The 72,089-nt window shown below is 36.4% G+C and overlaps 6 protein-coding genes and 1 pseudogene across 6 annotated transcripts; 4 read left to right on the top strand and 3 right to left on the bottom strand.

Moving 5' to 3' along the window:
- The first annotated feature begins 2,800 nt into the window (after nucleotides 1–2,800).
- LOC148923230 (uncharacterized) lies at nucleotides 2,801–3,426 on the top strand. Its single transcript, XM_089061434.1, has 2 exons — nucleotides 2,801–3,023; nucleotides 3,110–3,426. The coding sequence occupies exons 1-2, from the start codon at nucleotides 2,801–2,803 to the stop codon at nucleotides 3,424–3,426; spliced, it is 540 nt and encodes a 179-aa protein (XP_088917560.1).
- A 24,100-nt stretch (nucleotides 3,427–27,526) lies between these two features.
- On the top strand, nucleotides 27,527–28,415 carry LOC125208078 (zinc finger protein ZAT5 pseudogene; annotated as a pseudogene).
- An 8,810-nt stretch (nucleotides 28,416–37,225) lies between these two features.
- RABC2A (RAB GTPase homolog C2A) lies at nucleotides 37,226–40,167 on the bottom strand. The gene is made up of 6 exons (XM_048102547.2): nucleotides 39,780–40,167; nucleotides 38,878–38,946; nucleotides 38,654–38,719; nucleotides 38,049–38,170; nucleotides 37,700–37,828; nucleotides 37,226–37,563 (listed from the first exon to the last, which is right to left on the bottom strand). The coding sequence occupies exons 1-6, from the start codon at nucleotides 39,916–39,918 to the stop codon at nucleotides 37,456–37,458; spliced, it is 633 nt and encodes a 210-aa protein (XP_047958504.1). The 5' UTR covers nucleotides 39,919–40,167; the 3' UTR covers nucleotides 37,226–37,455.
- Nucleotides 40,168–46,104: 5,937 nt separating this feature from the next.
- LOC125204366 (small ribosomal subunit protein bS16m/bS16c-like) lies at nucleotides 46,105–47,610 on the bottom strand. Its single transcript, XM_048103016.2, has 3 exons — nucleotides 47,410–47,610; nucleotides 47,146–47,191; nucleotides 46,105–46,622 (listed from the first exon to the last, which is right to left on the bottom strand). Exons 1-3 carry the CDS (start codon nucleotides 47,540–47,542, stop codon nucleotides 46,397–46,399), a joined length of 405 nt encoding a protein of 134 aa, XP_047958973.1. The 5' UTR covers nucleotides 47,543–47,610; the 3' UTR covers nucleotides 46,105–46,396.
- Nucleotides 47,611–47,759: 149 nt separating this feature from the next.
- LOC125203497 (uncharacterized) lies at nucleotides 47,760–50,261 on the top strand. The gene is made up of 7 exons (XM_048101849.2): nucleotides 47,760–47,936; nucleotides 48,009–48,178; nucleotides 48,598–48,674; nucleotides 48,956–49,021; nucleotides 49,156–49,230; nucleotides 49,319–49,393; nucleotides 49,557–50,261. The coding sequence occupies exons 1-7, from the start codon at nucleotides 47,785–47,787 to the stop codon at nucleotides 49,941–49,943; spliced, it is 1,002 nt and encodes a 333-aa protein (XP_047957806.1). The 5' UTR covers nucleotides 47,760–47,784; the 3' UTR covers nucleotides 49,944–50,261.
- Nucleotides 50,262–51,996: 1,735 nt separating this feature from the next.
- Nucleotides 51,997–53,455, bottom strand: LOC125203569 (expansin-A11-like). Its single transcript, XM_048101950.2, has 3 exons — nucleotides 53,212–53,455; nucleotides 52,842–53,148; nucleotides 51,997–52,549 (listed from the first exon to the last, which is right to left on the bottom strand). The coding sequence occupies exons 1-3, from the start codon at nucleotides 53,405–53,407 to the stop codon at nucleotides 52,243–52,245; spliced, it is 810 nt and encodes a 269-aa protein (XP_047957907.1). The 5' UTR covers nucleotides 53,408–53,455; the 3' UTR covers nucleotides 51,997–52,242.
- Nucleotides 53,456–67,550: 14,095 nt separating this feature from the next.
- LOC148923229 (UDP-glycosyltransferase 73C4-like) lies at nucleotides 67,551–69,351 on the top strand. The gene has a single exon (XM_089059901.1). The coding sequence runs from the start codon at nucleotides 67,773–67,775 to the stop codon at nucleotides 69,285–69,287; it is 1,515 nt and encodes a 504-aa protein (XP_088916027.1). The 5' UTR covers nucleotides 67,551–67,772; the 3' UTR covers nucleotides 69,288–69,351.
- The last annotated feature ends 2,738 nt before the right edge of the window (nucleotides 69,352–72,089 follow it).

The following is a 72,089-nucleotide window of genomic DNA, read 5'->3' as shown; positions in this document are numbered from 1 at the left end:
CTTATGTCTACCAGAAGTAGTTCGATAATAGCCGGACGGAGAAGGGAGTACTAATTTTTTTTATCAATACTCACAACTTAAGTGTCCATTGTTCAGATACCCTGGACAAATAATTTTGTTTTTAGAAAAAGAAAGTTGATATTTCATGGATAGACACAGATTTTTTTACAGAGGAAGAGGATTGTTTGAAGTGACGGAAGAGCGTATGTGTACAATTAAATGGATAAATTCTTTAGATCTGCTGACAAGGATGGGCCCCACTTGATAGCACTAGCTTACGTACCTTCCTCGAACTAATTCAAATTGTTTTGTGGAGATTAATAGTAGAAAATTCCTGTAAAATTTAGAAAGAAAAAAAAAAAGGGTAAAAATGTTGAATCATCAAAATCGAAAATATGTGAAGAATGAGCGCATAGATAGGAACTAGGAAGGGGATAAGAAAGCAAGGAAAGTGTCGCTGTAGAAGAGTTGGGGTTGGAAATGCTCTGTGATCTTAATCCATGACCATCAATATCTACAATTACAAACAAGTTATGGGCTTCTCCGTTTCTATCCATTTCTGCAGACTTTGTTGACTCCATATTTCGTTTTTCCTTAAATTCCAAACAAAAATGCATTAGTCATGCAACTCAACTCAATGTCGGCAATACTCAAAAATAGAGTTTGTTTGTGGATAAGATTTTGCAACTCGATTTGTCGGAATAGTATTTAGATAGTTTCAATTCTCATCCACTATGTTATTTCAACTGATTTTCAAATGACTTCTCATCCTGGAATTGATAAGACATTCATATGAAGTTTCGAAATATTTTTACTATTACTGGCTCATACTATTGATTTTTATAAATGATTGGATAAGGTAAATATTGCCGGTCGTAATAAACAAATAATAAATCAATTTTAAGCATGTCATGATTATTGGAGAGACTCTATTTATGTTCTATATATTGAGGGGATTTAATAGTAGTAGTGTCGAGTGTGATTGTGTGAACATTCAGCTAGCAATCTTAGTCAGATAATATACGACGTAGTACTTTGGGATTATGTCTGACTCATCATTATAAATCATCTTCTAATTTTCTTGAGGGAGAATCATGATTATCCATCACTATCAGTGTGCTTAGTATTGATCAGTTTATATGGATAATAGGCTACTTGTATATTTTTTATTAAAATGAATTAATAATGTTGATTACATTTACCATTTGAGATCACTTACTTATTTCATATCATATCGGAAGGACAACAGAATTACACCAGAAGTCATTTTTAGACAATACGAAAATCATTCTAAATCCGCTTTTAGGTCATGCTAGTAAGTATGACCTAAAATGACATCTGTATTTTTCAAATCCGGATTTTATAAAATGAACAAAAACAAACTAAAAATGACCTAAAACAAATTAACATTGATGAATTCGACACTTCGACACTAGAAATTAAGTTTGACATTGCTTATAACCTATACTCTAAATATAATTGCAATATCTTTGTGATAGAGATAAAAATATCCAATCACATACAATGATGTCAATCTCGCTAGCATATGCTCTCCAATGTATAGTATCTACGCAAGCCATCTAAAAATTTTAGAATATCTAGTCACGATAATTCTCTTTATAGATCAGCAACCTTTGCAAAAGCTTCTTTTCTGAACCCTTTAAGAACCCTTTAGATGTATCACTCTATCTCATCATGGATTGAGCGATCTAAATTATGTGATTCTCTATCCATGCTCTGGGTTCCACTATCATATGTTATATTCTTTGATGTTATTGTTAGGTTTTTCAGAGTCATTATTAAAAAGAGTAACTGATTTGATTCCATTCCAAAATATTCATGTGTTTCCCTCTTACACCATCTCCAACCTCCTAGAAAACGCGTTTTCAATGGAGAATATCCCTCAAGACTCCGGTAATGATTTATCCATGAAATAAAACTTGTAGACTCGGACATATTGAGGAAACAATATACTCCCTCCTTCGTTCACGAAATAATGACTCATTTTGTCATTTTAATATACTCCATTCGTTACATAAAAATAGGCCATTTGGGATTGCACGGATTTTAAATTGTAATTGGTAAAGTAAGCAAGAATGACAAAAAGTAGTTGAAATTATGTAATGGATGGTGGAGTCCATAAGAGTGCCCACAATAGGACCGCCGCGGCGGTCTATTACTGGACGAGGGGGCAGGAGCCGCCTACGCGGCGTGGAAGGGGCGGTTGGGGCGGTGGCGCGGCGGTCTACTGCAGACCGCCGCGCCGCCGCCGCTGGATTTTTTATTTTATTTTCTTAATTATTTTCTATATATACAACGTATTCTTCTCATTTCTTTCGTACCATTCCAATCTCCAATCTAACATTTTTCTCAAATCTACTCTCATAAAATGGATGGCGACGAGTATCAATGTGTGTTGGATGAGGCGTTTGACGCGGTGGTTGAAGAGGTTGAGCGGAAAGTTTAGGAGAATGCGGAGCGTGCGGTGGCGGTGGCGGTCCCTCGTCCGATCCATCGCCCGCAGACAATCCGATGTGACCATGCCGGGGCTAACCTGCGGTTGATTTTCGACTACTTTGCCGAAAACCCTTGTTTTCTGGCAAAGCTTTTTCGTCGGCGTTTCAAAATGTCACAACGGCTCTTCCTCCATATATCGACGTCATTGGCTGGGCGGTACTGGGGCTTCACCTGACGTGATGCCAGCGGCCGGGTGGGGCTGTCGACGTTGCAGAAGTGCACAACTGCAATTAGGCAGCTGGCCTATGCCGGACCGGCTGACATGTTCGGCGAATACCTACATATGGGTGAGACGACTAGCCTAGAGGTTCTGTGGCAGTTTTGTAGGAGGATCAGGGCCATCTTCGGTACAGAGTATCTACAAACGCCAACCGCCGCCGACTGCCAGATACTGCTAGACATGGACGGGAGGGTGCACAGTTTTCCAAGGATGATGGACAACATAGATTGCATGCACTGGAATGGAGGAACTACCCGATGGCTTGGAAAGGGCAGTTCACTACTAGGTACAAAAGCAAACACCCGTCGATGATCCTAGAAGCCGTTGCTAACTATCGATTGCGGATCTGGCATGCATATTTCGATGTTGCAGGGTCTAACAACGACATCAACGTTCTACAGTCGTCGCCTCTCTTCGGTGAGAAATGCCGGGGTGAGGGTCCGGAAATCAGCTTCGTGGTCAACGACACACAGTATAACAGGGGCTACTATTTGGTAGATGTGATATGCCCTCGGTGGCCCGTATTTGTGAAGACGATCCGACATCCAGTTGGTCCGAAGAAATCTTGGTTCGCGCAACGTCAAGAGGATGCGAGGAAGGATGTTGAGCGTGCTTTTGGTGTCTTCCAAGCGCGATGGGGGCATTATATGGTGCCTGACACGAGTTTGGCACCAAGACGATATCGCTGATATCATGTATGCATGTCTTATATTGCATAACATGACAATAGACGATGAAGCACTGGCTATAGAGCGTTGGGCATCGGACGATGGTGTTGAATCAAGTCACGGTGTTGCCACCGCTCCCTTGCAAAGGGTGTACCGCATTGTGATGAATACTGGCTCCAAGCTTTCCGGGACATGCGCAAGGAAAGAGATCATCTCCAGCTCCAGGCCGATATGGTTGAAGAGATCTGGGCACATAGGGGAGTGGGCACATCATGATATGAACGGCGGCGGTGTTGTTATAAGTGTTTTTAGATAATTTTCATTGTATAAATTTCCAATATTTATAATACAATGAAGATTTGGTTTAATAATTTTTTGTTAAATAAATGATATTTTTTTAATTATTTTCGTCAGATAATTTTTATTCTAGCCCAATTAAAATGTACCAACAATTAATAAAATAATGTGATTTGTGGTTGTTAAGTGGTTGTTATTGGGCTGACAAGTTTTTAAGGCTGCGGGTGTGGCGTGACTGTTCCGCCTTATTGTGGACACTCTGAATGATAAGGGTAGCCATAAATGGATAGGGACTATTTATAGGGAACGGACGAAAAAAAATATGGCCTATTTCTATGGGACGGAAGGAGTATTTGCAAGTCAAAAGACTCATCTAACTTTTTCTACTTTTGATAAGGGGACTTCACGCTTCAATAAATTACTACTCCCTCCGTCCCACAAAAGATGTCACACTTGTAGGAAGACACGGGATTTTAGGAAGTTTTGTTTTGTGTGTTAGATGGAAAGAGAAAATTTAATATTTATATCATTATGAGAGAGAACTTTTTCTAAAAAAGTAAATGTGACATCTTTAGTAGGACAAACTAAAAAGGAAAGTGAGACATTTTTTATGGAACGGATGAAGTATAATACTTACATTTTATTACAAATATAAAATTAAAAAATGAGGTTCATCTTCCAAATAAATTTCCACCTACTTTCCTACACAAGCTCAATAATTTCTTAAAACTAGTGTCGAGCTACTAACTACATCTTAAGTTAGTTGAAGCATTTCTTTTGGACATATAAGAAATTAATATTCAAATGTTAAAGTTGAGAAACACTAAAGTATGAGAGAAGTGAATGTAAAAGTAGGAGGAAGAATAAGGTATTTGCCAACAAAATGATCCAACTACTTTGAAAAGGTCCGAATAGAATACGACCTAACTACATTGGAAGTTAATTATAGATGGGGAGTATATATTATTTAAATAATAATAAAAATTATTATTATTTTAAAATAATTATTTAAGTTTTCACGTTATTGTAATAGTATTTGACTTCTTTTCTCACTTTAAGTAAGGTGGTAGTTGATGTGCATCAAATGTTAAGATTGCTATACTGAAAAGCATATTTCGAGTAGGTTGCACGGATAGAATTGTTTGTAAACAATAAACTCTACAATCCACTAACCCAAGACGAGAAGAAGTAATTTTATCGTATTGATGCTTGCTTATGCATTTATAAGATGTTTCTCAGACATTGAAGTTTATAAGCAGCAAATAAGTCTCATTCTTTCATATAGTAGACTGGTCGTGAACGACGTTCACAGAAGGTGGTGACACGGTTGGTTCTTTGTAGAAGAGAAATAGGATTTCACAACCTAGATTGTCTTTGGCTACCTATCGTGAAAGGTTGCACACTACCAGAAAAGTAATGATTTACCGACGAAAAACCGACGGAGTAGTCCGTGGGTAATGTTTTCCCCTTTTCAAAATAATATTTTTATTGCAGGACGAATAAACATGGTAAATAATCACTTTATTTTATGTATTTTTAAATTTTTTTATCAACGAAATTGGATGAGTCAATAATCTTAGGAATTAATTAATTTAGTACTAGTAAACTTACAAACAACATTCTCTTTGCCTTAATGCTAAAAAAGACATTCTTCACCGTTGACGCCCAGCTACTGCCACCACCGTCTCCTCCCTTCAAATTGCCGGAAAACGGGGTTCTTCTTCACCCTTGCCTCACATTACTTTTCCTCATTCTTTGCCTTCTTTAATCTCCACTAGAAAAAGAAATTTTGAAGTTAAGCTCAAATATTTGAATAATTAAGGTGAGAATCTTGTATCTTTCCACCTATTACACCTTTTAGGCATGGATTCCGAGTACAAATTGAAATATTGCGAAAGTCCAAATTGGATTTGGAGCAATTAATTTTGATTTTTGATAAACTGAATTTGCTAGGATTTATTTATTCGCTACACTCCCATCTTTCTTTTACCTTAAGTTCAATAGTTTTTTATTAAAGATGATTAGATGAATAAAGGATGGAGTTAAAAATACTGTGTAAACTCAATTAACACTTAATAGGGTGTTGCCTTAATAGACTTCACTTGATTAATGGGTTAGTGGGCTTAATTAAAATGGCATTTAGCACAGTTGTTTCATCTCAGCATACGTCACCAAAAACGAAATCTAATGAAACGAATCTAATGAAACGAATCTATTTTAGTTTGAAAAATATATTCCCTCCGTCCCGATATAAGGAAACACTTCTTTTGAGCATGAGATTCAAGTAATTTGATATTTATATGATTAAAGTAGAGAGAGAAAAAATATGAAATAAAGAAAAAATTGAGAAGTAAAGAAAGAACAAAGTAGGTGAACAATAAAATAAAAGAGATGATTTTTTGCTAAAAAGAGAAATGATTTAGTTATAGTAAGATCTCCCAAAAAAGAACATGAGCTTATCTTGGGATGAAGGGAGTATCAGACTTACCGTGAGAATAGTAATTCTATAAATCACTTTGACACTTTGAATAATTGCATGAAGTGCAACTTTTCTGTGAAGTGATACTTTAAAGAAGAATCGTCATTTTCAACAAAAATGGACTTGGACCACATGAGGGGAGCCTTGCTATTAATATTATGAGTTTAGTAATGCTGATGCACAACTATTCTTCTCATATCTAATATCTATCAACTCTAGAATTTTCCAGACACACAACTCAAATGTCATTTCAGATAATGATGTTTCCGTAGCTTAATTGAGTTTCTTTTTTGGGCCAAAACAACCCATTGGGCCTAATAAACGATGGGTTTCCATCCGTAGCTCTTATTCAGTATGTAATATGCACAACTTTTCTTCTCATATTTAATACACCCTCTGTCACACAAAAGATGTCACATTTTTCTTTTTAGCTTGTCCCATAAAAGATATCACATTTGTATTTTTAAAAAAAAGTTTTCTTTCAAATAAATATAAAAATAATATTTTATCTCTTCATTTAACACACAAAATAAAACATCCTAAAATCTCATGCCATCTCACAAGTGTGACATCTTTTGTGGGACGGAGGAGTATCTATCTAACTCTAAAATTTTCCAGACACACAACTCAAATGTCTTTTCAGATAATGATGTTTCTGTAGCTTAATTGAGTTTTTTTTTGGGCCAAAACAACCCATTGGGCCTAATAAACGATGGGTTTCCATCCGTAGCTCTTATTCAGTATCTATATTACATGAATTTCAACTGAATATATTATGACCATATTTGGTCGACGGAAAAGTAAAGTTGGCAAGGAAAATGATTCCTACGAAAATGAATTATGGGAATATGATTCTTCCGAAATAAACATAAGAATTTAATATTTAAGGAATCAGATTATTTTCCAGACAGAATCCTGACAACCAAACATGAATATGCATTATTCCTCCATCCCATAAAAGATGTATTACTTTCCTTTTTAGTTGTCCCATTAAAGATGTCACATTTTCATTTTTTTAAAAAGTTCTCTCTCACAATAATATTAATATTGTATTTTCTCTTTCAACCTAACACACAAAATAAAACCTCTTAGACCATGTTTGATTGACAGGAAAGTAAATTGGAAAGGAAAATGATTCCCCGGAAAATGAATTCTGAGAATATGATTCCTAATAACTTTACTTTCCAGTGTTTGGAAAGATTTTATAATTTATATTTGATTTAAACACCAAACTAAAAATATGGGGGTGGTGGTGGTGGGGGTGGCGGCGGCGGCGGCGGCGGAGGTGGTGGTGGCGGTGGTGGTGGTGGTGGTGGTGGTAGTAGTGGTGGTTGTAGTGGTAGTAGTAGTAGTAGTGGTGGTAGTAGTGGTAGTGGTGGTGGTGGTGGTGGTGGTAGTAGTAGTAGTAGTAGTAGTAGTAGTAGTAGTAGTAGTAGTAGTGGTGGTGGTAGTAGTAGTGGTAGTAGTAGTAGTAGTGGTAGTGGTAGTAGTAGTAGTAGTAGTAGTGGTGGTAGTAGTAGTAGTAATAATAATGATAATGTAAGAATTCTAAAATTAGGAAAGAGTTAAAAAAAAGCTAGGATTCTGGATCCTAGAAAGTTGTACTAACTTTCCTTGTTCCGGGTTTCTGATTACTTTTTCAGTCTGATTAAAAACTGAAACAAACACAAGAATTTAAAATGTAAGAAATCAGATTACTTCCCAAACAGAATCATGACAACCAAATATGGCTTTAAAATTTCGTGTCGTGCCACAAGTGTGACATCTTTTATAGGACGGAAGGAATAGCGTCCTTTTTGTGACATTCTTTAACTGAAGTTTGAAAAACTATCAAGGGGATAATCAAAATCATTATATTGAGTTAACGACAAAATTATACTATCAAGGCGATAATCAAAATCTTGTTGGATATAAAATATGATAATGTATATAACACATTATATTGAGTTAACGACACCCAAAATTATACTCCCTACGTCGTACAGTATATGGTATATTTATTTTTTTAATTTGTCTCATAAAATATAAAATATCTTATTATTTTTAGAAAAAGTTTTTTCTTAGAATAATATTAATACTATTTTTTTTCTTCATTCATAAAAACCAATATATCTTCTAAAATTTTATGTTATTAGTGATATTTATTATGAAACGGATGGATTAGTATTTGTGAATATACTATGATGAGCATACACCTGTCGCCTATAGTACTCTTAAATTGAATTTTAAAGAGACAAAACACGGAATTCTAATACAAAAATAATATTTTTGTTAATTTTTGTGTGTGCTACCTTTAGTTAGTTTATCTACTAAAATAACTACAGTACTAAATGTAATTCATATACTATGGCACACACAAGCATTACTAACATTACTTGGTACGTACTACTCCGGTCAACATGAAATGCTAATATCGTGAAACAAAATTCTATCGATCGATAACCTAATGGTTAAAAGGCGAAAATTTGTTTCTACTCTATTTAATTTTATGCTTAACATATAAATTAGATAACCACAAACATAATTTTATTTTTCTAAGAATGCTTACAAGTTACTATTTGGAAGAAAGAGTCAAATTTAGAATTAAATAAAAATATTAATTTGAAATAAATATCAATAAAGTATCTAACTTATCCATATTTTATCGGATAAACTTTCGTTAATTAATACTCCCTTCGTCCCGCTTTAGGAGTTCCGGTTGAGTCAGGCACATGTTTTAAGAAAAAAGTGTTTAAGTGTGTAATAAATAAATATTGTAGTGGATGTTGGGACCCACTTTTAATTTAGTGTCCAATAAATAAATGTTATAGTGGATGTTGGGACCCACTTTAACGCTTTTTTATTAGTTGTAGTGGATGTTGGGACCCACTTTTAATACTTTGTAGATATTTTTTATTAATTTATCTCAACCGGGACTCCTAAAGCGGGACGGAGGGAGTAATGGATAGACTCTCAACCACTTCATTAATTAAAACAAACACACAGAGAGATCCATACCAAACTGGGCCGTTTGAAGATCCGGAATGAGCTACTTATCATAATTTATATCCATTATAATGTGTGTATATTTTAACGCCAGAGTTGAAAATTAAATTAAATGACTGAATAAATTTATTTTCAGAATGAGCTACTTATCATAATTTTATATGTAAAAAATACACTGCGATATCAATTGCCGTCCTTTTATATCACTGGCAACTTATCAACAGAAAATGAAACAATAAATAAATTAACACGTAAGTTGTGAAGTACACTTCACAGCCCACGACCAGCGCTGACCCAATCAGCCAACTTGCCACAGCGCAGACCGACCGGTCCGATTCAACCTCAGCACTTCCCAGCGATCCAAGCTCACCCAAGAGTCCCAATCAGGGAGTCAAGGAACGTCCACGGAGCCAGTGTTGTGTGAGCCTCTACTTTTAGAATGGACCCATTGATTTATATCAAAGAGAGCCATAGGCCCATATGTAGAAAGTGAGTTCAAAATGTTAGTGGAAGGTGAGTCCTACTTTTATATAGTTTTATAGTGAAATATGTGATATGGATTATGATACGACGAAAGACCCGTTGAATATATTGATCCAAGAACCCCACGTATAAGGATTGGCAGCGGACTCCCTTGATTGATAATCTGGTTTGATCCACTCCAAGAGCTTGGAAAACCTCGAACCGTTGGCTATATGATCAGCTAAGAACCTCGGTATGGATGAACGCCACAAGATCTTGCTCAAAGAATCTTGATAAGTTCCAAACAAGTGAAATACTCTACAAAGAGAATTCAACTCACAAAGACAAAGTCTATTTTCGTATTTGATTAATGATGTCCTCAAATGACATGCTTACAAGCCTTTTTATAGGCTAGAATGGACTCTTGAAAGTCTCACATTATTAGTACTACTTAAGACACTTAAAAAGACTCATAATAAAAAAAAAGTAACTCCTAAACCTTTGGTGTAACTCTAGGAAATCTCACTTATTTAACATAAAATGTAACTTAAAAGGACCCTTCATTTTGGCTGCTCCAACTTGGACGAAAATGCATCATGTATCTTCAATTTGGGCCTCCAAAATGTGATATTTAGTAACTCCAAGCTTCATGCATTGGGCTGCCCATTGACTTGAATAATATTCACCGTTTGCCCAATGTAGAATGGTCTTGGAATAGAGCTTTTATTTCAGCAACTAAAAGCATCATGGACTCCTTTATCTTCTTAGCCCTAGCTCTTGTAATTGGCCCACTTTGAATGATCAATGGATCCATCTTCTTGTCCTTGTAGATCAGCTTGGGTGTGTCTCCATCATTCCCTTTTTCTTCAAGAGGATTCGTCCTCGAATCTAATTCACCAACATAAGGAGATAAATCAGAAACATTAAAAGTAGCACTTACATTAAATTCACAAGGTAAGTCTAGTTTGTAAGCATTATTATTGATTTTTGCAATCACTTGGAATGGTCCATCTCCTCTTGGCTGCAACTTGGACTTTCTTTTTGAAGGAAATCTCTCCTTTCTCGTATGCAGCCAAACCCGATCTCCCGGATCAAAGATGACTTGTTTCCGACTCTTGTTAGCTTGCTTCGCATATTGCTCTGTCCTCTTTTCAATGTTTAGTCTTACCCTTTCATGCAATCTTTTCACCATTTCAGCCCTTAGCTTTTCCATCAAGACTTGCAAGTTCTTCAATAGGTATTGGAATCAAATCTAGTGGACTCAACGGATTGAAATTTGAAACCATACACAACTTCAAATGGAGAAAAGTTAGTAGCAGAGTGAATACTTTGATTATAAGCAAATTCAGCAAAAGGTAAGCATTCTTCCCAATTTTTCAAGTTCTTTTTTACCAAAGTTCGTAGTAATTGAGACAACGTCTTATTTACTACTTCAGTTTGTCCATCAGTTTGTGGATGAAAAGTAGTATAAACAAAAGTTTAGTTCCCAACTTATTCCACAATATACGCCAAAAATGACTCACAAACTTAGCATCTCGATTACTCACAATTGATCTAGGAACACCATGCAAACGGACAATTTCTTTAAAGAACAAATCAGCAATATGAGTTGCATCATCAGTTTTGTGACATGGAATAAAATGTGCCATTTTTTAAAACCTATCAACAACCACAAAAACTAAATCTCTACCTCTTTTTCTTCTAGGCAAACCAACGACAAAGTCCATTGAAATATCCTCCCAAGGTGCACTAGGAATTGGTAACGATTTGTACAAACCATGTGGGTGTGATTTAGACTTGGCTTGCATGCAAGTTATGCATCTTTTACAAATTCTTTCAACATCCACACGCATTTTAGGCTAAAAGAAATGTTCATGCAAAACATCCAATGTTTTATGTACTCCAAAATGCCCCATTAAACCACCCCCATGAGCTTCGCGCACAAGTAATTCACGCATAGAACCCTGAGGAATGCATAATTTATTTTCTCTAAGCAAATAGCCATCATGCCTATTGAACTTGTCAAATGTTGCATGCTCACAAGCTAAATAGATAGAAGAAAAGTCTGGGTCATTAGCATACATTTCCTTAATCAACTCAAAACCAAGAAATTTAGTACTCAAAGTAGTGATCAAAGCATACCTCCGAGACAATGCATCAGCCACAATGTTTTCTTTCCCTTTTTGTATTTGATCACATATGGAAATGATTCAAAGAATTTCACCCACTTAACATGTCTCTTGCTAAGCTTACCTTGGCCTTTCAAGTACTTGAGAGATTCATGATCCGTATGAATTACAAACTCTCTAGGCCACAAGTAATGTTGCCATGATTCCAAAGCTCTAACCAAAGCATATAACTCCTTGTCATACGTTGGATAGTTCAATTGAGCTCCTTTCAACTTTTCGCTAAAGTAAGCGATTGACCTTTCATCCTAAAGTAAAAAAGCTCCTATACCTACTCCAGATGCATCACATTCAAACTCAATCATGTTATCAAAGTCAGGCAAAGAAAGAATTGGTGCAGTTGTAAGTTTTTCTTTAAGGAGGTTAAAAGCATGTTCTTGTTTTTCTCCCCAATGAAAATCAACATCTTTTTTCACAATTTCATTCAAAGGTGCAACAATTGTACTAAAATCCTTGACAAACCTCCTATAGAAACTTGCAAGACCATGAAAACTTCTAACTTGTGCTACATTTTGAGGAATTGACCATTCTAAAATAGTTTTCACCTTCTCCTTTTCCATTTCAATCCCATTAGCACTTACAACAAAACCAAGAAAAACAACTTTATCCATGCAAAAAGAATATTTTTTGAGATTAGCATACAATGATTCTTTTCTTAAGGTGTCCAACACCGCATGCACATGGTCAAGATGTTCATCCACATTTTTGCTATAGACAAGAATATCATCAAAATAAACAACTACAAATTTTCCAATGAATTTTCTCAAAACTTGGTGCATCAATCTCATGAAAGTACTAGGTGCATTAGTTAAACCAAAAGACATTACTAACCACTCATATAGACCAAATTTTGTTTTGAAGGTTGTTTTCCATTTATCTCCTTCTCTAATTTGAATTTGATGATAACCACTTTTCAAATCAATCTTACTAAACACAACAGATCCATGCAATTCATCAAGCATATCATCTAACCTAGGAATAGGATAGCGATACTTTACTGTGATTTTGTTGATTGCTCGACAGTCGGTGCACATCCTCCATGATCCATCTTTCTTAGAAACAACAATTACCGGAACAGCACATGGACTCATGCTCTCATGGATTTTTCCTTTCTCCAACAACTCTTGCACTTGCCTTTGAATTTCCTTAGTCTCTTTGGGATTGGCTCTATAGGCTGGTCGATTTGGTAGAACAGCACTGGGAACAAAGTCAATTTGATGTTCAATACCTCTTAATGGAGGTAATCCACTTGGTTCATCCCCGGAAAAGACATCTTCGAATTCCTGTAAAAGAGACACAAAAGTACTTGACAAAGAAGAGGTTAATTCGTTAGTGGTAAACAAAGACTCTTTGTACACTAAGATAAAAACACTCTTTTCTTCAACTATTGCACTCTTTATTTCTTTTGCCCTCACATATAAATTCTTTTTTTCTTTTCCCTCATTCTTACTTTTCTCTCGACTCTTTTTTTCACTCGAATCTTTTTCAATGCCCTCACTTTTTTTTCCTCTGAACCTCACGAGCTCTCCTTGCTTGAGACAATTTTTGTTGATCCTCTTGAAACATGGTTTATTTTTGTTGATTATTGCTAGGTTGATTGCAAGTTTGGGGGAGACCCTTGTTTGTCATTTGTTGATGCTCTCTTTATGAGTTTGGTGTTTCTTAATAGGACCATGACAACAAGAGGAAAGCCCAAAAACGCGAAGAGCAATGGCATTAGCCTTCCGTTGGAAGCACACAAGGCAATGTGGAAGAAAGTCTCGGCGAGAGACACCATGCCTTCGAGATACCCACATGATCTTCCCCTCGCCACTTTGAGGATTATAGATGACTTTTGGGTGTTGTGCGACGTCAGTGAGGGGAATGGCCTCGGCCATATGTTTCGTGGGAGGTGGCCATCATACCAGAGACTCACTCTTGAGTTTCTAAGTACTGTAAGGGTCAACAAGGACCGCCGCAACCGCATCCCCGAGTCCATTGACTTCCGACTCGGCAACCACAACCACACATTCACGATGGCGGATTTGTGCGAGGTGTTCCACTGCCACAACCCCAACCCAGGCGAGGAAGTGGAGTATGACTACTCCGACATGTGGAGAGCTATGACCATCGAAGGGGAAGACTTCATGACGGCCTACGCTAAGTCTTCTTCCATCCGCAACCCCGTCCTTCAATACCTCCACCGGGCGATAACACAGCTAATGTTTGCCCGTATTGACGGTGGGAGTGTCTCCCAAACAGAGATGGACGTGATTTGGAGCTTGCTCAACAAGAAGGGGATCAACTTTGGGATCATCTTCACCATCTACGTCGACCGCATCTCCAAGAAGGACGGGAGCCCTATTTGTTGCGGTGGGTTGATCACGGCAATTGCCGAGTATGTTGGCATCCCGACAGTGGACTTCACTCCAGATATGGGTGAGACGTTCATCACTGATGCACTTTTTATTAGCACTAAATAAACCTGCAAGTATATAGAGTATATATAGTATAGCTAAAAGTCAGTACCGGGATATCGAACATGGGGAAGGCAAACACAAAGTGTTTATCCTCTACTAGAACTCAATTACTATCTAGAGAAATGAGAGATTTTGAAAACTTTTGAAAACAGAAAATATTTGAAAGCAAATAACAACTAGATGCAAATAAATCACTTGATAAAATATAGAGATAAGGGAATTCCAGGGATGTGCGTTCACAGTTATGATTATACTACAATACCCTAGCACAGTTATTACTTTGATAGGACGAGTCACCTAGCTTATGCTCATGCGATGCAAACGTTGATTACAAAATTAGGGTTTTCAATCCTAACACGTAACTCCATAAGACCCTTGAAAAGTCCTCACTCTCAATTAACAGTGCCGTTTTAAGGGAAGCTAACTGTAGCGTCTACTAAGTGAATCTAACTCGCTAGAACTCTCTCACAGTTATGAAACAAGTTATATTAAATCATACAAGATTGTGTCACTCAATCATGCAGCATCAGAACTACTTAGGGAAGAAACAAAGTAAAAATAAAACGGATATTAAATAGAAAAAGGAATTGTATAACCAAAGTCGTTAGTTTACTAACACATACCTAGAATCCTATGAGTTTAGTTACACATAATGAAATAAGCTAAACACATAGATTGAAGGGAAGACAATTTGAACATAAAACTAAAGCAAATAAAACCCGTAGGTTGAATCCTTGTCGTTCTTGATGTTCTTGAAATCCTTCTCCAACTCCTTGCACAAGTGAAGTACTCTAGCTTTTAATCTCTATGAATTATTTTGCAAGTAGAAGCTCTCTAATTTGATGAAGCTTGAGGTCTTATTTATAGGGGAAAGTCAATCCTTGTTGTAGAAGGAAAAGATCTTCAAAATATGGTAAATCTTGGAGCAAATCTAGGGCATCTCGGATTCGCCGCCTTTCTCCGGCGGGCCGCCGCACCTTGGCCGGCGGTCGCCGCGTTGGAGTCCAGAGAGTGTGTTTCTCCAGCGGCGGACCGCCGCATGACTTCCGGCGGTCGCCGGGCGAGACTTCTCTTCCAAGTGTAATTTTCCGAGGTGGACCACTGCACTGCTCTGCCGGCCAGGCGCCGGCGGTAGCCGCACAACCTCGCGGCGGTTGCCGGTCGCTGATTGACTCCAGATTTTCAAACTTTGCGTTTTGGCTCCCTTTTTCGGCTCAATTATGCACATTTCTCACAAAACACGTCAAAATACCAAAATAGACAAAATATGCAAATAATGGACGTGTAGAATGACTTTGACATAAAAAACGGACCAAATAATGGCCTTAAAACAGTGCAAAATCCGAGCGTATCAACTCCCCCAAACTTACATTTTTGTTGTCCTCGAACAAAACAATAAAGACACTAGAATATAGACGCACGGAATGCACAAGGACTAGACGTCATAATTGCCTCAAAAGATGAAAGAATAGCTTAAGCATGTATTAACGCAATCAAATCAAACAAGGCTTATTAGTGCACTTTCATTACTAACTCGTGGAACACCTTGAAATCAAACACTCACATGTGGCAAACTTCCAAAGATGGGAAGTGTTCTCTCACTCTCAAAAGTGTATAAGGTAAAGTATATAAGCACTCAAATCATCCATCATGCAAAGTTTACCATAGGCTTGCTCAAAGTCTAATCCCTCCTCTACTAGATGTGATTAAGCATCAAAAGTCCGAAATGTCTTTATCTTTGATTGTAATGTAGGCTCTTTGGTAGGTGAGGATTATTTGGTTAAAAAGTGACTCAAAAAGAATAAAAATATACCAAGTAGAGTAAAAATAACTCCACTTTTCTAAACCCAACACTTTTAACACTTTATTTTTCTCCTTCAACTCACTTTCCAATCCTTTTATTTTCTTTTCTTATTTTCACACTTTCACACTTCTTCTCTTTTTTTTTTACTTTTTTCCTTTCTTTCTCTTTCATAAGCATCATTTCTAAGATTAAGCACATATTTGGAATTTTTCTATTTCACAACTTGTACTTGTCTTTATATTAAGCACACTACTTTTATACTTTCTCCTTATCTCTCCAATCCCTTTACAAAATAAGATAGCAAAAACTAACTAACCCAAGGAATTGTCCCCATTTATTTTGGCTTTCAAAGAATAGTCTTAAAGGCTCAAAATTGGCTCCAAAGGGAAAAATTTGAAATTTTGAGAGGGTCGAAAATTTTGGATAAAAGTAGGCTAGAAAAGATGGTCAATCATCCTCCTAAATCAACTTAAACACTATATAGACTTAGGCAAGACTAGGAGCAAGTTCTAGAAACATATACATGAATGCAGATAAATCACATAAGAATGAAATTAAGACTCAAATCCTCATAAGGTATAAAGCATGATTCAAGGAGAACAAGCAATTCACTAATTATGCACCTTTTTACCAAACCATCAAATCAAAACGTTAAGCCACACTTAAACATAGATGGAATGTAATATCATTGGCAACTCGGTCTAATGTGTGTCCCCAAGCATGCGTGTTTCTAAGTTCTTTATGTTAAGTTCACGACATGGATTCAACAAAACATTTTAAGAACACAAAATTCACCTACGGGGTTTTGAAAATCAAAAACAAAAACTTTAAAACAAAAAGAAAACCCTAAAAACTCACGGTCCACCACTTCATCCCCCCAAACATATGTACAACAAAGTGTAAAATAAGTTTGTGGAGTAGGTAGGGACGTGAGTAAACTACTGGAAAAAAAAACGTACCTTGAAAAATTTCGCGTCGAGGCTTGAAGGGGCGAAAATTCGAAAAATTTCGAAAAATCGCGCTGGAAATTGTGCCCAGGTGGCGGTCCGCCGCGGCATGTCCGGCGGTCACCGCGCCTCAACAGATTGTTCCAGCGAACAGGTGGCGGACCGCCGCAGCGCATGCGGCGGTCGCCACGGAGTGGTCAGAACCTGCGAAAAATTTTCAACGCACAAAAATTAAACTAAAACCAAAAATACTTAAAATTAAAGAAAAAATTGTCAAAAACATGGTTGGGTTGCCTCCCAACAAGCGCTTATTTTTCGTCTTTAGCTTGACGTTCTTTGAAGTTCATGAGTTATCCCCCATCGTGAGGATTTCTTTGGGATGCCTTTGTACCAACAATCTTAGTCTCTGCCACCGCGAATGGAACCAACTTATTGAGAACTTTCTTCCACCACTTGAATTTTCCATTCGAGGTTTTGATCACGTAGATTTCGGGGTCATCTTGGGGTGGAGTCTTCTTCCTCTTCTTTCTCTTGGGCTTTTCCTGCAAGGTAGGCTTAGTAGGATTAGACTCGCCCTTTTTAGAAGCTTGAGGTAAAGTGTTAGAATGAAAGTAGTAGGGTTAGAAAGATCTTCCCCTCCAAATGGATCATAAGGCTTAGACAAATCGGTCACCATGACCTCCTTGCAATCATGTTCCATCTTAGCTTGTTTCGTCTCTTAATACTTAAGCATCGCGGTAAAATAAACCTGCAAGTATACAGAGTATATATAGTATAGCTAAAGGTCAGTACCGGGATATTGAACACGGAGAAGGCACACACAAAGTGTATATCATCTATTAGAACTCAAATACTATCTGGAGAAACAAGAGATTTTGAAAACTTTTGAAAACAGAAAATATTTGAAAGCAAATAACAACTAGATGCAAATAAATCACGAGATAAAATATAGAGATAAGGGAATTCCAGGGATGTGCGTTCACAGTTATGGTTATACAAATTCCAAACTACAATACCCTAGCACAATTATTACTTTGATAGGATGAGTCACCTAGCTTATGCTCATGCGATGCAAACGTTGATTACAAAATTAGGGCTTTCAATCCTAACACGTAACTCCATAAAGCTCCTAAGACCCTTGAAAGTCCTCACTCTCAATTAACAGTGTCGTTTTAAGGGAAGCTAACTGCAGCGTCTACTAAGTGAGTCTAACTCGCTAGAACTCTCTCACAGTTATGAAGCAAGTTATATTAAATCATACACAATTGTGTCACTCAGTCATGCAGCATCAAAATTACTTAGGGAAGAAACAAAGTAAAAACAAAACGGATATTAAATAGAAAAAGGAATTTGTATAACCAAAGTCGTTACTAACACATCCCTGGAATCCTATGAGTTTAGTTACACATAAATGAATAACCTAAACACATAGATTGAAGGAAAGACAATTTGAACATAAAACTAAAGCAAATAAAACCCGTAGGTTGAATCCTTGTCGTTCTTGATGTTCTTGAAATCCTTCTCCAACTCCTTACAAGTGAAGTACTCTAGCTTTTAATCTCTATGAATTATTTTGCAAGTAGAAGCTCTCTAATTTGATGAAGCTTGAGTTTTTATTTAGAGGGGAAAGCCAATCCTTTTTGTAGAAGGAAAAGATCTTCAAAATATAGTAAATCTTGGAGCAAATCTAGGGCATCTCGGATTCGCCGCCTTTCTCCGGCGGGCCGCCGCACCTTGGCCGGCGGTCGCCGCGTTGGAGTCCAGAGAGTGTGTTTCTCCGGCGGCGGACCGCCGCATGACTTCCGGCGGTCGCCGGGCGAGACTTCTCTTCCAAGTGTAATTTTCCGAGGCGGACTGCTGCACTGCTCTTCCAGCTAGGCACCGGCGGTCGCCGCACAACTTCGCGACAGTTGCCGGTCGCCGTCTGACTCCAGATTTCCAGACTTTGCGTTTTGGCCCCCTTTTTCGGCTCAATTATGCACATTTCTCGCAAAACACGTCAAAATACCAAAATAGATAAAATATGCAAATAATGGACGTATAGAGTGACTTTGAAATAAAAAATGGACCAAATAATGGCCTTTAAACAATGCAAAATCCGAGCGTATCAATCACCTATGAGGTTTTGTTCGCGGTGGGACTTTTGAAGACCGACTCGAGTGGCCAAGCATTCTTCCTACAGTCGGCGCAGGATCACTTTCCTGTTCCACTCTCACAATTGACCAAGGTTGATACGTGGGACAACAAGGCCAATTGGAGGCTCGACACCGCCGCCCACCGGAGTGCAATCGAAGTTAACCCCATCGCAGGGGAGTTTAGGGGGTGGAACATGCCGCTGTGAGTCCCCAACTTCAAACTGGAAGTTGATTCCACCTACGCCGCCATTGATGAATATATGGAGGGTGGACAGCATTCGTATGCTCAAGGAAGTGGGGTACCGCCGCCGCAATAGGAGGAACCGCCGCATAGGCCGACCGGATCCACAAGAGGAGTTCCAAGCCGGTACTTCCGCCCAAATAGGAGAGGTATTCTCCTATTTGCAAAACATGTCCAACACTTGGGACAATCGTTGGGCGGAGCAGCAGCAGGTGAACAACTTCAATCAACAAGGTTGGGAGGCCCAAGGCGATTGGCGGGCGGCAGAGATGAACTTTTGGGAAGCTCAAAGGCTCGAGGACGTTCATCAACGACAACAACTTGCCGAGCTTCGCCAAATGGCCACGGAGGCTCAAGAGGACCGTCAAACCATGAGGGCGGACATCACCTACCTCATAATGAGCACTTGTATCATTACTCTATTTTAAGACAATTTATTTTGACTATTTTGACAATTTTTTGAATAAGTTTTTGGTTATTTTTATCTTGAGTTTTCGTTTTTAAGCCTTGAAAATTTTTCGCAGGTTTCTGGACTCCCGCCAGCGACCGCTGCATAGCTCGCAGCGGCCCGCTGGCCATTCGCTGGAACATTCTTACTCGTCCACAGCTACCGCTGCCAATCTACAGTTTCCAGCGCGATTTTTGATCTTTTTTGAATTTTTGCCCCGTCTGGACCCCACGAGAAAATTTCAAGGTATCTTAATTGCTTTCTAGTTTACTCACGTCCCTACCGACTCTACAAACTTATTTTACCCTTTATTGTAAATAAGTTTGAGGGGATGAAGTGGTGGATCGTGAGTTTAGGATTTTTGTTTTGTTTTTGTTTTTGCTTTGTTTTTGAAATAAAACCCGAAGGTGAATTTCTTGTGAAAAAAGTCGTGAACTTAACATGAAGAACTTAGAAACACGCATGCTTATTTAACATAAAATGTAACTTAAAAGAATCCTTCATTTTGGCTGCTCCAACTTGGACGAAAATGCATCATGTATCTTCAATTTGGGCATCAAATATGTGATATTTAGTAAATCCAAGCTTCATGCATTGGGCTTCCCATTGACTTGAATAATATTCACCATTTGGCCCAATGTAGAATGGTCTTGGAATTGGGCTTTTATTTCAGCAACTAAAAGTATCATGGACTCCTTTATCTTCTTAGCTCTAGCTCTTGTAATTGGTCCATTTTGAATGATCAATGGATCCATCTTCTTGTCCTTGTAGATCAGCTTGGGTGTGTCTCCATCAATATGAGTGAAATAAAGTTAGTGAAATGTAAGGTGTATTACCAAAAGTAGTAAAAATGAGGCATTTATTGGTGAACGGACGAGAATGACAAAATAGGATATCTATTAATGGATGGATGGAGTAACTCATAAAAAAAAAGAGTTTATGCTTATGTATGTTCTACGAATTTAAATGCCAAAATTTATAAGTATACCAAGTATAACCAAAATTTCATTTCGATTTATTTTTTATTTTTATATTTATTTTCAGAGAAAAGGAAAGAATAAAATAAATGCTTTACGTACTAGATTGAAATATACACGCTGGCACTGTGTTCCCTCTCGCATACTCGTAGACTATACGTATTGTCGCATTATACGCCAAGAATATCTCCCAATTAATCAATGTCAAAGTATCAAAGTATTACAGTTCACCGCCCAAAACTCCGAGCTGAATAATTAATTTTGAAGATTCTTATTTTTGTTATTTTATACATCTATATGAACTGAGTTGCTCATTTTTTTGATTGTTAGATAAGTACTCCCTCCATCGGTGAATAAGAATCCCGTTTTCCCCATTTTAGTCCGTCCACAAATAAGAGTCTCAGTTCACTTTTACCATAAATGGTAATAGGGTCTCACCTTTCACTAACTCATTTACTAACATTTCATTTAAAACTAATACTCCCTCCGTCACATTAAATATACAACATTTGGCATCAGCAGATGATTTTATACAGTGTTGTTTTGTGAGTTAATGAAGAGAGAGTAAAGTAAGAGAGGTGAAAAAGTAGAGATAGAGTTGTTTCTATTTTAGGAAACGTTTCATTTTTAATGGGACAATTCAAAAAGAAAAATGTTTCATTTTTAATGGGACAGAGGGAGTATATACAAGTGAGACATCTATTCCATTAACTTTTTACAACCCACTTTTCTTAACATTTCTTAAAGCTCGTGCCACCAAGAAATGAGACTCCTAATGGCAGACGGAGGGAGTATCTGTGTCAATAGCTAAATAGACTACTAATTTCATAAAGTTTCTGCACATAGTATTATACTCCCTCCGTCCACAAATAAGAGTCTTGTTTTTCCATTTTGGTTTGTCCACGAATAAGAGTCCCGGTTCATAATTACCATAAATTATAAAGAGACCCCACATTCCACTGACTCATTCCACTCTCATATCATTTAAAAATAATATATACAAGTGGGACTCCTATTCCGCTAACTTTTTTCCACCCACTTTTCTTAACATTTCTTAAAACCCGCGCCATTTAGAAATGAGACTCTTAATCGTGAACGGAGGGAGTACTACTTAAGATATCCACCTTTCCTATTTAACTTGTCTTATTCAAGATGTTCACTTTCTATATTTGTCAATAAATCTATCTCTCTCTCCGTATTAAAATATTTAACTACTTTTTTCTCTCTACTTACTTCACCTAACAATTTTTTATAAATTATCATATCATTCAAAAATATAGACATTTTGAATGAGACAACGAGAATACTAAGTTGCATGTTTTCTAGGACCCGATACATACAAAGGGTAAATACAAAACATAATTTTATATCAAAACTAAGACTGACTATTAGATCAAAAAATTGACGATGGTGATCAAATATTCTCGGCTGTCATTAGTTTAATGTGAATATGACAATAAGGGATAAAATGGTCCGACTAAAAATTATAGTACTCCTTTCGTTCCATAAAAATAGGTCATTTTTTTTTATTTATTTATCCCATAGAAACAACTTATATTCATTTAGGTAACACTTTTCTTCTTATGTTTTAGTTTATCAATTATGGACCCCACCATACACTACATAATTTAAACTATTTTTCTCCTTCTCTTTTGTATTACCAATTGTGCGCATTGAAACTCGTATCAACTCTAAATGACCTATTGAGGGAGTATTATATATGCATATATAATTCGAAAATACGCATACTACCCCTGTCCCATAAAAATATGTGCATTTCCATCTATGAAAGTTATCCCAATTTATTACCCATATACATCAAGTTTACAACTTATACCACCATTAAAACACTAATATAAATGGGGGTCTCACTATCTATTAACACTACTTTAACTACTCTTCCCCTCCTCTCTCTTACTATACTAATTTTGTCTTAATTCACATGCTATATATGATCATATTTTTATGGGACAGAGGGAGTATTTTTTTTTTAGCATTATATACACTGCAGTACTTGGGCATTGCATGCATTGCACTTGGTTCATTACATCATTGCAACATACTCCCTCTGTTCCACAGTAATAGATGCGGTTCATTTTCTGCACTCGTTTTGAAAAAATGATATTAAATAAATAAAGTGAAGAGAGAGTAAAGTAAGATAGAGAATAATGTAGAGAAGAGTCTTATCTACAATTAATATTCTCAATCTTACTTTACTTTTTTTTCCACAATGAGTGCGCAAAATGAAATACCTCTATTACTGTGGAACGGAGGAAGTACTTAATTAAATCGCAACTACTTGCAAATTCGAAAATACACTCAAACAATATTTTATCGGCATTATACATTGAACTTAGAGCATTATGTACATTGGCCTATCACATAACAATGCAATTAAGAACACTATATACAAATTACTAGTATTAATTGGTATGTGAAAAAATAATATGAATGGAGAGATTTATATAAAATTTAAGGATAATTGCGATTTAGTTCATAACTTTTGATTGATTTATAGTCAATTTCATAACTTTTGAATCTGGAAAATAAAATCACCAACTTTTCAACATTTTTCAAAATTCCCACATTAGTTCAAAATTGAAATTAATGTGACAAAATTAAAATTGACATGACAACAAAATAATGTTATTTTTGACAAAAACGACGTCGCTATATTTTGAATATTGTTAAAAGATATCGATATATCCAAAACAACGTGGTTTTATTTTTGTATCGTATTAATTTTGTCATATTTATTTAGAATTTTGACCAACTGTAGGACAATTTAGAAAAATTGAAATTAGAGTTGTGATTTTACATTCAGATTTTAAAAGTTATGTGATTGACCAAAAGTCAAACAAGCCCTATGATTTAAATGATAATTAATTTATCCCTAAAATTTAGGTTTTTTGGGAAGTTTTTTAGATTTATAAGGATTATCAATATTAATGATTCAAAAAATGGACAATATTATGATAATGCATCTCGAATGCATTATATACAGTGCACTAGGACATTATTCAAATGAATTACAACATCAACTATTTTTATATAACCAAAAAGATTGATTCGCTGATTTAACTATACTACATAAATCATATAAATATTTTACATGGTGCATTTTAGACTATTAATCATCTAATGTTGATTTGATTCATTCCCTACAGGGTGTATATAAACTCATGTTATGTTTTATGATAGTTGGTCACAGCCCTTTACCCTTGATCGCATATATATTCCTGGATGTGTGTGTGTGTGTGTGTGACACACTTATTTTTTGCAAATTCATCTATTACGTAAATTGTACAATCAACATAATTCTTTGGGGCGTAATTGGAGCAGAGAAATAATTGATATTCCTCTATACCACCAAGTGAACGTGCTATTATTCCATGCTTTACCAACTCTAATCATTTGCTAAAGTCATTAGCGATTTAAGAAATTATTACTAATTTATTACGCAGCCGTCGTGGTTGTGGGGTTCTAATCCACTTAGCACGTACTATTATTCATCACTAATGTTAGAGTACATTGTAAGTGCATGGCAACTGCGCAATTATTATTTTTTTCTAATTAATGATATTGTCAAATAATATCTAAATCACTAAATGACAATATTTGAGATTGCTTTCAATGAAATGTAGTAAGTATTTACTTTATCCCATATACAAGTGTTAGTATAAATGTATATTTATGACTTAGAATGACATGGCAATATAAACCCAATGACCTTTAAATTCGAGGTGCACATACAAATTATAATTGAGAAATCATGAAGTATATTGTTCCTGAATTTGATAGGGACGAAGCTATTGGAAAAGGACGTGATTTACTTTATAATTTCACAATAAAACCAAAGTTCAACAAATCTACTCAAATCTTGCATTCTATCAATCCTCATTTGTCTGATCTAAATGCATCTTAATTATCTGACTTTAATGCAATCATTAGTTGAGTTTTTGAATCTTACAGCTAGGATAGTGATAAATTAATTATAAGCACTAAATAGGTTGGAACTTGGAAGGACAAATTTAATATACATATACGTATTCATTTATGAAATGTCTACATTCACATTTGAAAGTGTGTAAATAATTAAATACTAAGAGCATTCCCAATGGAGGTGGCGAATTCTCGGCGATAAATCGCCGGTTATCGCCGAATTATCGCCGGCCATTGTGGCGAAGTCGGCGATAATTCGGCGATAATGTTGCCGTTGCTTCGCCGAGTGGCGTTCTAACGCCGGATTATCGCCGAGCGATCGCCGGCCACTGTGGCGACGCTCGGCGATAATCGGCGATAATTAAAATTTTTTTTTTTTTTTTTTGAACCCAACGGCTATTTTACATTCCACCCCTATAAATATTTCCTCCACTTCCTCCATTCATCACCCACAATCTTCATTCTCTCCATTTTCAATCTCTTCTCCCAATCTTCAATTTTCATCAAAATTATGAGCTTTTGGAAGAAAAGTTCCCGATCGGGTAAGGATAAGGGTAAGGGGAAAGAGTCGAGTTCACAAATTCCCAACACGGATGAAGCAAACGAGCAGTGGATGCAGTCGTTGTTGGCGATGGGTTCTCCTCCCGGCCAACTTCCATACGGGGGTCCGTCTCCTTTGCAGACTCCTCCGGCGCGGAGACTTTCTCCGTACTTCAACTCTGCCGGCAGAATGCCCTTTCCAGCCGACGATGTGTATCGGCCCCAGTTCGACACCCCCGGATCAACCCCAGGCGACCAAGAATCTCAGGCCGCGACACTGAGCGCGGAGGACTTCGAGGTGGAAGAAACGCCCACCGAGCCGCCTTCTAGGAGCGGGAGGGGGAAGGCGCCGGCGTCGTCGGCTGCGACTGATACGGGTTCCGATGAGAGGCCGAAGCGGGTAAGGACTACTTACACTCTGCAAGAGTCCGAGCTGATAGCCGACTGCTGGGCGGACACGTCACAGGACGCGGAGCGCAGCAACTACCAGACTGAGATCATATTCTGGGAGCGGATTGCCGCGAAGTACAGGAGCCACAAGACTGCCTCAATGAAGGACCATGGCAGCGAGGCGATCCGTCGGCATTGGGAGCGCCTCATGAGGGACTGCGGGCACTTCAACGGTATTTATTCTAACTTGATGACTCACATGACGAGTGGCCAGAACGAGCACATGGTCCGAGATGAGGCCATCCGGATGTATAGTAGCCAGTACTTGTCGACGAAGGGCTTCAAGTATTGGAACATCTACGATAAGCTGAAGGATCTCCCCAAATTCCGGACGGGAATGCACGACGCGCTGCACGGGAAATCGGTGCGCTCGCGACTTAGCGTTTCGGAGAGCGAGGGGAGCGCGGCCCACATCGACTTGAGTGGGGATGGTCCGCACGAGCGCCCGGAGGGAGTGAAGAAGGCGAAGGGGAGGCGGAAGGGGAAGGGCGCAACGTCGGAAGTCGCGTCGGAATCCGTCATCGACTTAGAAAAAGCCACTTATTCGAGCAATGTCGCCAATCTGACCCAGATGTACACGCTGTACTTCACCGGCGGCGGGACCCCTGAAGAAAAGGCGGCCCTCTGGAAATGCATCCAACACCTGCAGAGTACGCTGGGGCTCGATCCCGACGCCCCTCCGGCCCCTCCGTCTTAGATTTTTTTTTTTTAAATCTTTGTTTATTTGCGTTTTTTATTTGTAGTTTTTTTTTTCTCGTTGTATTATATTTTCCAATGATTAATACAACGATGAATTGTTCATTATTAGTCTATTTATTAAATACATTTGTAGGGAAAATTAAATAATATAAAAAATAATGATGTAAAAATGAAATGTTGAGTTAGGGAGAAATAAGGGAGAAATAAGGGAGAAACCAATGTAGCACTTGGCTAAAAACTGGGGATAAATTTTGGTGCTGATGTGGCGCTGATGTGGCAGGAGTTAGGGAGAAATAAGGGAGTTTTTAGGGAACTCCATTGGGAGTGCTCTAAATAAAAGAATAGAAGAAGAAGTGGGGGTGGTGAATTCTGTGGTGCCAGGCTTGCACTCTAATTCATCACAAGGAATCGTTCCCAAAAAGTAATGGGTTTGCTTCAAAGCCAACCGATTCTCACTCCTTCCCTCACTCCATTACCATCACAAACCACCGCAACTAATATTCTTTTTTATTTCTCCGTCCCACTCAAAATGTCTACCTTTTCCTTTTAGTTTGTCTCACTCAAGATGTCTACTTTCTATAATTGAAATAAATATATCTCTCTCTCCTTTTTCAAATGTTTAACTACTTTTTTCTTTCTATTTACTTCATCTAACAACTCAACCTAAAATATGGTGTTACTCAAGAAAGATGGACATCTTAAAAAGAACAGAAGGAGTACTATATAATACTCTCTCCGTCCCGGAGTATTAGACTCACTTCTTTTGGGCACATGATTTAAGGAATTGATATTTAAATAGTTAAAGTGGAGAGAGTAAAGTATGAGAGAGGGAAAAAGTAGGAGAGATAAGAGAGAGAAAAGTAGGTGGAGAATAAAATAAGATAGTTGCTTTTTGCTAAAAAAGGAAATGAGTCTAATATACTGGAACATCCCAAAAAGGAAAATTGGTCTAATACCCTGGGACGGAGGGAGTACCATGTTAAAGTTGCGACTGCAAGAAAAGAAGAACATCATAAGTGAACATTTTCACCTTTCCACTTTCAAAATTCTATATATAGAAACCATATATCTTCACCACCCAATTACTTCTCTTCCTTTCTATTCCAATTTCCAACCAAAAGCCATGCTACAAGAAGTTGCTATGGTCAAGGGCAAGCGGAGCAAGCGGCCACGCTCGGCCTCCCCGCTCGCCTTAACCATCGCCAGCACCTCCTCCACCAGCGCTGTTATAAGCGACGCATCGCCTTCTCACTCCAGCGGGATCGCATTAGCACACGACGAGGAGGAGGAAGATATGGCCAATTGCCTAATCCTCTTAGCTGAAGGCAGATTATCATCACAACCACCACCACAACCACCCGCGTCCACAGAAGTTTACCAATGCAAAACGTGTAGCAAGTGTTTCCCATCCTTCCAAGCATTGGGTGGCCACAGAGCCAGTCACAAGAAGCCGAATAAGCCAACAAGCCTAGAAGAAAAGAAGCCATTGAGTGATGAAGACACAAATCTCTCACTGCAAATTTCAAATAGACCGGCGTCGTCCGGCAGCCCCAGGGTCCACGAGTGCTCCATATGCGGCGCAGAATTCGGGTCAGGGCAGGCGCTGGGCGGACACATGCGCCGGCACAGGCCGATTCCGGGGGTGAAGAAGGCGAGGAATCTGTTGTCGTTAGACCTCAATCTTCCAGCACCGGAAGACGATCAACCGGAATCTAAGTTTCCTTTTTCGGCAAAGGAACAAGTCATAGTCTTTGCTGCTTCGCCGTTAATTGATTGCCATTATTAACTGGCAGATTACAGATTTAATTCCTTGTATCCATTCTTTCTTTGCTTACTTTTTTATTTTATTTTTTTAAAAAAACACTTACATTCTTTTTATTGATTCTACCGACTTCACAGGAAAGGTAGTGAAATTCGTTGACACTATTTAATATTCACACGCTCTTGAATGTGGTTGAGTTTTCTACAAATTGCCAAAATAAGTTACTCACGACTAGATTCTCTAAAAACTAGCATTACCTTAATTGTAGAATTCTAAAAGATTATTACAAATCATAAATAGTTGTCAGCATTACCTAAATTACAGCCAATAATTGGTTTTATTGATTATGGTTGCTTGCACTACCACATGGACTATATTAGGTCAGTTCTGTTAATTTAAAACTATAATTGGATAATATAGTTGTTACTATGCCTTGAATCTATATGACTTGCCGTTAGCCCGCTAGCCAAACGGGGATCTCGCTGTATTGGGTCCTATTTCTCATATTGTTCCTAGCCTGTCTTGTGTGCCTATTTAAGTAGTAGGGCATAAAACTTTGTAACCGCCGCTATCATAAGGCCATCTGCCAAACTCAAACCCATTTTTGAGTATATGTCACACCAAAAAGTAGTTTTACTCCAACCATTTATACCATCTTTAAGTTTACACCATTTTTGAGTATTTCTCTAACAAAATTTTGGAGTAAACACCATATTTGATGTTATTCCATTGAAAAATCCAAAAATGGGTTTGAGTTTGGTGTATGGTTGGAGAAATTATCTACACCAAAAATGAGTTTTGGTATACGATTGGAGATGGTCTAATACAATATGTTCTCATTTCCTGACCGTGGACGTAGCCAACACAACATTGGTGAATCGCGTAAATCTGTGTCTCTTTACGTTTCTGTTTGTTTTGATTGTTCACATTACCCTATTATGTCACAACAAAAGTCATAGAGACATTGGCATAAGTAATTTACTAGTAAAATTTTAATTTTCTTATGATGTGTAATGTTTGAGTCTCTGTCTAAATATGACTACTAATATGATTATATTTTGAGAGTCTTTCTATATTGTGTGTCAGCAATGTTAATTTATTACCGAAAGGTGTATATATTAGGAATAAGTCGTATGTCATTAACGTTTTAGGGATAGTGACAGCAGCCTGCTGGGTTTCATATTCGGATAAATATGAATTATAGAGGTATATATGCGTGTATGCCAGTGGTAGAACGATTAATACCCGAAGCCAAAGATTGCATGAGGTTCAAATCCACCGTGACTCAATTAGACATTTTTAAGTTCATTTAACAAAAATAAAAATTATGAATTATAGATATGATCTGCGCATGCGACTATATGTTGAAGTGTTCTTCTCACTTGCATTCTTGATCTGTGTGAGAGAGAAGATAATTATATCCACTTAAATTAAAAATATGCACATGGAGAAAAAAGATTAAATGAACCTTACATGCATATATGTTTAAGAAATAAGAATTACTAGTATAATGTATTTTTAGTAGGAGAAATTGTGTATTGGTCACATATAAATAGTGATAAGATCTTTGGTCACATATTAATACTGATAAGATCTTAATATAGTTCACTAAAGCTGCTCGATCCAACTACACAAAAGTTAGTATGTTGGGATATAAATATCATTAAATTATTATGGGAGAAAATGACGCGTAATTTACTAAATTTTTCAAACAAGTTTTCACACTAATTAGTGTTGGGTTACAAACCCATCCCACGTCGAATACCAGTATCTATTTCCATCTCATAGCTTAGTATGGTTAAACATTGCTTAGATGGAATATGTTTGAACGAATATGTTGGTAGCTAAATCGATACGGCCAACTTTAGTTGGAGAAACATTAATTTGCTTGGAAAAATGGGCGACGGATACTTACTATGGTAGGAATTAGGAAATAATAATAATAGGGGATATGTGGATTGGATTGAATTATATCCACGTGATGGGTAGTTATTAAAATTCCATGTTTTCTGGGGATCTTCCACAATCACTCATTCAATGTTACTCAGCCTTGTATTAATATAGAAGTAGATCATTTCTTTATCATTTGCCCACTACACTACAGTTATTAGGCACTCGTCTCACCACAACCAAAAGCTAAAATGCACATGCTTCTCTCTCTAACACACACACACACACACTCTTTTGCTTGAAATTAATATCCCTAACTAAACAAACGGTTATATGATTATATTTATCTGCTAATGGACTACCTAATAAATTTGTGAACCCTAACCTAGCTATTGAATTGAATTATAAGTCTTAATTTAACTTGGACTATATAAATGTGGTTATGTATATGCTACTAGATGTGGAAAGACAGCCTATATATGGTCCATTCCTTTCTGTTAAATACGCATTGTGTTTGCTTAAATTAAGGGTGGCTCCGCTGTTGATGGACTACTTATACAATGTGCATCCAATTGGTTGGGTTGAATAAATATATATATATATAGGGATGTATTCAAATCCTTTTCATATCTTTTGTCCTTTTTCCTTCTTAATCCTAGCCCCACGATTTTGTCATCTGACGGTTAGATTAATGCCACGTGGCATTTAATAATGCACATTTTCATTCTAATAATGCACAGCGGCTAATAATGCAATATTATAGACTAATAATGCACATTTGCATTCTAATAATGCACAACGGCTAGTAATGCAACATTATAGACTAATAATGCATTGATCACAACCATCCAATTCAAGGATCCAAGGGCTGAGATTAAGAAGGAAATAGGACACTTAGGCTGCAAAGGAGCCTAACGCACCCCTATATATATATATATATAGGTTTGTGTTAAAATGACAACCCCTCTTAAAATGACAACGTGACAACGCTTATACAGCAATATTATAAACGCTACACAGCAATATCCAACACGTTAGACAGCAATTTATAGATTGCTGTCTAACGTGGTGGATATTGGGTTTAGGAAAAATTGCTGTTTAAAGACCACAAAGTTGCTGCCCGTCTTTTTTGGTTTTTTTTTTTTTTTTGCCACGTGGCAGCTTATTATTCGTCCACGTGTACAAATGATTGGCTAGAAATGGTGGTATGGTGTTATTTTAAGGGGTGGTGGCACTCTAACATGCCTCTATATATATATATATAGGGATGTATTCAGGTCAGAACGCTAAGTATAAGTAAAACTCAAAACACTTGCAGTCCATTGGATCTTATGATCTAACGGTTAGATTAATGCCACGTGTCATCTAATGATGTAGAATTTTAGACTAATAATGTAGCTCGGATAATAATGTAGCATTTTAGTTTAATAATGTACAGTTTTAGTCTTACAATGTACATTTCTAGTCTAATAATGTACCTCGGCTAATAATGTAGATTTTTAGTATGATAATGTAACTAATCACAACCATCCAATCTAATGATCCAAGGGCTGTGATTAGTGCTGTGTTTTACACTAAGATGCTGTAAGGACCCTAACACACCCCTATATATATATATATAGGGTTTTGATCTATGAAGACCAGATTTAAATACAGAAACGCAGAACGCGGTCATACGTAGGGCATTTTTAGGTCATAGTTAGTTTATTTTTAGGTCATGCTAACAAAGCATGACCTAAAATGATCTTAACATGACATAAACTCAAATCTTATAATATGACCTAAAACTGCTTAATTATGACCTTCCGTATTTTTGGTTAATTATTGACCATTAGATCATCTAATTCCAGGGTCAAGATTTGGGCTGCATTTCTTGATTTAAGCACATACTTGTTTTGATCACTCCCCTATATATATATATATGTATATATGGGTCATATTCTAATGCTTATAGCACCCTAATCCAAAATCAATACTAAATCTCCACCCTTGGATTTTAAAATGAGTGGATGAGATTAAAGCTCACAAATCTCAATAAATAGTAGACAAAATATCAACAAAATGGTAATATCGTCATTATGTTATCATATGATAATTTTCGTGGGTGTTTTTTTATATGAACATTGTGTATTACAAATATCAACAATATGACATTAGAATATCAATACAAGGACAAGAAAATATCAACACATTTTTATTGAGATTGAACATGCATAATATTGAGATTTTGCCTACAATATATTGAGATTTTTTGTTGCATTTGTTGAAAAAAGCTGCTTATCAACATGTACGAAAATTGAAATATAATTTATCAAATTTCATCACCCGAACATCGTCGGAACATATGCAATTGAGATCTCGTTGGAATCCTTATTAAATTATCTTTAATTTGATATATTTTTTGCGAAAAAATAATTTAAATTGAGAGAGTTACGTAAATTTAAAGATTTGAGATGTTTTTGAAGAGAGAGAAAGTAGTTAGTTATAATTACTACATATAGGATTTGACATTAATATCCTTTTAATTTAATTAATAATTATTTAAATTTAAAATATATTACACTTGACATTATATTAACCACGAGATCTTCTAATCTAATGGTTGAAAATTGATCTTAATTTGGGATTGATAATTACTCCCTCCGTCCCCTATTAGGAGTCACTCTTTGACCGGACACGGGTTTTAAGAAATGTAAAGAAAAGTTGGTTGAAAAAGTTAGTGGAATGTGGGACCCATTTTTTTATATTGGTTTTATAATAAAATGTGAGTGAATTGAGTTAATGGAATGTGAGACCTACTTACTATTTATGGTAAAAATGAAATGTGACTCTTAATTAGGGACGGAGTGAAATGGAAAAGTGTGACTCTTAATGGGGGACGAAGGAAGTAGTTAGCAATTGATTACGTCCATATATATATATATATATATATATATATATATATTCCACCGCCATAGCTGTCTATCATGAAATATATTGACTTCATAGTTGGAAATGTAAAACTCAACAATTCCGAGGCTTCAATTTTGACATTCCATGTCCTCATTTTCAGTCACACTTATATAAAATCACTGTCAGACACCCAATCAATACATTGGAATCATATAAAATCTCATAATAAGCTAAGCTTTATTCCTTACATGTTTGTACAGTTCAGATACCTCAGCTGCCCTCAGAAGCAAATTGACTGTCACACTTGTTTAAATAACATTAACAACCACCCTTCCTTTGCTAAACTTGTTGTAGTTTATTAATGTTCAATTTCATTTGTTTTTATATTACTTCCATTGTTTTTCCTCGGCATCTGCTTACGTATTGTTAGGCCTTCCACAATAGAGACCCGGCCGCAGCTCCACTGCAACGCATCAAACGATCCGGCCGCCTGAGGTTCCAACCTCCATACGGCGCAAAGTTGGGCCGAGCGGTAGTTTTTCGGCACTGTTGTGGCCAGGCGGTGGCAGGGTTGCAATAATTAATTTTTATTTATAATAATCAATTTCATTTTTAAAAATAATGGTTATACTTGAAATTAGACCCATGAATTGGTAGAAGAGTATGTTTGATGGTTCTCTTTACTAGACTCCCTCTGTCATCTTTTTCTTCTATTGCGAGTATTAATGTTAAAATCGGATAGGTAACTGAACGGCAAAACTACCAGTTCATGGTTTAATCAATCGACTAGTCCAACCATAGGTCAAACTGAATTATTGTAGTAGTTTATAAGTTTTTTATTATATCCCTATATATACTTTCGTCCCAATAAATATTAAACATTTATTTTTTCGGCACGATATTTTATATAGTGTTATTTTGTGAGTTAATTAAAAGAGAGAGAAAAAAAAGTAGAGATAATGTTGTTTCCATTTTAGAAAATTTTTCATTTTTAGTGGGACAACTAATAAAGGAAAACGTTTATTTTTAATAGGACGAAGGGAGTATAATATAAGTGTATATTATACAAAAAATATTACTCCCTCCGTCCACGAATAGGAGTCTCATTTCTATCTGGCACGGGTTTTAAGAAATGTTAAAAAAAGTGAGTGGATGAATGTTAATGGAATAGGGATCTCACTTGTATATATTAGTTTAAAATGATATGTGAGTGGAATGAGTTAGTGGAATGTGGAATTTCTTTACCATTTATGGTAATTATAAACTGGAACTCCTATTTGTGGAAGGACCAAAATGGAAAAACGGGACTCTTATTCGTGGACGAAGGGAGTACTTTATTGCATGATTGATACGCTCGGATTCTCCATTGTTTTAAGACAATATTTGTCTGTTTTAAGTGTTAAAGTTGCATTACATGTCCATTATTTGCATATTTTTATCTATTTCAGTATTTTGACGCATTTTGTGCGTAATATGAAAAATAGAGCCTAAAAAGATAGTTAAAATTCGAAAATTTGAAGCCTGGAGCATTCGAGCCAGCCAGCAGTCCACTGAACCTTACTCAGCTGCCGCTGGCGTACATCTATTGTTGTCCATGCGGCCCATCTCGTAAATCGTGCCTAAAAAGAGGAACACGTCCATCGACTGCTGGATCGTGCACGGTGACAGCTTATAGTAGTCCAGAGAGTTCGGGAGGACTCCACAGTGACTGCTGGGATTTGCCCTGCGGTCCCCGGGGAGAGTGCGGCGCAGAAATTTACCTAATTTCTCTCCAAGACTTTCGTAACTAGAATAGAAGATTTAACATATTATGATGCACGACTTCAAGGCTATAAATACCCCCTCAAGCTTAATCAAAGGAACCTTTTGCTGCATATTACACTAGAAAATTATATTTGAGAGTTCCTTCTACTGTTCATCATCTTTCAATCATACTTAGAGTTTGAAGCTTAGAATCAAGAGAAGATCAAGGCTATGAGATTCAACCTTTGGGTTTTATTATCTTAGTTCTTATGTTTTTCATGTTTTCCCTACAAACTATGGGTTTAGATTATTGGTCTATGAGTAACTAAATCAATAGAATTATTCTATTATAGGAATGTGTTAGTAGCAATTTTGATTTATACGGTTCCTATTAATTTAATATCCGTTTTGTTCGTTGTTTGCTTTATTCTAAGTATTGGATAATGTATCATGTTTGAGTGACATATTTTGTGATGATTTATTGGCTTGCAAATTCGAGAGAGGATTTGTATGTTAAAAGAACTAACACTACAATTAATTCCCTTAAAAACTTTAATTGAGTGTGAGAACAACTCGAATCATATTGTGTTTCTTGGAGTTGCTAGATTTAACAAACATTGTGTCGCATGTTCAATATTTATGTGACTCGTTCTAGTAAAGCATGACATGTGCTAGGGTGTTGTAGTTGAGATTTGTATAAACCATAACTGTGAAAGCACATCCCTGGAATTTCCTTGTTCTTTTTAATTGTTTTATTTACATTTATCAGCATTCAAACCCAATCCACAATCGCGTCTTCAAATAGTGAAAGAAGTCTAGTCTTAGATAGCCAGTTTGTGATAGCATTCCATGTGTTCGACATCATGTGCTTATCCTTAGCTATACTGCACCTACCTTGTATACATGTAAATAGTTCTAGTGCTAAAAAATAGTGCATCAATGATAAACAAAAAATATATATTGTAGAATACAAGTCTTGGATTTTAATACATTAAATGCCAAAAAATCAGTTAAAATAAAGTTAATCGAAAATAATACTCCTTCTGTCCCTTAATAGATATTACACTTTCCTTTTTAGTTTGTCCCACATAAAATATCACTTATCCTTTTTTTAGAAAAAGTTCTCTGTCACATAAATATAAATATACTGTTTTCTCTCTTACCTAACACACAAAACAACATCTCCTAAAATCTCATATTATTCCCTAAGTATGTCTATTATGAGACGAAGGGAGTATAAAGCTAATTGAAATCATTTGCACATGCCTCAAATGTCCAAAGATTACTGATCTTTTAAGACCCATAAACATAAATTCCTTATATACTTAGAAATTGCGTCTTGAATACGTTATGTTAGAAAAAAAAATAGGAATCCCGAACTTTCAAAAAATAGAAAAGTAAAATAATAAAACTAAATCATGGAGTAATATTTTAAAAGATCATGCCAAGCATGACTGTATTTACTTACAAAATATAAGCACTTCATTTGTTAGTTTCAATATCCATCAATGATTTTGTAATATGATTTCATTAGTAGTTTAATTTGATCACTATCATTTTGACTTACAACCTAAATTAAATTAATCATTGTATATCTTTCATATTAGAGCTATTTTCACTCTAAATTAGTGCTCAAAGACTTCTATTCCTCATTGAAAATACAAGATAAAATATTGTAAGATGTGACTATAATAAATACTTTTTTCACATATTGAAAAAACAAGACAAAACATTATCAAATGTGCTAACTAACTATAAGCATGGGCTATTATAAAATTCAAATATAATATTTTTCATTTTATGGGCCAACTTTAAACATGAGTCAATTATGAAACATGAGTCATTATGAAATTTAGTACTCCGTCTATCACACCGTAAATGAGATAAATGAGACGTTTCTTTTAAGCACGAGATTTAGAAAAAATATTTAATAGACTGTCACACCGTAAATGAGATAAATGAGACGTTTCTTTTAAGCACGAGATTTAGAAAAAATATTTAATAGACTGTAAAGTAAGACAATGAATAATATAGATATATTTTTCATTTACTTTACTGCTTTTTACAAAACGGATGGAGTAGTAATATTTTCATAAAAAATTATGAATAATTATACTCTATTTGTCCCACAAAAGATGTCACACTTGTGGGACGACACGGGATATTAGGAGGTTTTATTTTTTTGTGTTAAATGGAGAGATAAAATATTATTTTTATATTCATGTGAGAGAGAACTTTTTCCAAAAAATAGAAATGTAACATCTTTTGTGGGACAAACTAAAAAGGAAAGTGTGATATCTTTTGTGGGATGGAGGGAGTAGTATTTTACAATTAAAATAAATTTTAAATCGGTTGATGTGGTTTACCAGCCATAGGTTCATGGGCCATGTCCATATGGCTGGTTTTTTCAGTTCAAATAGGCCTGATTATACTATCTGAATCTGCCGGCCTAGTCTGATTTTTAGAACAATGATTGTAGGTGTTGTGACCGGAGCTAATTATTTGGTTTGCATTGTGATGCCTTAGCAAATAGCAATCATACACACGAGCTAACAGATTTTACAGTAAACAGCAGCACTTACACATGGCGGATCCGAAGCACAAAAGCAGTAGAGGGAAAGAAGCAAATTATCATTTACACTTGTGAACATAAAACACGCCGGTCAGAATGCACACAAAATGTTGTCTGGCTGGCATCATCGTGTCGTGATTCTACGAGCAGCAACCACCACTTGGAGGTGTCTGATGTTCTTGTTTCTGTTTCAAGATATTTCTCTTCACCGTTGATCCTTCTTCCAGCAGTCTTGGCACATCCATTATCTGAGGAAAACGGAAAAACCTCACTTAGCTGACATTAGACGGTAAACTATCTCTTCATCAAACGAAACAGAGACGGAGGTAAAATAAGTTTTCTGGACTCTGATACTTCACATGTTATCTTCGAATAGTTGTCTACCTTCAATGCTAGTTCTGCAAAGCATTGCTCGACGTTTTCTCGAGTTCTGGCGCTGCATTCCAGGAACAGACATCCGAGCTCTTTTGCTAGACTCATCCCTTCTTCCTTGCTTACAACTCGTTCAGATTCCTAAAAGTAAAAAAAAAATCACTTGGTTAGACTGAAAATAAGCAAGATGAAAATCAAATGTGACAGAAGTGTACCAAATTATGCAACACCAACAAGGAACGTGCTCATTGAGAAAATAGAATCATGAACGAAATATAAGTGCTATTTATATCACCGTGGTAGAACAACATATAGTGCCTTGAAATCCAAAGGTTGAAATTTGAAAAGGAAAAGGACTAACCCTATCAACTTTATTTCCAACTAGCATCTTCAAGCAATCCTCATTAGTGGAGTAGAGCTCCAGTTCCTTAGCCCATACATCAGATAAGTTTGTAAATGTATCTCTCCTTGTAACGTCATAAACTACAACGAGATGTCAACCGATTGAAACCATCAAAAGAACACAAAGCAACAGCCGCAGATTTAAGTGAGAAATGTGGAAATTATAGCCATTTATCTTTCTATTCAAATGAGAGCTGAATGAAAACTTTCTCAATCACATTTATGCATTTGCTCCAACGTAGAAGTGCCAATTTCCGGGACGGGTTATCCTTATCCAAGTGATTAACAATAGGATCTTAGTGGATGTCATAGATTGAGATTAAACTATGTAAGACATGAAGAAGGTGCCTCAAAAAAAACCAGAAGAAGAGATAACTGCATTACATGATTTAGCAGAAACAATTACCCATAACAATTGGAGAAAGATAACAATCTGATTATTTCCTATTTCAATAACATTAAAATCTTTAAACAGAAATCCAGCATCAACAAATAAAACATCTCAAGATAAGATTCTCAACCTTGTAAAATTCATTAAACTTTCTCGGTTCATTCATGGCTTACCAAGAATGATTCCATGAGCACCTCTATAATATGAGCTTGTTAACGTCCTAAATCTCTCTTGTCCAGCTGCAAAAGACATAGTAAATTCACTGTTGAGAAGCAAATGACAGAAGCATTGTCATCATACATCTTAATCTTGGAATCGACAAAAAGGGACAAAAATCACTTATCATTGTTTTTAAAATTGATTGAATCAAAGCCAAAACTCTTAAAAAAGTTCTTACCTGTGTCCCAAATGGTAAGCTTCAGTTTCTTCCCGCCAACTGTGAGAAACTTGATCTTAAAATCCACACCTAGATTTTATTCAACTGTGAGAAACTTGATCTTAAAATCCCCACCTAGATTTCAACAAAAGGGTGACAACCACAAAAAACAGAAGTACACAACAGTAAAAAAAAGTGATTCTCATAGGAGTAATTTGGAAATCTTTGACTTAAATAATCTATATAAGCTATAAAGTTGATGGGAATGAGTTCTAGCACTTGGTTAGGAATAAGATTGCGGCTAAAGTTGATGGGAATGGGTTCTAGCACTTAGCTATAAAGCTATAATCATCCACTTATTCAGTGGCTTAGAATTTCAAACACCTACCTCGAGAGCATCAAGTAGTAGTACTTACTTCAGCATTTGCATCATATTGGTTTACGTTAAGATATAAATCTACTCGGAGGTTGCATGAAATGACAACAGCAAATGAAGTAAAGTTCATATAATTTGACCAAAGTAGAAATGCTTGCTACCTACGGAATATTTGCCAAATTTACTCTATACCTCAAACAAGATACAAACAAGGCAACATGATAAAAAAATGTTCACATGTATCAAGCCACAAAGTACCCCCTGTTTCAATCCAGAACAAGAATGCCTAAAGCAATTGAGACAGTTTCTTCTAAGCTACCAAAATAGCTCCAACATCTAACTATCGATGACAAGCAGGAATCACCAAATAAAAAAAAAAAAAAAAACAAATCTAGGATCAAATTCGACAACAATTTTTTTAAAAAAAATTTAACAGATTTTCATTAATAAATTGCATAAATCAGAAATCTGTCAGCTAACAAACTGGAAGGAGTGATCGCAACTTGATTAGAGTGGATGAATTTCATAATTGATAGCGGAGAAATACCTACGGTAGGGGAAAGATCGTCGACTACGTTGGAAATGAAACTGACGAGCAGGCTGCTCTTGCCGACGGCGGAATCTCCGATGAGCAGGATCTTAAACGAGAGATCGTAGTTGCTCTGCCCCTGCCCCGAGCTCCCCATATGAGCACCTGACTTTCTCTCTCTAGAAAGTTACCTTTCTCTCTCTAAATAAGTAGACGAAAAAGCAGAGAAATGTAACAGGAAATCTCTGTGACAGTAGCTATCGACCGTATAGCCGCTCAACAACCACAGCAGTGACAATGCGCAATCAATTGGAGAGAGAGAGGTGGAGACGGCAAGGCTGATATGCCATCACTACTCTTAACTGTCTCTCTCTAAAAAAATATAGCAATGTGATCGATACAGTGCGGGGGCACGCTTTTTTTTTTTTTTTCAATCTGTCGTAGTGTGTTGTTAGCTTAGCTCACGGCTTAGATTAGATTCCCGTTTTTGCGCCAGAGAAATGGCAACCTTGTAAATAAACCATCAGCCGGGGATAATATTTTAAGAGTTGGGAGGTATGATGGACTGGGCTCCATCTGTTTATTTTTTGTAGGACTTTTGTATTGTTTATGAATTTTAGAGGGCCCATATTACCAGGTTTTATTATTTTTAATTGAATAATACAATTTCCCATCGTTACTGGTCGTCGTATTTTTATTATAAATGTCAATTTATTCACAGCACAAGATCAAGAACACATGTTCCACCACCTTCCTTTTTTTATCCAAATAAGCATGGTTTTTCAGTCTCGAATTTGGTAAGTTGGATAGACTGTCAAAATGGAGCCATATCGGTTGACTCATTTGTTTCTATTCTATTTTACAGTCGTAATACATTTGTTTCTATTCTATTTTACAGTCGTCGTAGTAGTATTATTATTATTATTATTATTATTATTATTATTATTATTATTATTATTATTATTATTATTATTATTATTATTATTATTATTATTATTATTATTATTATTATAACGTAAAAGGCTGTCTAATGTTTTTAAGCCTGAAGTGAAGGCCCTCAACAGAAGAGAACTTTAAAAGCTAAGATAATAAACTCTAATCTATCTAATTATTATTTTCATGGACTCTAATCTGGGCCTAAATAAAGCATGATAATCAGTGGCGGACACAGTAAGAGGGGGTGAGGGGCTTAAGCCCTCCCCAAGAAGTTTTTTTTATGTTTTTTTCTACTTCTAAAATTTTCAAATTTTTTGAAAGCTATCATAAGCCCCTGCCAAATCAATATTGCTGAGGTCTAAATCTATAAAAATTAAATGGTAGATGGGCTGAACTGAATCTGAAATAAAAAGTTGCAGAGAAAATAAATAATGCGGTTGCGCAGCGTGAAGAAGAAGACTCAATTTTAATAAATTTAATATTATTATATTGAAACAAGTGATGAGCTGTCATCTCTTTTAAGTGATGCGGAGGACTTATTTTATTGCCTTAAAATATGTGTATTTTGTGTGAAAGTTTCTTTTTAAACATAACTAGTGTTGACACCTGTGCTATGCACAAGACAAAAAATTTTCAAATATTGAAGATAAATTAATTTAAAATAAAGAATATAGAGTATATAAGTATAAAAATATATTTAGAGATAAGAACTAATTAAAAAAAGTATTTATAATATTATAAATAATTAAAAATATTATAAACAACAACATAAAGATATTTGTACTTATCTCAACCAACTCTCAATGAAACATTTCATATTTTAGCAGATGATTGTATACTCTCTTCGTTCCATAGTAATGGGGGTGTTTCTTTTTGGCACGCAATCTAAGAAAAATTGTGTTAAGTGAGTTAATTAAATAAAGGATAAAGAAAAAATGAAAAAGGTAGAGGGATGAAGGGAGATTAAAGTAAGTGAGAAGAATATGTTGACTTTAATAAAAAAAAAAGGAATGACTTCATTACAATGGAACGTATCAAAATAACAAAATGACTCCACTACTATGGAATCAAGCGAGTACTATTTTAATATTTGATACATACAAATAAAGAAAAATGTAATACAACTATTTACAAAAGAAAAAAAAAAAGCAAACTATTTGAACAAATAAATAGTTCACCAGTTTTGATTAACAAAACATAAGTATTCATAAATGCAAACAAAAAATAAGAAAAATACTAAATTCAATATTAAACATAAATAAAAATTTTATTTATTTTTTAAAATAAATTCAATATAATAAATAGTAAAAAAATATTTTATAAAGTAATATATCAATTTAATTAATCAATTTATACTCCCTCCGTCCCACAATTAATTACTCCCTCCGTCCCGTTTAAGATGACACGTTTTCCTTTTTAGTTTGTCTCAAATAAGATGACACATTTCATTTTTTGGTAACTTTCTCTCTCCAATTTATACACACAACCACTTTTTTCTCACTCCTATTAAAATATCCATCTTTCTTTACCTCTCTACTTTAATATTTACCTCCACCTTCTCTCTCTCCAATTAAACACTTTAACCAATAACTCCTAAAATCTCATGCTGGCTAAGCAATGTGTCATCTTAGCCGGGACGGAGGGAGTACCATTTATGATAAAAAATGAAGTGTGACAATTATTATGGGACGAACCGAAATGTAAAAGAGTGACAATTATTGTGGGATTGAGTGAGTATTAATGAAACTGTAGAAAAATTTTCAAAACACGAAAAAAATATTTTTTTTAAAAAATGTACTTTATCTTGTCCTACTCTAAATTAATAATTTTCTCCTTCCTAATAAATAAAACATTTCAAATTCTAAACATATATTTAATATACCAAAGAGTAATAAAAAATATTCAAGAAATTAATATACAAATTTAAATATGTGATAATTAATATACAAATTAATATTAACATTTTTATTCTATTTTAGAAAGAGAAAGGCTGGGAATTAAATATAAACGACAAAGGGTTAGTATTGCCAGTTAAAAACACGATAAATAAAGGTATTTTTTGAGGTGATAATATATTAATATTAGTGCGTTTATTCTTCATAATGTCGTACGCACGTCCATCTCAAAATAATTAACCGACAATATTAATAATACAAATATAAAACAATTAGGAAAATAGGTTCACATATTTTTACTATGAAAACTTGTCTTGGATGATAATATCCTTGAATAACTTGAAAGTATTTACGTTTATTACCTCAAAATAAAACGCATCCATATGTTTTAAGTATTCAAAATATATACAAAGTGCAATAAATTAAAATCTTACTTAGAACCTTGCTTTATTATAATGTAATAATAATAATAATAGAGTTTTAACATAAATTCTACTCCCTCTGTTCCATAATAATAGGGGCGTTTTTCCATTTCCGTCCGTTCTATAGTAATAGAGTCATTTCTTTTTTTAGTAAAAGTTAACACATTTTTCCACACCTACTTTACTCTCTCTTACTTTTTCTATCTTCATCTCTCTATCTTTTTCATTTTTCACTTTATTCTCTCTTTACTTAACTCACCTAACACAATTTTTCTTAATCTCCGTGCCGAAAAGTTTTGCCTCCATTACTATGGAACGGAGGGAATAGTATTTAATTAAAAAAATCATTATTTATCTATACTAAACTATTAGAATCCAAATTATATGCCACATTTAAAGGCCCAAAATTAGAGCCAAATTAGTATACAATAGTAACTAATATTCCATGAAACCCTAAATCATTTCTCTCACTCCCCCTCAACGGCATCCTACCCCTTCCGCCGCCGCCTACCTCCTTCATGCGCCGCCGCCTTCCCCTCTCTCTCGCTCTCTCTCTCTCCGCCCGCCCCACCTGCCTCAAAGCACACTTCGTCAGCACGCCTTGCCTCGCCGTCCACCGCCGTGATTCGCCGCCCGCTTTGCTTCCTCCAAACCCGCCGCACTGCATAGCTCGCCCAGCCGCCGTTCCCCACCTTCCTCAGCCTCGCCGCCTTCGTCATCCGTCGCGGCTCGCTGCTGCCCAGCTGCCCTCACACGCCGCGCCACCGTCCTTCCTCATTGTTCCACCGCTAAGTCTCGCCGGCTCTCCTTCCGGCGCCAGCGAATTGAAGTGTGTTGTAGTTTTATTTTTTAGATTGATTTGGTTTAGTTCTTCATGGAACTTATAAGGTTATTTACAGATATTTCAATCTTGTGTGGGAAGCTATTGTTTGTGGTTGTATTGGACAATTAATTGGTCCAATAGCGAATTTTATTTTAGAAGATGCAGAATAAAGAAACCAAATAAAAAATTACACAGTCAGCCATCACTTTCCCGCCAAAAAGGGCAAAACTGACATTAATTTTTTTTTTTCAAAAACTCTCCCTTTATATATTGATAGATTTCTTGATTACTTAGTTTTAAAAAAAGGTTAATTAATTTTAAATTAAATAATATTTCCTTCTTAACTAAAAATTTCTTTTTAATCATAATTCATTTTCTTCCACTATCATCGATGCAAATTTAATAACTGTTTACTGAGTTTAATCTATAATTTCAATTGTTCTCTTTTATTCTTCTTTTTCCAATTTTATGCAAAATTAAATTTTTTTTAATTTGTCATATTTAATTAATACGTGACTATTATATTGGAAATATGACAAAAGACATGCTATGCAATACATTTGTAATTTAATTTGATTCAAGTACTCTATATTATTTTATAGATAATATACGGTACCATTTTGATTATGCATTAGACTAGTTTTATTTATAAATATTAATGCATATCTTATACTAGTATTTGTTACGGATGTTACTTTTCAGATAACACGGAGGTTCAAAATTTATACAGTTTACAATCATATGAGGGGCAATACACGATCATCTATGATTATAAACTAAAACGATCGAAAAATGACCTCTATATTTGGTTATCCGATTATGTATTAATTTTTTTTTTTTATCTCAACTCTCTATCTCTACATATACAATTCAGCCCCTACTAACAAAATTTTCTGCGTCCGCCACTGATGATAATGTCTAGTTTTTTTCAAAAGAGTGAACTACAAAATTGGCCCCTACGTATGATAAGTCGAACGCTAGAGGTACCCATGTTTTAAAAAATGCGTTGTTAGTCTCTACGTATGGGTATAATATCATTTCAGACCCTTTTTCACTATTTTGAGTCTTTTATACCTTTTTCCCTCACTTTTAACCTAAATGAATTCCAAAGGTGTTTTGGTCTTTCTCATTTTTGTTATTATGTACCATGTTTATTTTATATTAAAATATTATTTTCATTTAATCCATAATTATTGTAAATTTTATTAAATTAATTAATTAAAATACTTATCAATAGTTATTATAAGAATAATTTATGTTTTTATAAATAGTACTACCTCCGTCCCCCAAAATTTGCTACACTTTGACCCGACACGGGTTTTAAGAAATGTAATGTAAAGTGAGTTGAAAAAGTTGGTGAGATGTGGGTCCTACTTTTAAAGTATTAGTTTTATAATAAAATGTGAGTAAGAATGAGTTAGTGGAATATGAGGTCCACTACCAAAAATGGTAAAAGTGAAGTGTATCAAATTTTCAGGGACGGATCGAAATGGTAATATGTATCAAATTTTCTGGGACAGAGGTAGTATAATTTTTTTAAAGAAAACCGTAAATTATGTAATAGTAATTTTTTTTTATATATCATATCATCTATTACATGATTTACGGTTTATTTAAAAAAATTACTATTTACAAAACATATCTAACTGAAATAAAAACGTAAATCATTCTTATGATAACTTTTAATAAGTATTTTTATTTATCAATCTAATTAAATTTACAATATTTATGGATTAAATGAAAATAATATTTTAATATAAAATAAATATAGGCATAGTAATAAAAATGAAAAAGACTAAAACATCATTGGAATTACATTTAGGTTAAAAATGAGGAAAAAGGGTATAAAAGACTCAAAATAGTGAAAAAAGATGTGAAATAATATTATATCCATACGTAGAGGCTAACAACGCATTTTTTTAAACATGGGTACCTCTAGCGTTCAACTTGTCATACGTAAGAGTAAATTTTGTAGTTCACTACTTTCAAAAAAAGAACCACCAGAAGCCGTCTCGAAGAAATTGCTGTTGAATCATTGAAATGTAGAATTAATTACGGTGCATGCATCTCTTTCTTGGCAACAAAGGGAGCACACTAAAACATCTGAAATTTCAATATCTGTAACCCCATTTTCTGTTTCAATAGGCCTATATAAAATTCATTGTAGATCTTGAACAAGAATAGCTTCGGAAGCATGCAACAATTACGGAAAATTAGCATGTCGGACGACCTCAATGAAAACTAAACACCAATCCCAAACAGGAAGATAAAGGAAAATCCCAACAAAATGATAAACAAAAATGGCCTTTTCAAGAATCCTCCACCTACACAGGAAAGATTGGTCTCTCCTGCTTTACACGCAGATATACACAGCATACATGAGAGTCACAATCACCAAACCAGCTATTATAGGTAATGCTGATTATGATCTAATTCCACAAATGACAAGTAAATAGAAGATAGTGTAGCACTAATGTCATAATATTTTCATTATTACTGTAACAAAAGACTCAGAGAAAAAGTCACCAATCTACGAACTTATGTCGTAGGCCTGACATATCAAGGGCTCTGACTCCCGCTCTCATCCTCACCAGCTTTCTGTTTTACAACACTATCTTTCTTGGCCTCTGTCATAACACGCCCACTCAGTGGATCAACTGGGCGCATGTCTCTTGGACCTCCTTTCCGTCCCATTGCTAGCATGGGTGGTGGAGGTAACAGGCCTGCTCGAAAGAGAAGGCGCTGGACAGGATCAGAGGGTTGTGCACCAACTGAAAGCCAATACCTGTATGGTGATAGGAGAGATCAGGATAAACGAGAACGTTCATGCATTTTAGTAAACACAAAAACTCTTTTACTATCCGCAGCATCTGGAACAAACCTAAGAAGTTATGATGTCAATGCCAATACTAAATGTCATAACTGACAGTGTTGCAAGATTTGTAGACCAATAAAACTCTTTTAAACGTAATTGGCTTGCTGATGAGCAGCTAAGAGTACATGGACGGAAGTTTCCTATCTCCTCAACTAGCTACCCAAAATTCAAATTTTAAAATCATTTGTGTCAATATACTAAGTACATTTTGGGCAGTTTGAGATTCTCCAATAATTATACGAGGGATGCAAATCAAAGGATCCGTAAAAAGATATCACCAGAAGATTCTTATAAAATACCTAAGTTCGCAATGCACTACGCAACATCCTTAAGATATCAATTTTTCTTCATAACACATAGACATAGTAGATGAGATAGTTGAGATGAATGATGATAAAAAAAATCAAATTTGTTATACTATAAATCCACTTACTTCACTCTATCAAAGTTAACCCCCATCCTTTTACCTCCATCCTGACCTGCATAATTTGCAAATCAAAATTTATTAGCATTTCCTAGATTGAACAGCAGCTGAAATCAGCTTAGCATACGGCGCGTGAAACGAATCTGATGACGAAAATTACAAATAATCTTTGCCGAATTCACAAACAAATGTATTTCAAGTTCGGAATTAAACAGAAAAAATCAAGCATTGCGCATCCTTGCGTAATCAATAACTATGAAATTCTAGGGTTACCAGGTAGGGGATTATAGTATCCCAAGACTTCCAAATGTTTGCCATCTCTCGGAGATCGGCTATCAGCAGCCATCAATCTGTAGAACGGTTTGTTTCGACATCCAAATCTCGACAGCCTCAACCGCACCACCATCTCACTCTCTTTTTCTAACTCCGGAGGGGGGGAACGGAAACCTTCAAAGAGGGTTTTGGAATGGGTTTATATTTTCTGTGCAGATATTACACTAACGAAATAAGCAACGACGTCGTACCACTAGATCTATTTGGGCTTCCTTGTTAGGCCCATAGAATGAGCAGTAATTGGGCCCATTCTAAAACGTTATTCTTAGTCATTCCATTTCTTTCCCATCTTCCTTTCTACTCAGATTTTCAGCAATGGACAGGGAGTGGGGTTCTAAGCCGGGAAGCGGTGGGGCCGCCACCGCCCAGAATGAGGCCATCGACCGACGGGAGCGGCTCCGGCGACTTGCCCTGGAAACCATTGATTTGGCTAAAGATCCATATTTCATGCGCAATCACCTTGGAAGGTAAAACCCTAGAATTTTGGGCGTAGGCGATTTCTTCCTTACTTCGACTTCTTTGACGTGATAGTGTTGCAGCTACGAGTGCAAGCTCTGCTTGACTCTGCACAACAATGAGGGGAATTACTTAGCGCACACACAGGGGAAGCGTCACCAGACCAACTTGGCTAAGCGAGCGGCTCGTGAAGCAAAAGAAGCTCCAGCTCAGCCGCAACCCCATAAGCGCAAAGTTAATCTGAAGAAAGTTGGTAATCGATCAATTCAATTGCTTCCTTTTTACCATTGCCATTTTACTTTGTCGATGAATTGCCGTTTCTCATTTCGCCTAGCCAACTTTTTTCCCCCTTCTTTTCCTCATCGCATAATCTTTAGTTTGTAGAAAGTTATTTTCTGAGGGGTTAGTTTATAATTTATTTGTATCGTGAATTTGGGAATGTATGGAAGCAATAATCCATTTTATTTGAAATTTTCATATGCACTTATGTATGAAGATACCTTTTTCATTGAACAATGTACTAAAATGAGTTAGTGTACTGTGATATAAAATAATTTACACACATTGTAGAATATGTATTATAATTTAGAGAATTTGTTGCTAAGATAGTGAACCATCGTAGCTTCATATATTGTAGTAGCATGTAGTTAAGATATTTTCTTGTTGTGTCAGTTAAAATTGGTCGGCCTGGATATCGTGTGACCAAGCAATTTGACGGGGAGACCAAACAGAGATCACTGCTTTTCCAGGTAGGCGTTTTGTTCTTCTTGTATGTTTTATCATGCAAATCGAAATAGTCATGCTTGATCTTCTAATTGGGGTTTATCAGTTATCACCATGAGCTCATCCTTGTATGCAGTTAGTTCTGTTACTGCTTAGTCTGGCCTTAGCATGGGGCATTGGAGGATGCCATAAAAACCCATACCATTTTATAATCGAAAGCAATTTCAGCTTCTTACTGATTCACGTTAATAGCCAGAAATTAAGTAATGTACTTTCATTAAGAATTTTTATGTATTGGTCATTTCAGATAGAATATCCTGAGATTGAAGACAATACAAAGCCAAGGCATCGGTTTATGTCATCCTTTGAGCAGGTACCTTCCGTCACCGCAGCTAGCTTTATACATAATATATTGAATACAATTACTTACTGATTCTCTTGCTTCCCACATTATTTTTAGCAATGCACTTCTATATAAACTCACGTTACTCTCGATGCAATCTGCAGAAAGTTCAACCGTTCGATAAAAGATATCAATACCTGTTATTTGCTGCTGAACCATATGAAATTATAGCTTTCAAGGTAATAATCCATTCCCAGTCTGAATGCATCATATATGCAATTTACTTACTTGTACTGGTAAGCTCATCCCTCGATCTTTATCTTTTAGGTTCCAAGTATAGAGATTGATAAGTCAACTCCCAAATTCTTCTCCCACTGGGATCCAGACTCGAAGATGTTCACGGTATGTGCCACTTCCTTTGAAATTATGTACCATTGTATTAGCGATACTACAGTTCTAGCCCGCTCCAAGATTAACTGGTGAAGATCGCACGTCGCTGCTATCTTTACTCTTCAGGATCTTATACCTTACACACGTTGTCTTTGTGGGATGTTTGGATGCGCAGTTGCAGTTGTACTTTAAGACAAAGCCACAAGAGGCAAATAAACCTCAACCTGCTCCTGCAGCTAATGGGACAGCAGTTCCTGGTGCCCCACCTAGGCCTTTACCACCACCTCCTCCTCCACAAGGACTGCCTCCGCCACCTCCAACTGGTAATCCTCCTATGCCTCCAACTTCGATGCCTCCTCCTTTAGCCAATGGACCAAGACCTATGCCACCTGGTGGGAATCTGCCTGCCCCACCTCCTCCTCCTGTTGGCAGTGGTCCTATGGCAAATTTTACCCACGGTGCACAAATGGGAAGGCCACCTATGCCACCACCTCAAGGTTTCTTGGGGCAGCAAATGCAGGGTCATGGGATGTACCAACCCCCTCCACCTAACATGGGTTGAACCATCATATCTGCAACACATTCTGTGTAATATTATATGGCAAGCAATCTTCTGGTATAAGGTTGTTTTGTTTATATGACAAAGGCATGGTATTCTGCTACAATTGTGATTGCAGTTTGACGACTTGCCCTTATCTTTAAATCATTTTTGTAAGAAACCATGAGTGAGGATAGATATGGTCCATGATGTATAAGTGCAAGATCTTATGGCTTTGTTAGATGTCTATTAGCCTTACTGAAAACGAAGTGTATTCTACCATCTTAATATTGATTTTCTTCAAGGTGCTCAACTGTTAATGAATTCCTAATTCTGCTGCAATCTTGTTATCCACATTTGAAATTGCATCAAATTGAAGTGTTTATTTGCTAAAGAAATTCGTAGAATATAAGAACAAAATTACAGAGTTGACAGAACAAAATTATTAGTACATTATATACATCATATACAAGATCCACAAATTTTCAGCATATATTCCACTGGCAGCTTTTTTTGGGTTTAAGATTGGAAAACTTGATTTCTTCGTTGGCCGAAAGGACAATGAGATCAGTCAGGCCATCTAACCCGAGACGCCAATTGATGGAAACACCTTTTGAATAAATTCCAGGATGCGTTTTGAGTAAAATGTCGGATCAACATCCGAGATCTTCACTGACTCAAATTGCATGGATTTGTAGGCATGTTCTATTTTTTTGTTATAATGTAATCTTGCAAGATGTCAATGATACCGAAATATAAGACCACATCGTAAACCTCATGAAATGCCTCCATAGCATCATCCACATGAAGTTTCTCTGCTCTTGCTGGCATATTCATCCCATGTTGGATATGGCAGAATGTTGTTTGTACAAGTACAAGGCTTGCATATCTTGTTTTTATGGCCTCAATGTTAGAAAAGTACTATAGTTCTATTACAAGATGGACTTCTGGATTTCAAGTTTTCGATGCATACAAAATCTTCTGATCAGCTTATTAATCCTGGATATGAATTATTTAGAGGTGCCCACGGTTCCGGAACTGATGGTTACGGTTCGGAACCGCCGGTTCCGGTTTCGGAAATTGCCGAACCGGAACCGAACCACGAGGGTGTTTCGCGGTTATGGTTCCGGTTCCGGTTCTAAAACCGCCGGTTTCGATTTCGGTTTTGAACCGGCGATTTTTTTACGGTTTTTCACGGTTTTAAACGATCGGTTTTTGTGGTTCCGGCTTGGTTTCACAGTTTTCCGGCAGATTTTCACGGTTCTGATTTTGAACCGACGGTCAGTTCGAAATTTTTTGAACCTGAACCAAACCACAGTTCAAAAATCGATGATTTCGGTTCGGATAAATTCTCACGGTTTCTCTTCGGAACCGTAACCGGCGGTTACGGTTTCAGTTTTAACCGTCGGTTCGGTAAACCTTGGGCAGGTCTAGAATTATTTGGGTTGCTAAATTTGAATTTTTATTTTCATTGCAGTGCCAAGGCAAATAAGTTTGTCAAATATTTAGTTACTTCCTCTAACCCACCAAGTGTTTTCCACTTTTTTGTCATTTTGGTATGTTCATAAAATATTGTCCACTTTGCTTTTTTCCTTTTTGACAATGTTGTCAAATAGCGGATATAGCGGGGATATGGTGCTATGGCGTGGCGTTCGACAATAGAAACATCATCACCATGCCGATTTATGGCGTTTTTTCGTGGCGGCCACCATGGCGCCACCATATCCCGTCGTGACGTTTATTTTGACTATTTACCTCTAATTTTGACTTTTTTATCTCTAATTTTGATTTTATTTTAAAAAGAGAAATGACTACACTGCTACCGGAAAGTGTCAATATGTTAAAATGATTCTACTATTATGGATTGGAGGGAGTAGTATTTTACATTTCATTTGAGTCATTATTACTTTTCCAAGGGGACTAATATACGGAGGGAAATGCGGAACCATTGAATGCATTCGAAATTATGGATGTATAAGAAACATAGTGAAACCATGGATATATAATCTTGAAATAAATATTGAAACTGAAATTGATACAGAAAAAAAGGAAGAACCGTGACGAAGAGAGAAACAAATTCCTAACCCTCACGGCACAAATTTGTTCATTGTCGTCCCACAATATATAGATGAATATATAAGAGTTCTATTTCAATACAATTCTAAAACAAATAAAATAATCACTGCTTAAATAAATCTTAAATCTAAACAAATGAAATAGGAAATCAAATCCTAACTTACTCAAAATAAAATAAGATAATCATTAGAATAATAAATCAACAAAGATTGGTTTCATATTTTGTACGTATACATAAAGAAGGTGTTCATGTGGCGAGGCGATTGTCTTGAAACGTCTGGCCAAATTGCCAGTCCTGTGGGGCAGCTTGCTCTGTGACGATAGTTTTGCCGTCGCTCAATGTGATTCTAAAGGTTAGCTTCTTTCCAACAAGGGCCGCATTGGTATCCCATCTGTCTCCATAGTTGTGTTTCAATGCCGTCCATTGCATTCCCACTTTCACCTCTACCTTTATTATATCACCAGCGCCACCTACGTTTGTTATTCCGACCATGTTGAAATATTGATGCCCGGTTATTTTGAATCGAATTCCGCCCTCTCTCTTGCATGTAACTCTGTAACCCAAACACAATTAATTAAACTCAATGCTATTGGACAAAGAAAATTGTTATAGTAGGGGTTATATATTCTAAATTTTGTATAAATTAATAATATTCCTATATTTTGTTGTTCTGATAGGGGCTTTTGCACTTCATTTTACACAAAATACCAACAGAACAATAATGTTATAAAATTAAAAATAATAGAAAAAATTAGTTTGGGAAGGGCTTAGCCCTTCCTTAAGCACAGGTGTGTCCGCCCATGGCTATGTTATAATAATGACAACCAACGCAAATCTTCACTTACCTGCGATATTTGACGGGGACGATACCACCCTTATACTCGGCGATCTTGAGAAATGCGGGTTGGGACATATCAAAGTGCTCCTTAGGAGTATTGCACCAACCCTCGCCCCCGCCAGGGCAAAGGTCGGTGGCTGTCACATGCACCGTTGGCTGACCTGGTTTGCACCATTCGCTTTGTTTCCCTTCACCACATTTGATCTCGTAGCAAGCTCCGCATGTCTTCCCACCCTTGAACAATGCTTCGCTCAACGCTGTAGTGTGTGGACCGTATGTTTTCTTGTCACAATCCTCATACCCGCATGCTCCGCCTACACGTACCATCCATCTTTTAGGTGTATCACCTCAAAAAAAAAAAAAGAAAAAAGAATCACCTAGAGTGCCCTCAGGTGGGCCATAGAAGGTTGCATGAGCATCCTTCCATGGTCCAGAATCTTCTGCCTGATGCGCGGGATGAAGATTCCTATGAGGATTTTTGTGTTCAAGCTTATGTTTCGCGTGCGCATGGGCACGTTCATTTTTAGCATGTGGCTTGCTCTCAGCATGTTGCTCGTAGGCCGCTGCAACCATAAAAAATATTATGATTGATGACAAAATTGCTTGTAAGGTAGCTATCGACATTGTGAATAGATAATAAAAAAGTTGAGGAATCAAGTATTTATTTTTATATGTTATAGGTGTGTGTGATTCCACCGTAATAGCGGGGTATATTTCAAATGTTCCTATGAAAATATATAGCTTCTCCTTGGATTGTGGACACGCTTATATTAGTACACGCTGCTTATGGTGGGACGGAGGGAATACTTAATTATTATTCTTGAATCATGAAAATCATACTTTATAATTATAAAACAACTAAAATTCAAATAGGTGTAGAGAATGAATTTAATCAGAATGAAGAGATGGGGAATAGCTAATTAAAAATATTCAAATATGAGCGGAGATGAGGAATCAATTCAAGGTCCCCTTAGTTGTTAGGCAAATATATGTACCCCTGGCCCACCGTGGCTCCGCCGGTGGTTATACATAATATGTACGCATATGACGCATATTTCATACATATTTACATATATATAGTCCAGGTCTTGTTAGGTTGAGATTATTTAGCTAAATTGGGAAATGAGATGCAATATGAGCCACTAATCCACAAGCTAAACAAAATGTCAACAAATACAACATTATGTCAACAAGGGGGTAAAATTGTAATTTCATAAATTAAAAAAGCGTGAAACATCCAAACTGATTTCAAACCAGTTTCTTAAAATTTCTCTAAAATCTCTCGTCAAAAATCTCAAATCTCGCTGATCTTCATACAATTCGAATCCTTCAAAATCTGCAAAAACTCGCTGATTTTCAAAATTCAAACCGAAAACATTGAAAATCTCGCTGATCTAAATGACGAACGAAGAGGAAAATCGGAAAGAATCGGTTGAAAAATCGATTGAAGCTGAGGAACAGCAGTCAAAATCGGCGACGCATGAAGCTACTTCTTCAGGTTAAGAAATTGATTCAAATTTTAAGTATATTGCTTTGATTTTGGTGTTTTAAAAAACATCTCGATTTCGTTTTTTATGAATTCGATACTTGCTAAATTTTTTTGTTGATTTGCGATGGTAGAATCGGAACAGATTGCAAAGAAAAATGCTGCTGTAAGAAAAGGAAGAGAAGAAGCTTCACCTTCCAGTTAAGATTTGTTTAAATTTTTAAAATTATTGATATTTTATATACTAGCTATTGACATAGCTATAATAATATTCTGTTGACAGTAGTGTATTGTTGTTTGAATAGGTATTGACATAATAATATTGACATATTGTATGCTTGTTAGAGTGGCTGTAGAAAACATACAAATGTATGGCTGTAGTAGTATGTCAACAACTATTGACATAGGGTATGCTTGTTTCAATGGCTGTTAGGATGGCTGTACAAAACATATGTATGGTTTTAGTAGTATGTCAATAGCTATTGACGTATTCAAAGCTTATTTAAATAATAGTTGACATAGTCATATTTATGTAAACAGAGTATACTTGCCATAAACTTTATAAGATAATCAACAGGTTATGTCAACATAGTATGCTATGTTAATGACATAGCATACTTAATGCCTGAAATTCTGTTAATTGTGCTTGTTATATCTAATGAAATAATTTTAGTAATATACACACAATTGATATCTAATGAAATAATTCTGTTAATTGTGCTTGGTATTGACATAATAATATTGACATATTGTATGCTTATTAGAGTGGCTGTAGAAAACATACAAATGTATGGCTGTAGTAGTATGTCAACAACTATTGACATAGGGTATGTTTGTTTCAATGGCTGTTAGGATCGACATTTGTGTTTCGTTCAATTTCAGTGCCGAAATCGAGTTATTGTTAGGTTTATGCTATGTTAGCTTGTTGTGATTGAGGTAGAATGCGTGAATTAGATGTTTCTGCAGGCGCTAGTTTATTTGAATTTCGTTAGAATTTTTTTAAAACTCCAGCTAATGATTTTGTTCTTCATGTGAATTCGCGAAACTTTATTTTTGTGATTGTCCTTTATCAGAGGGAGCTTAGAATCAATTGTATATGCAGCTCTGCTACATGGATAGAGTTATTAAAGACAAACGTTCAGTTCCTCGCAATCTTCCTTTAATGAAAGGGTGGACAAGTCAACATTTGCAAGATAGAGAAAATGAGGAGATAGATGCAGGAAAATTTGGTTTGGGACTTATCCATAAGAGATATGTCCATAACCTGGAGCAAGAGGATGAGCAGGAAGAGGATCAGGAGGAGGAGGAAGAACAAGAAGTGGAGAATGAGGACGAGGAACAGGAAGAGGAGATGGAGGACGAGGAGGACGAGGAGTTGCCTCAAGAAAAAAAGTTCTAATGTTGATGACAATGGTGTTGAGTCTTCCCTGAATCTACTCCCAAAAGAATTCCTGCAAAAAGTAGTGAAAAACATTCTTATGATGAATTATGGGAAGATGAATCTTATCAGGGCCTTTACAGAAGCTCCCTCACACATCAAAAGTAAATTTGCTTTCGAATTGATGTGTGATATGGCTAGATCTGCACTTGGAAGCCAAACAAGTCCAATTGAATCCGTGAATGAAAAGTTTGTTAATTTGTCCACGTTCCTTGAAGACAAGGTTGATAATTTTGATAACTGGAAAACAATCAGCACTTGAAGATTTGACAGAGTTTCCAACTTTCAGATACGGACATCTCGTTAATAAAGTAAGTACATCATTTTGTTTACATATGTTTCTTTGAGTTGACATTAGATTACTCCTATAATATAGATACTAACGTTGTAAAACTAATTTAAAAGCAGTTGGCAGGAGAAAGAAACAGAGTAATTATCCCTACATCGCCAGTTTCTGATCCTAAAGGGGTGAGCCAAATCTCGTCTTTTGTATTTAGAATTAATTTGATATTAATTATAAATTACTAATTTAATAGGCTGTTGAAGAAAAAGAAGATGAAGGAACAAAAAAAGACACAATGGGTGATGACAATAGTGAATCAGCCCCTCCTATCTCAACACCAGGTGCAGGTCCAATGGATGACGCATATGTTGAAATGAACAAAGCAAAGCAACAGGAGAAAGGAAAAGAGAAAGAAGAGAATAATGTTAAAGTAAAGTAACTAAAACTAAGATTAAATAGTATATTGTTTTTATAAAATGACTGAATTGTTGTTAAAATTGCTTGAAAGTGTGGTTTAGATTTGGTTATAATTGTTATTGACATGATTTATGCGTGTAGTTGACATGTCTTATAATTGTTGTTGACATTAATTTTATTTACTGTTGACATGGTTCTGTGTCTAGCAGACATAGTATGTACCGTAATTTACATAAATCGTATGTGCTGTTGACATGATATGCACCATACTTGACATAATTATACTAGTTGTTGACATGACTAGTATATATAGTTGACATGATTTTTAATTGAAACTAACATGAATTTTATTTGCACTGACAGAAGACTGTTGTTCCATTCTCTGCGATTCCACTGCCAAAAGCTAGTGTAAAAAGGTATGATGATAAAACGCATTCCGACCCATTCCTAGGCTCTCCAGTTGACATAAGACCTGTAGATACAAAAACATACCTGGAAACTTATGAAAGAACTGTTTACTACTACATACTAGAAACAGAAGGAACAGATGAGTATGCATTATTTAATTATTTCTTTGATCATAAAAGTATTTTTAGTTTTCTATGCAGTAAACATACTTTATGAATATTGTTCATATGTAATTTGTATAACTTCATTTCAGAAATGCATGCGTTTATGAAGATGATTTTACTTGGGCGACCAATGAATTGTTTTTATCACTTAAGCCCCATGTAGAAATTAATGTGGGTGTAATTAACGCATGGGCTTCACACCTGAACAACAAAGAAAATGAAAGGCCAACAACATTACTTTCACGCTTTTTTATGAGTACATCTCCATGTGTAAGTAATCTTAAATTATATGTAAACTGTTTGAGTCAGATGTCTCCCTAACCAAACATGTTAAATGCAGAACTTCAATGTAACAAATCGGCAGGAAAATTGGGATGCTTTGACAGCAAAGAGCTCAGATAGATAATGAGGTTGAAAGAAGACCAGATTTCAACTGGAGAAAAATTGATTTGGTAATAAGATCTAACAATAATATCTATGTTAGAATATGAACAAGTATTCTATGAATATAATTTTATCTTTCATGTCATACAGGTCTTCTTCCCAGTTTGTGCAGATAACCATTACTACCTTGTAGTATATTAGATGAAGAAAAACATCATTGACATCATAGATAATATGAAGCCAGCTAAAGATACAGATCCGTTGAAGAATTATGACATTGATATTGGCTTAATGGTATGCTTTTATCTATGTTATAGACATATTCTCTACATTGTGTTGAAATACTTTGTATGTGTAGTTTAATTTAGTTATTTATATATTTTACAGAAAGATATGTTTGAAGCATACTTCATAGAGAAGAAATTGCTAGATCTTTCGGAAAATATAAACAAGTCTTCATTCAACTTTCTGAATTTAGAATGGGCGACAACCACAAACATAAAGGACTGCGGTGTCTATTTGATGAGGCACATGGAGACCTATGTTGGGAAAAATGGCAGTGATTGGGATATCGGCTTCTCTACGCGTAGTCTGAAGATTATCCAAGTACTCTGGGGAAGATATTGCTGCACGATGATTGCATCAATTTACAATAACCAGAGATCGCCAATGTTACAATTTGCTCATGATTGGATGGAAGCAAACATGGACAAACTGCTTAAGTTAAACAACAAATACAAGAAATTGTTTAGTTGTAGAAAGGGGAAGTGAACAAAAACTGATTTTAATGTTTGATGTTAACTTATTTTTTTGATTGAATTTAAAATGATTATTTTGCATTCTGACTTGTGAAATTAGCAACTTTATGCTAATGTTGTTAACTTTCTTGTTTTGGGATGGATTTCAAAACAACTACTATTGTGGTTTCTTACTTTTGAATGAATGTATATTTTCTGTTAATTTTATTATGATTCACATGACTTATTATTATTGTTGACATGACTTATAATTGTTATTGACATGACTCATAATTGTTGTTGACATGGTTCTATACGTACTTAAAATAGTAAATAATATAGTTAACATGACTATAACGTGTAATTGACATGACTTTTATGTACTGTTGACACTATATGAAACATAGTTGATATAATTGTTATTCACATGACTTATAATTGTTGTTGACATGACTTATACTTATTGTTGACATAGTTCTGTGCGTAGTTGACATGACTTATAATTGTTGTTGACATGAGATATAATTTTTGGTGACGTGGTTCTATGTGTGGTTAACATAGTATGTAATATATCTGACAAGGCTTTAACGTGTAATTGACATGACTTTCATGTACAGTTGACAAGATATGCACCATAGTTGATATAATTATTGTTGACATAGTTCTGTGCATAGTTGACATGACTTATAATTGTTGTTGAAATGATTTTGTGCGTAATTGACATTGTATGTAACGTAGTTGACATGGGTCTATACGTAGTTGACATGGCTTATAATTTTTGTTGACATGATTCTATGTGTAGTTAAAATACTATGTAATATAGTTGACATGCTTGTAGGTGTAGTTGACACGGCTCTAACGAGTAGTTGACATGAATTTTATGTACCGTTGACATGATATGCACCATAGTTGATATAATTGTAATACTGATATTAACATGTTTTCTATGTATAGTTGACATGGCTTGTACGTGTAGTTGACATGGCTTGTCAACTAGTATATGCCGTTGACACGATGTGCACCATAGTTGACATAATTATATTAGTTGTTGACATGGCTAGTACGTTTAGTTGACATGGCTTGTAACATAATTGACATGACTTGTACGTGTAGTTGACACGTAGCGTAGTTGACATGACTGGTATGTGCCGTTGACACGATGTGCACCATAGTTGACATAATTATATTACTTGTTGACATGACCAGTATATACAATTGACATAATTTTTAAGTTGTTGACATGTGCACCTTTAAAACATGAAGGAGCATGAAAGCAAGGCAGGTCCAACTTATATTGAAATGTCAACAACTTATAACCAAATGTCAACACCTTGTATAAAAGTTTACAACTCAGAAAACAAATCTTAAAATAAAAAAAACAGAATCAAAAATAGATGTCAATAGAGAGTAAAATAAGATATAAACAACTAATGAGAAAATGTCAATAATTTATAATCTATGTCAACAACTTAAAAATAACTCTGACTATTAAAAAAAAAAACAATCATGTCTACTTTCTGCCACAGCTTCTTGCATTATGATCAGTAAGTTTATGACACTTTCCACAACGCCTATGAGGTTTATTTGCTTTTTCAATTGCTTTCTCTATGCTTGACTTAATCCTGCTTTTCTAGTCACTTGCACCTCCTTTTGTACTAACCACATCTGGAGCATGGGCAGTTGTGAATTAACATAACATGTTATCCCTGCCAAGTCTGCACCATAATTGCTTTTTTTTTTTAGTTCCACTTCCTGTGAGTTAAGGACCAACAAATTTACAACTGTGAATAGGCTTCAATAATGAAGTAGTATCCTCCAGAATGAAAAGAAGAGAGTGTAATTAAGAAGAGAGTGTAATTAAGAGGTGTAATTATGGAATAGGCTTGCAAATTGGAATAACAGACCCTAGAACACAGAATATTTACCAAGGAACATAAATCATGTCAACAGATTTTTCAAGTCATGTCAACAGAGCATAAATCAACAATATAACACAACAAAATAATGTTAATGAAACAGAATGACAACAAAGAGCATAGCAACAACACAGAATATTTACCAAGAAACATAAATCATGTCAACAGATTTTCAAGTCATGTCAACAGAGCATAAATCAACAACATAACACAACAAAATAATGTTAATGAAACAGAATGTCAACAAAGAGCTCATAACCCATACTTCTCCCTTGAAAGCTCAGAACTGATTAAGAAAAAAGGGTTAAACAGTCTGTACCTAAAGTATCCATGGATTCCAAACTCAGCCATGATTCTTAACCTTATCAGGCCTTGTGATCATTTGCTTAGCCAATAACTAACCAATTTTTTTATGTCAAATTAAGGACTCTCATCATGGTTATATTATGGACTTTTACATTCAAGAAAATCCAACAAAACATTGATCCACTTAGACTAACGTTTACTTCCTCGGTCAAGAATTAATGAGCTGATTTCTCAAGTAGCTTCAATTAAAACAGAAAATTACCCCTATAGTTATATCTAAAGAGGTGGCTCCACTCTTGTAAAATTCTTAGACAATTGTTATAAGTTATGTAAGGCAAAATATCAGAACATGCTTCAAATTACCAGGATCAAAATGTCCAGTTTAATTAGAATACACCAATTCAAACACACGATGTCAACAGAATATTTAACAAGTACACATAAATCATGTCAACAGAGCATAAATCACCAACATAAAACAACAAAATAATGTTAATCAAAGCAATTGTCCACAAAGAGCATAACAACAACATAGAATATTTACCAAGTAACATAAATCATGTCAACAGATTTTCAAATCATGTCAACAGAGCATAAATCACCAACATAACACAAAAAATTCATGTTAACGAAAATCAAATCAGACTACCTCCACCATTCGTCGACGTAGACTCGGAATAAGATGAAGAATCCATCAAAGAACACTTAGCGGTTGATTACGATCTGAAATCGAACCTAGAGATGAGAAAATCAAAAAAAGAAAAAATTGATTAGGAACAAATTCGACTGGAGATAAACAAATAGAACATAAAAACAGAATCAAAGTCGGAAAAATCGACCAAAAAACTTCAAAATCAACACAGAAATCAGTCAAACTGGTCGTCTATTTTTCGAAAATTGAATCACAAATCTGCTATCGTTGAAATCGTTGAAACCGGCTGAGCCTAATTTTGCGAATCAATTGAATCATAAATCGTTAAAATAGATTCAATCAATGATAGGATTGAATCATGAAATTCTCACCAAAATCGCCGATCAAAGATGAAATATGATGAAGAACCCTAAATTAAAACGCGAAAAGACCCTTATACCCTTTCATATTAAATTAATCTAATAATATTTATTGTGTGGCAAAATCTGGACCACTCATTTAATAGAAATGAGTGGCTGATATTACATCTCATTTCTCAATTAGCCTAAATAATCTCAATTGATCACAACCCTATATAGTCCTATATACTAGTATAATATTAGGGTGGGGAAAATATCGGAATACCGAAATACTGATCTTATCATACCGAAAAAATATCAAAAAATGCCAAATTCCTGTATACCGTGATTTTCGGTACGGTATGATACATTATCAAATGATTTTGGTATATCATTCGGTAAGGTAACGGTATGAATTTTCATATACCACGGTATACCGCTGCATACCGAAATTTGGTATATACCGTAAATTAAGGTATATACCGTAAAATATAGTATGAAATATAAACTATAAAATCTATTATGAAATATAAATATAATTATGAATAAAATATATTTAATACTCCCTCCATCCCACAAAATATGTCCTCTTTCCTTTTTAGGCCGTCCCACAAAAATATGCACTTTTAAATTTTGGAAACTCTTTTCTCTCTAATAAGGTGAGACTCATTCCCAACTAACAATACTTTAATTACTTTTCTCTTACATCTCTCTTACTTTACCAATTTTGAATTAAAACCCGTTCTGAACCCAAAGTGCATATTCTTTGGGGACGGAGGGAGTATATATTTTAAATTATAAAATATAAATAATATTTGTATAAAAATTGAAACTATCTATTTTCATTGATTTTGAAAGTCAGGTATACCGAAAAAGTACGGTATACCGAACTTCAATACGACATACCAAAACCGAGGTACGATATCGGCATGGAATTTCGCCATACCAAAAATAAGATATACCGAAGTTCGATATACCAAAAATTTTGGTAAGGTATATGTATGATTTTTTCGTATACCGAATTTACGGTATGATGGTTTCGGTGAGGTATACCGTACCTACCTACCCCTAGCTAAACTAGCCACTGAACTGTTGGAACATATATACTAAAAACCATTTTCCGAGTCTATTATAAATTTTATAAATTTCTTGTATATTGTAAACTCTTCGTATTTAATGAGAATAATAAATGTTTTCTTCATGCTGTGTATTTTACTTTGATGGGTATTGACTGTCTTTAATTATATATGTAATTATATAATTAAAACGCCGGAAAGTAAAATCAGTCTAAGTCTTCTACATTGAAGGTTGGGTCGTGGAACAGGTCATCACAGTAGGTGGCCCAGCCAGAACCTTGTAGAAGTAAAACTTTTTTCACAACCTAGATAGGCTTTGGCCACCTATCGTGAAAGGTTGCAGTGTCCATTCGAAAATCGTCTTTACCTTGAGAATGACTAGTGACACTGGTATGGTATAGCATTGAAAGGATCTAAAGTATAGACACGTTTTTATTGCTATCTACTGAAAGACGATGTCTTGGAGATTTAATATTTCTTAATCTTTGTAATAATATAGGAAATACGTTATTTAATCATACGTTGTTTTGACTTATCAATAGGTGCGGGTTTTTCGCAACCCAATATTCCTGATATCGTGGGTAGTAGTAATATATAACTAGTATATTGTCAGTTTTATTATTACATTGAATCGTGTGCCTGCACGGTTTGACTATATCCCCAAGAGGTGTTCGAGAGAAGTTCTATTATTCGGAAACCCGGCCGGTTTGGATTTAGTCCAAGAATAATTAGAAAAGCAAAGTATATTATTTTAATATACATCTCGTACTAGACAAACTCTTGAAAATAAAATATTGTTCCCCCCGTCCCACTTTAGGAGTCTCGGTTTACCATTTTTGGGTGTCCCATTTTAGGAGTCCCGGTTGGAATATTCCATAATTGGTAAAAGGCCCCACATTCCACTCACCTTTTTCCGCTCACATTATATTATAAAACTAATATATAAAAGTAGGACCCGCATTCCACTATCTTTTATCACCAACTTTCCTTTATATTTCTTAAAACTCGTGTCGAACTCAAGCGGGACATCTAAAGTGGAACAGAGGGAGTAATTAATTTAAAGTCCATAGTAGACTACAAATTAATTAATGGATATAGAAAGTCTTAAACACGAGAAATAATACATTAAAGAGGTTAACCCGGATTGCTTGTAATCACGGATTGGATGGGCTGTCAGTATTTCTTCGATAGTGGCACAAGAAATATTCCATTGGCCTTATATTGAATTATAGGTTATAATTTAATTAGTAAAGAAGGTCCAATAGGGGAGGCCCAATCCAAGCCCCATAGATCCCTGACCTAGCCCATCACAAACTCTATAAATAAGAATGAAGGGAGAGGAGACACATACACAACACAAGAGGTGAAACCCTAGCCATTTTCGGCCCTCTTTCTCATAGAGGAATTTGAAATTCTTCTTTTGTGTGTTCTTCGCATTCTTGTCTTCTCCTTCAAGATCCTTATAATTTCTAAGAGACCCCTCCCACAAGAAATTTAGATCTAGAGTTAGGTCATAGGTTAGAAGATCCTTGGTCTTGCAATCACTATCAAGGTTCAAGATCTACACGTGGAGAAGTAGCACTTCGATTCCTCGGAGAATCATAATTGTAAGTATTCAACATCATAATTTAATTCTAAATTATGTGATTAATTGTGCAATAATATTTCTCTACACGTTCAAGCATGAAATTGAATCGATCCACATAATCTCCTAAATAGATTCTTTTATGGATTTATTTAATTTGCAATTTCCACTGCGCCAATCCCCAACATGAGCTACAGGATTTTCTGGAATGGATGAGAGGCTGCAATTACTGGAGCTAGAGCTTCCTATGATTGCATAATGATCTACTAAGAAGTGATAGAGGCATTTTTTCAAGTGCCCGTCTGAGCACGATTTTCTTGGTGTGCAAATCCTTAACAAAACAGAATAAAGGGTGAAATTCCAAAAGCACTGCATTGTCTTTCGCAAACTGAGAAACACTGAGGAGATTCCTATGGATGTTAGGCAAATGTAGGAGATTTTTAAGATGTAATATTCTCGAAAATTTTGAAGAGTGGGGCTGAATTATAGATTTTCCTATGTGTGCTATAGCTACTGTCTCTCTAGGTTCTTGCCTCCAGTATACTCTATACTTATATTGATGTAGACACTTCTACTAGCTTGTTTTCAAATTTGTTGTTCTTGGGAGCAACATCCTTTTTCTGACCAGATTGTTGCAGGAGATTGAGTGAGGGTTGTGAACCTTTAACACTAGTGGCATGAGCTCTAGTTGCTTTCATTCTTAACTCAAAACTGAGAAGAAATGCACAAACATCTGCTATTGTCCAAGGCTCAGATCTTGAGGTGTTTCTGATTCTGCATTTGTTATCGTATTGCATGACCTTTGTTGTGGATCTACTTGCAAGGTTAGTCTCTAAAGCTCTCCATATGTCCTTCGCAGATCTCAGCCTTACCGTCATCCAGCCACCCACCGGTCTTGTCTTTGCCAGGTAATGAAAGCTGGATTTGGTACTGCTGCACTTTGAACTGGATTTGACACCATTTGGGGTGGTGGAACTGCATCTCCAGTGGGAAATCCTTCCAATCCATAACCCCAAACGGCTACTTCTACCTATTGATGCCACATAAGGTAGTTCGCATCTGTCAACTTCCCTGATATTGGTGGGAGTTGTTAAAAAATAGGCAAAGCGGAAAAAGAGATTGAGTTGGAGTTTGAATCGTATGATTCCGCCGTTACAAGCTAGAAAGCAAAAGCAAAGATAGGTCCCTAGATTCAATATCAAAAAGATCTTGCTCTGATACCATGAAAGAAAACACAAGAAAGCATAGTGAAGAAGAAAGTGATTATTTATTGAATACTCAAAATAGCATATGAATTGTTTCCTTGATTCGACATCTTTGAAAGCTAGATTACATACTTAGACTATCGTAAGGAACAATCTACAATCATATGCTAATCTTGTATGTGATGAGTCTCTTTAGTGCCTTGGTTACTAGTCAGTTTGCCATGTTTAAACGGATAATATAAACAGATTAGTTACTGAAGTGTGCAGGATCAGGTGCAAGTAAGGAGAAAAGAGGTCAAAAGGAGTTCGGGTGAAGGAAATGCTAAAATGGTGCTATACTGGTCAGAATGCAAGCTATCTAGCTTGAATTGGAGAAAGAAGGAAACTTCTTGAAAATGATAAACTCTTGAAAAGGGCAAGGATGTCATTTCATGAGGACAGGAGCCCTAAATATCATAGGAAGTCGTCCTATGAATAGAAGATCACAAGAAGAGGGAAGGGCTCTCGGTTACAAGTTCCACACGCCTTTGGAGGCTAACGCTGCCCTCTCCGTGCTCATTCCTTAGTCAGATCCACCATTCACCTACCTTCCTTCAGCCACCTGCTGAAGGAGTGTTACTGCCGTTCCAGCCAGCTGCTCAGTCAAAAGTTCCATCGGATTCCGCAACAACTTTTTCTTGTTTTATCTTGCATTTCTAGTTTAACTTTTCTATCTTCGTTAGAATTTTGAAGGAGACCTCAGCTACAACCAAATATTGAATAATATGTTTTGGATTGTGGTTTCAATGAAATCTTTTAGTTTTATTATGCATGATTGTTCATCTCGATTGCTTTATCGTCTCCCTAGTTGCTAGATTTGAAGATTAACTTTTGATTCTTTCATTTTCCTGAGAAATCGTTTGAGTTAGTAGATCTAGGGATTTCATTCTCGTTTAGTAGGCTAGATTTGTCAGAATGCATGAGATCTATTTGATTTTACAATCTTTACACTACATGTCAGCCAGTGAGCATAATTGTTGAGTTCAGCATGATTAGTTGTTTGATTTTACAAATCAAAGTCCAGATCTGAGGTTGCGATGTATATTTTGAGTCTTCGTCCATGGAGTTGAGTCTATGCATTTTCGTGTTACTTGGTGACGACGATAACCTAGCTATCTTAAATGGAGACCATTGTGTGCTTGTCGCCACCATTTCGCTTTTTGTGCTTTCATCTTTTCAGCTTTTTTTGCGCATGTAGGTAGTTAGTTAGCCAGCACGTCGTTGATTATCTTTTTATGGTGTCTCACCATTTTTAGTAAGCATCTTCTAGAAGCGTTCCACATGCACACTCACACCTTAATTCATATATGCATCTTAATTTGAGTGCGTGACAATACAGGATGGATAGCTTGCGGCCTACTAGCCAGGATAGTATAGGTTCATCCCATTTTACGCCTAGTTTAAGTTCAACCCTAAAAGCGTGGTAGCTAACTAATCCCTCCAAGATGTCTTCACAATTGCACTTCGCTTCATTCCATTCCTATGGATCGATCATTTACTTTCTAATACTATCCAACAGAAGAGGGTTGAGATTTTTAGGCAAAGGTCCAACAATACAACAGCATCTAGATATTGTCCTGAGTAGTTGAAAACCTAACACTCTAAATTTGCGCTTTCAGTATGCATGATTTTATTTTTTTTGGAGACAGACGGCCGTCAACTAATGCTGAATATGTTAGGGTAAATCCCATCGAATATAATATTGCGAATCACAAATGAGTGACAACTGATAATATTGTAGATGAATGGGGTGGCACAATGATTAAAGTTAGGCCAAGGACGTTAGATTTTGGAGATTTCTAATAAATTATTTCATGAACTAATTTAATGGATTTATATATATTGTGAGGTGATACTAGCTCATAAGAAGGTCATTACAAAACAATTAATGCAATGCCTAACCATGGTCGCTTGGATTTATTCATGGTTTATTTGTTTAGTTTAGTTTATTTCTAATCCCAAAAATTCGCATTCCTCAATTGTCATTGAACTTCAAATAGGATTATTTTATTTAAATGTATTTTACTTTTTTAAGCAAATCTATTTCGATTTTTGAATAATCCACGTCACTTATGCTTCAATCACACAAGATTCGACTTTTATGTAAAAAACCCATATAAAAAAGTACTCCACTCCAGTAATTATTTTGTGGATAAAGCATAAGAAGTTATGTAAATGTAGACCACATCTAGAGTTCGAGAGAGATAAGCTTTGCAGTAGTAAGAAGCTCCCATCCAAATTCTCTTCTATATGATTTTGACAGAAAACAAATGAGTACGACTGTAACTGCAGGTATGTAGCTGCATCAACGCATCTGTTTCTTGCTAATGTTGATCCACATATCTGATCTGATACCACAAATCCAATAATAATCCTGGAATCTGCTAATGTAATCTCTTACATCATCACACACACTTCCAAATTAGAACCTTCCAAGCCTCCATTATTTATCCCCCCAATTCCACATTACAAACCACAAACCAAAACCATACACTATCTCTACAATGGAATCGCCACATTTCGTGATGTTCCCCTTCATGGCGCAAGGCCACCTTATTCCCGCAGTCGACATCGCCAAGATGCTGGCCAAGCGCGGCGTCACCATCTCAATTCTCGTGACCCCAAAGAACGGGGGACGAGTTAAGAAAGTGGTGGACCGCGCCATCGCCTCTGGGCTGAGCATCCGCGTGTTCCACCTCAGGCTGCCCTGCGCGGAGGCTGGGCTGCCCGAGGGCTGTGAGCATTTCGACATGCTGCCGTCCAAGGACCACGTGATGAACTTCTTCAAGGCCACCGCCATGCTGCGGGACCAGGTCCAGGATTTTCTCGTCCGACTTAATCCCACTTGCTTGGTAGCCGACATGTGCTTTCCCTGGGCCACCGATGTCGCCACGCAGCTCGGAATCCCTCGCCTCGTCTTCCATGGCACCAGCTGCTTCTCCCTCTCCTGCGTAAACTTGTTAGAAAACTCTTCGTTTTTAGAAGGTATAGCTTCAGATAGAGAATATTTCGTGGTGCCTGGATTGCCACACCGGATCGAGATCACTAAAATCCAGGCCAGGGGTTCAGTTGCGGAATTGGATCCGGAATGGCTCCAGATCCGGAAGCAGATCTTCAACTCCGAGGAAAATGCGGCCGGAACGGTGGCCAACACATTCCAGGAGCTGGAGAGTGAATACATCAACAAATACGCTAATCTCAAATCGAAAAAGGTGTGGCCCATTGGACCGGTTTCGCTCTGCAACGTGGATGAATCCGACAAGGCAGAGCGAGGAAACACGGCCGCAATTGAAGGGCACGAGTGCTTAAAATGGCTGGATTCCCACGCGCCGGGATCTGTCATCTACGTCTGCCTCGGGAGCATATCGCGCGTGGGCGACGCGCAGCTCATGGAGATGGGACACGGCCTGGAGGCCACCAACCGCCCCTTCGTGTGGGTGATAAGGAACGCCTCTGAGGCGTTCGAGTCGTGGCTGTCGGAGGAGAAATTCGAGGAGCGGGTGGGAGGGAGGGGGCTTTTGATCCGGGGGTGGGCGCCGCAGGTGCTGATACTGTCGCACCGGGCAACGGGGGGGTTCGTGACGCACTGTGGGTGGAACTCGACGCTGGAGGGGGTGAGCGCGGGCGTGGGGATGATCACGTGGCCCGTGTTCGCGGAGCAGTTCTGCAACGAGAAGTTCATCGTGGGGGTGATCAAGACGGGGGTGAGAGTTGGGGTGGAGGTGCCGTTGCTGTTGGGAATGGACGAGAGTGGTGAGGCACAGGTGAAGAGGGATGATGTGAAGAGGGCGGTTGAGGAGCTGATGGATGGAGGGGTGGAGGGGGCGGAGAGGAGAGAGAGGGCTCGGAGGCTCGCAAAGGCGGCGAAGAGGGCTGTGGAGGAAGGAGGGTCGTCTCAGGTTAGCATGACGGAGCTTATACAAGATATGGTGCTGCTCAAGGCCAGCTATGCTGATAAATCTCCTGATGCTAATAAATTAGATGAAATTTCTACTCTAATTTGTACCCCAGTCAACTAGAACAAACTCGAACTTCCGATGATGTAATTTGTTTTGCTCATTCAAATTCCTTTTTTTTTGGGAATTCCCTTGAGAGACTAGTTTGTTTTTTTTACGTGGTGCAATAATATCACTGTCGTTTCATCTGCTCTAGAGTCTCCTAGGATGAGTCTATCATGATAACTTTAGTTTCGTTAGGTTTCAATCTTCAAACCATCTCATCTCATTCGATCTTCAATGGAATTTTTGTTTTACAGAAGCTATGCAATTATGGTTTTTAGTTTTTACATAATGCCATCAATAGATCTCATCCCTTCCTTTTAACTATTAATAGATCTTACTCCCTTGGTTCCATAATAGGAGTCATTCTTATTGTGGGCATGAATTTTAAAAAATGTAAAAAATGGTGGATTGGAACCGTTAGTGAAATATGAGATCCACTTTTTTATATTGATTTTATAATTAAATGTTAGTGACGTGAATTAGTGGAATGTGAATCATACTAACATTTGGTAAAAAGAAAGTATGACTCTTATTATGGGACGAACTAAAATAATAATGTGTGACTTTTATAAGACCGAGAGAGTATTTTAGTACATTTCTTACTCAAAAGATAACAATCACTACCCACCATACGTTTCATTAACTATTTATTGGTCTCATTACATTTTTTATTTATTTAAAAATGCAATTAAGGTGTCGACAAGCCTTGGATGTCAAGAGTTGGATAATCCGGAGAAAGACATCCGAAATTTTGAGATTTATATGAAACCTTTTCCAGTTCTCCACCGGACATTTTTTTACAATTGGGAATGAAAGATGTGTGTGAGAGAGTTTTTTTTTGGTTAAAAAAAGTAATGTAATGAATAGAGTATTTATAATCGATTTTAGAATGTTTGTGAGAGAAAAAAATATAAATAAATAAATAAGCAAAAAAGGGTAATATAACGGTTATATTTGGGAAAGTCATGCTGCCAGAAGATCTTCACCTTGGGAGTCTCAGTGGGAGGAGATGCCCGCAACACGTCTCCCCAACATGCACAACCCATCTCGCCGAGACGAGTCCGATTTTTTAACCTGCGTTGTGGATGGCCTATGCAAATCCAGAGACTTTGACACGTAGTATCAATAAATATATTGGGGACGTAAAAGAATCTCAATCATTAAAAAATCGAAGCAAACAGTAAAAGAAGCCAAGACTTGATACCAGTGTTTTAAAAACCGGAATGGACCGGTTCGGTCACGAACCGGCGCCTAGTCCAGTCCAGTTTGGACGTTAAAACCGTTCTACTATTAGGCCGTTTTGAACCGCTTAAGCCGCCCGATTCGACCGGAAACCAGTGATCGGTTAGACCGGTTCAAAGCTTTTAACTTTTATTTTAATTTTAATTGGCAACTGTGCTTTATTTATATTAGTTCCAAGCTATGAATCTACCTCTCCTCTTCGATGTGGGACCCGGTATTCCTATTCCTATAGTGTACTACTCCCTCTGTCCCGGCTAAAATGACACATTGCTTAGCCGGCACGAGATTTTAGGAGTTATTGGTTAAAGTGTTTAATTAGAGAGAGAGAAGGTGAGTGTAGGTATTAAAGGCCATCCGCAACGCTATCTCTTATCCGTCTCTTAACCGTCTCATCTCTTCACTATTCATGGGCCCACTGTACTTTTCAGCTCATCTCTTAACTAAGAGACAACACCTGCAACCCTCCATCTCTTAACCATCTCTTATCCATCTCTTAACTATTCATTCAATTTCATTTTTTATTTTTAATTCCAACAAATTCCATTAATAAAAAACACACTTCATTATAAATAAAATAAAATTACAATTTAAAATACATAAAAAAATAAAAAAGACATAATTAAAAACTAGAAATTACAAATTGCACACTTAAACTCAAATAAAAAAAAATGGAGGCAAAGAAGCAGAAGAAGGAGTTCTCTACTGACGATCATCTAATGGTTGCCAAATTTTGCCCAAATGTGCTCCATTAGATCCTCCTGGAGTTGGGCGTGGGCGGTAGAATCACGTGTCCTTACCCGAATAGACAACTGCTCTTGCAAAGACGGATGCACTCCCGTTCGAGGCGGACTACTTGCGGTTGAGCTTCCCGGGGTTTCAGGGTCGAACCAATTTCCCGCCTCAGGTCCTTCGTCGGCGACAATCATGTTGTGCAAGATTATGCACGTATACATGATGTCGACCATATTCTCTATAAACCACTGTCGAGCCGGGGCTTTGATAATGTTCCATCGAGCTTGGAGAACCCCGAACGCTCTCTCCACATCCTTGCGAGCAGACTCTTGCTTCTGCGCAAAAAGAGACTGCTTTTCGTCCGTAGGCCTGTTGAACGTCTTCACGAAGGTTGGCCACTTCGGATAGATGCCGTCGGCAAGATAGTACCCCATTTTATACTGGCGATTGTTAGCGACGAAGTTGATGGCCGGCGCTTTACCATTCAGAACTTCAGCGAAGAGGTCGGAGTTGTTGAGCACGTTGATGTCGTTGTTCGAGCCGGGGACCCCGAAATACGCATGCCAAATCCATAGCCGGTAGTCGGCGACGGCCTCGAGTATAACGGTGGGGTGGGTGCCTTTGTGGCCGCTCGTGTATGACCCCTTCAACGCCACAGGGCAATTCTTCCATTGCCAATGCATGCAATCGACACTCCCGAGCATCCCGGGGAATCCGTGCACTTGTTCGTGAAGACGGAGCAGAAACTGACAATCTGCGGTGGTTGGCTTCTTCAGAAATTCGGCGGTGAAGGCTGCCCGGACGCCTTTGCAGAAGTTCAACAAACAAAGTCGCCCAGTGGATTCT

Source organism: Salvia hispanica, chromosome 6, assembly GCF_029641045.1.
Source record: "Salvia hispanica isolate PSC_SH4W2 chromosome 6, Shi_PSC_v1, whole genome shotgun sequence".
Taxonomy (NCBI): Eukaryota; Viridiplantae; Streptophyta; class Magnoliopsida; order Lamiales; family Lamiaceae; genus Salvia; species Salvia hispanica.
This window is presented reverse-complemented; position numbering and strand designations above follow the sequence as displayed.

Bases quoted from the DNA above. Each gene is read 5' to 3' on its own strand.
- LOC148923230 (XM_089061434.1), top strand. From the start codon at position 2,801: ATGGGTGAGACGACTAGCCTAGAGGTTCTGTGGCAGTTTTGTAGGAGG. The intron at 3,024-3,109 runs GTACAAAAGCAA...TCGATGTTGCAG, and splicing joins AAAGGGCAGTTCACTACTAG to GGTCTAACAACGACATCAAC.
- RABC2A (XM_048102547.2), bottom strand. From the start codon at position 39,918: ATGGGGAGCTCGGGGCAGGGGCAGAGCAACTACGATCTCTCGTTTAAG. The intron at 38,947-39,779 runs GTATTTCTCCGC...AATAAAATCTAG, and splicing joins CGATCTTTCCCCTACCGTAG to GTGTGGATTTTAAGATCAAG. The intron at 38,171-38,653 runs GTAAGCCATGAA...ATCTCGTTGTAG, and splicing joins TGCTCATGGAATCATTCTTG to TTTATGACGTTACAAGGAGA.
- LOC125204366 (XM_048103016.2), bottom strand. From the start codon at position 47,542: ATGGTGGTGCGGTTGAGGCTGTCGAGATTTGGATGTCGAAACAAACCG. The intron at 47,192-47,409 runs GTAACCCTAGAA...CAAATTATGCAG, and splicing joins ATACTATAATCCCCTACCTG to GTCAGGATGGAGGTAAAAGG. The intron at 46,623-47,145 runs GTAAGTGGATTT...ATCACCATACAG, and splicing joins GTTAACTTTGATAGAGTGAA to GTATTGGCTTTCAGTTGGTG.
- LOC125203497 (XM_048101849.2), top strand. From the start codon at position 47,785: ATGGACAGGGAGTGGGGTTCTAAGCCGGGAAGCGGTGGGGCCGCCACC. The intron at 48,675-48,955 runs GTAGGCGTTTTG...TGGTCATTTCAG, and splicing joins AGAGATCACTGCTTTTCCAG to ATAGAATATCCTGAGATTGA. The intron at 49,022-49,155 runs GTACCTTCCGTC...TGCAATCTGCAG, and splicing joins TTATGTCATCCTTTGAGCAG to AAAGTTCAACCGTTCGATAA.
- LOC125203569 (XM_048101950.2), bottom strand. From the start codon at position 53,407: ATGGTTGCAGCGGCCTACGAGCAACATGCTGAGAGCAAGCCACATGCT. The intron at 53,149-53,211 runs GTGATTCTTTTT...TGGTACGTGTAG, and splicing joins CCCACCTGAGGGCACTCTAG to GCGGAGCATGCGGGTATGAG. The intron at 52,550-52,841 runs GTAAGTGAAGAT...TTTGGGTTACAG, and splicing joins GTCCCCGTCAAATATCGCAG to AGTTACATGCAAGAGAGAGG.
- LOC148923229 (XM_089059901.1), top strand. From the start codon at position 67,773: ATGGAATCGCCACATTTCGTGATGTTCCCCTTCATGGCGCAAGGCCAC.